The sequence below is a fragment of the Hordeum vulgare genome, chromosome 3H (assembly GCF_904849725.1).
Source record: "Hordeum vulgare subsp. vulgare chromosome 3H, MorexV3_pseudomolecules_assembly, whole genome shotgun sequence".
Lineage (NCBI taxonomy): Eukaryota > Viridiplantae > Streptophyta > Magnoliopsida > Poales > Poaceae > Hordeum > Hordeum vulgare.
The window spans coordinates 487051148-487123236 of NC_058520.1; the positions used below are offsets into that span (position 1 = coordinate 487051148).

Genomic DNA, 72089 nt, shown 5'->3' on the forward strand with positions numbered 1-72089 from the left:
GGTAATAGCTCCCTAGACTCATACTCTGAATTCAACTCTGCATCACGTTTCACTTGCACGGCCCTTTCAAAATGTTTGAAAAAACGAAGAATATCAAGATCTGCTTTTAAGTGGTTCTTGAGGTCATTATTTAGGCTCTCACTTAGTTGTGTGCTTCGCATTCCCAAGGTGAAAGCATCCATCATAAAACATTCAGCCCACTTCTCTTTTACCTTATAGATGCTATCAAGCCAAGTTTGTTTTTCTATTTTACCTCGCATGGTGTCAAAAGCTTCCTCAAATGTATCCTTGTCCCGGTACTCATACATGCAAGCACTGAAGTCTGCAAGAATATGTGGTTCATCGTCCTCCTCACCCCCCTCCGCTTGAACCTCCTCCTGCGCCTCATCCTCCTCCTCCTCCTTCTTATGAGAAGATAAATGTTTAATGGCATTCTGCATTATGTGAAAGCTGCATAAACCATGTCGTGCCATAAGAAACACATCCTCAACCGCATTTCCCATCGCAACATCTTGATCTGTATATATAGTTCTAGGATGCTTCTGATTATGTGTAACCAGAAAAGTTTCAAATAGCCATTTGAAAGCCTCGTATGCTTCACTATATAAAAGGCAGGCACCAAATATAACAGTTTGTCTGAATTGATTGAACCCAACGAATACACCAAATGGCCTAAGTTCCTTGTTGGTTCCAAATGTTGTGTCAAAAGTAACCACATCACCAAAATGAGCATAATCAATTAACATTTTTGCATCAGCCCAAAATATATTTGTGATCTGTTCTTCATTGTCCAGCTGTACAGCATATTGGAATGATGGGTTTTGGGCGACTTTATCCTGAAAGTATTTCAACATACTCCCAGCTTCACCATACATTAGTTCCCTTTGACGCTTAGTACGTAGGTAGTTTTTATGATCCCTGCGTATATAGCCAAGAACAGATGGTCCGCCAACTCGACGACTAGCACACTCATATGCAGCTTTTGGCCCAATACCGGAATCGTCGGCAATTTCAATCTCAAAAGCTTGAATTTCAGATATCTTTCGCTGTGATGGCAGAAAGTGGCATGTTTCTTGTAACTGCATAATGTGATTGTGCTCTAGAACTAGATCAGTCACTTCATAATTCCCCTCTTCTCTATTTATTGTGAGACCTATACGAGCTAGACAACCGGTTCTAATCTCAGCTCGAGGTTCCTTAATATGCTTATCTCTTTTGTCTTTTCCTCGATGACCTTCCTTGCGGCAAACAAATCTACACGACGTGATTGTCCGATCAAACTTACTTGGATTGAGGTATCGCTTTCTAGTACCAAATCCAACTTTGCCCCCATAAGCAACCCAGAATGTCCATGCTTCATCAACTGTGCCGAATTTCATGCCCATCTGTGGTACCCAACTTGGGATGGGACTTGATCTGTAAAAATCAAGAATCAACTTTCTATGCTGGGCATACATAAATAACTTAAAAATATAACTGTAGTATTTATACTGCAGCTCACTCACGTGTTCAGACTACCATTGGCCTGGTAATCTCCCTCGTTTGTGTTTTCCATTGGGCTGTACAAGCAAGAATATCAGATCAGTTTTGAAAAATGGATTAGGGGATTCATGATGATTTTCGGTTTTTACCTATGGAGATCAAACTCGTCTTAGATCGCGACGTGTACGTGCAGTTTGAATTCGACGCGGCGGCGGCTGCTCGACGGGCGACGCGGCAACGGCTGCTCGACGGACGATGCAGCGGCCGCAGATTCGTTGAATTCGATGCAGCGGGACGTGGCTCGTCTGCAGTGCCTTCACCCTGGTACGGTGGCTGCGACGGGTGATGGGGTAGCGGCAGCAACAACTTGGCAGGAACTTGGTTCTACACGGCCATGAGCACCTCACCCTGGTACACGACGCAACAAGTTTTGGCGCGAGAAGGCCAGACGAAAGACGTGATTTTGGCGCTAGTTTATTAGCAGCTCTCGCTAATTCAAGGTCGTTTGTTGACGAGTAGCAGAAGTCCGTTGGATGGGATGGAAAGTGAATGAACGGTTGATTTGTACATGTACTGCAGTTCTGCCGTGCCTGAAGGCACTGCAGACGAGCCGCGTCCCAAACAATGTTATAGAGGGTAACATTTCCTCACGAGTGACACACAAACAATGTGATTTATATGTGAGCCTACAGTTTTTTAAATTTGGGAGCAACTCACCCTACTAAAAAGCACGATGCCACTCACTTGACTAAAAACGGCCAAGCCGACCAATGAATGTATATTGTATATGAGCTCATTTTTTATTTTAATATATGTTTATATGATCAGTTTTTTAGATCAGAGATAAAAACTAATGGCTTTGGATGATACTTTGAAATGTCGATTCACAAAGTTATTGGTGCAACTATATGAAAGGGACTGAAATTTCATCACAGTTTTACACCATCATAAGAGATGTATACAAATATTTGTGCTTATTTGTACATATGCTTCACATGATAATGGAAAAGATGCATTTCTATGTACGATTAATTTTGTAGAGTGTGAGAGAGATGAATATGGATCATGTCGACGTTCAAAGAGAACCACCGACAAGGGTCCTGAGACGATGTCATTGGAAGGGACCAAAAATTCAAAAAAAATAAAACAGAGGAAAAAGTTTTGCCTCTTTGATTAATTAAGAAGAATAAAGGACCAAAAATTCAATGACTTTTGCATAGTAATACCGGTATGCAGATGCAACAAGAAGACGAACTAAAAGGCCCGTGGCAACGCACGTCGTGGCATTGTTGCAAAAAGGCCCTTCCACTTTTTGTTAATAAACCCGTAGTCCTTTCTTTAGTGAGAAAAACGTTTCACTTTTATGATTAGGACCCTATACCCCAAAACCTCCTCCTCCCTTCGTTTCTCCAATCCCCCAACCAAGCACCACGGCCTCTACTACCCTCGTGTCGCCGCCGCCGCCGTCTCCGTCTCCGTCTCCGCTGTCTCCACCCCGTCCGCGGTGCCTGGCCGCCGACCCTCGAGGTACGAAGCTCGCTATCCCGTTTTCACCCAGCGATTCATTCAATCCCACGGACCCTCACAACCCATGGATCCATCCTCCTTGCGCATTTGCGGCCGGGGTTAGCATTGTCGCCTAATCCGCTTGTGTACTCTGCAGGACTCCCCGCGCCATGACGAGCCTGATATCCCAGAACGCGCTCCCGAAGCGCCGGCTGGAGAAGGGCGACAGCAACGACGACGACGAAGAGACCATGGGCTCCCCCGTCGCCTCGGACGCAGAGGCTGGGAAGAAGCCCGGGCCGGACGGCCGCAAGAACGACCGGAGGAGGAAGAAGAAGGCGCTGCAGGCCAGGCTGGGCCAGGAGGCCGACGAGATGAAGCTGCTGGAGAGCTCGCTGTTCGGCAACATCTAGGCCCCGCCCGAGTTCGGCACCGAGGCCGCGGCTGCCGTGCCGGGTCGTGGCCAGGATGAAGGTCCTCTGTTCTTTGTTGGTCGGTCTGCCGGCGACGACCTGCCCGTTTATGAGGAGGACCTGGGCGGTGGGGACGAGGTGGTGGACAAGGGGAGGAAGCCCGCCTGGGTGGATGACGAGGAGGATAGCACCGTGGTGGACATCGTGAAGGTTGCGAGGCTCAGGAAGCTGAGGAAGGAGGCTGATGAGCGCGTCATCTCTGGCAGGGAGTATGAGGCTAGGCTGCGCGGTCACCACGCCAACCTGAACCCTTTCACTGGCTGGGCGGATATGGACCGTAAGCCTCCTCTCCGTGATGGCGACTCCGACGAGGAAGAAGGTGGAGTCGACAATGTGCTTCGGAACAATCATGAGCTCGTTGTCAAGGGCACTGCTAAGCTCCTGCCTGGCATGCTGGACTACTCAAGGCTTGTTGATGCGAATGCCCAGGAGCCTTCCAGTGGTCCTGTCAATTCAGTGGAGTTCCATAGCAATGGACAGCTGATGCTTGTTGCTGGCCTGGACAAACATCTGAGGTTTTTCCAGATTGATGGCAAGAGAAACCCCAAGATCCAGAGCATATTTGTCGACGGCTGGGCGCGGGGGCTTCGGCTCGGCGTTTCTGGCCGGGGGAACGGGCGGCGCGGCGAGGGGGAAAGCCGGGGGCGCTGCTGGCGGTCAGGCGGACGACGGCGCCGCGCGTGGCCGCCGTCTCCTCCGGCTAGCTCCGCGCGTGCTCCTGGGGCGCGCCGTTCCCTCTCCGGCCAGAGCTCGCCGCGGCCCCTCCTCGACCCGGCGCCGCCCGCTGCAGGGCGCCTCTGCTCCGGCCTCGCGCATGTATGCAGTCATGGAGAAGATCCTTCAGAGGAAGAGTCTTAGGATGCACAATTTTCAAAGAAGTTGGCAGGTATGATACACTCTAAGAGTATCTGAATGCTGCATAGCTTTATTTCTGTTGTTCTTAGCATATAGCTTAATTTATATTAGAGGAAAGAAACAAAGGATGATGGACAAATATCTTCTGCACCATTTCTTATATGTTCATTTGTATAACTTTACGCGAGCTGCTGATTCATGGATATATTCGATTAAGATTTTTTCTACTTGTAATAAAAGGAATCACCTGAAGGTGTTAACATGGTAGAATTTCGAAAATCGCTCCCAGCATACAAGGAGAAGGAAAGGCTTCTGGCAGCCATTGCACGTAATCAGGTACACTTGTCTGGGAGGAACTTATGAGATAAGTGCACTCAATGAAAACATGTGTCACAATTCCTATATGTCGTTCTATTTATCTGAATATTCATGTGCAATTCCAGATCATAGTTATTTCTGGGGAGACAGGGTGTGGAAAAACAACACAGTTGCCTCAATTTGTGTTGGAGTCAGAGATACAATCTGGTCGTGGGGCCTTTTGTAATATAATCTATACACAGCCACGAAGAATATCTGCAATGGCTGTTGCAGAAAAAGTATCCACCGAAAGAGGTGAAAACCTTGGTGAATCGGTAAGATGGAACTTCTGATTTGCTACCTTTTGTTATTGGCGCCCATCTCCATTGTAATTTTTGGCATACAACGCTAGCTTTTTCAATAGGTTGGCTACAAAGTTCGATTGGAGGGAATTAGAGGAAAAGATACACATTTACTTTTCTGCACCAGTGGTATTTTACTGAGACGATTGCTGAGTGACCGAAACTTGAATGGAGTGTCTCATGTATTTGTTGATCAAATACATGAAAGAGGGATGAATGAAGGTTGTGTCTCAAGACCTTATTATTTGCCCTTATGATCGTTTTGTTCCCCATTTAACTCATCACAATAATTAAATTATTATTGCTTTGGTCCGTCAGATTTCTTATTGATCGTTCTAAAGGACCTATTGTCACGGCGGCCTGATCTAAGGTTGATATTGATGAGTGCTACTTCAAACGCGGAACTGTTCTCAAGTTATTTCGGAGGAGCGCCAACTATCCACATTCCTGTGAGTTGTTATTTTTTCGAATGTGAATTATATCACTGTATATACATAATGCTCATCTGCTAGCTTGTGTACAGTTGGTATAATTGTGTAAGTGATCTTGCATCCATTGCATTCTTCCCCTGTATTTAGGGATTCACACATCCAGTGAGGACGCATTTTCTAGAAGACATATTAGAAAGGACAGGCTATAAGATGACAGCAAATAATCAACTTGACGATTACGGCCAAGATAAAGTGTGGAAGACTCGGAGACAGCTATTACCCAGAAAAAGGAAAAATCAAATTACTACACTTGTCGAGGTACTTGTTCTATATAAAGATTAGTGACTGCAATTATTGCTCAACATTCTTCAGATATTGTTATTGTACTATGCAGGATGCCCTTCAAAATTCGAACTTTGAAACCTATGGCTCAAGGACACGTGATTCTCTGGCAAACTGGAATCCTGACTGCATAGGGTTTAATCTCATAGAGGCTGTATTGTGCCACATATGTCGTAAAGAGCGAGTTGGTGCAGTTTTAGTTTTTATGACCGGATGGGATGACATTAGCTCTTTGAAGGATCAATTAAAAGCACATCCATTGCTAGGTGACCCAAACAGAGTGTTACTGCTTTCATGCCATGGCTCTATGGCTACTTCTGAGCAGGTAATTGATCAAACTGGCGTGGTGCGGTAGCTACAATAATACCTTCCAGTCATTAGTATATCTATGTTTGCACAAGTATAGCTATTTTATATACAAAATACAAAATTCATGATGCAAAAATAGACAATCTAAGCCGATGCAACGCACGGGCATTTTTACTAGTTATAAAAGAAAAGGGGAAGAGCCCTCTGCAGTTTGGTGCCCTCCACCTCAAGTGTGTTGCTATGTGTCCACTCCAAGGTTGCCCCCTCTAGGTTCCCTCGGATCATGCCCGCATGCATCCACACCCCGTTCTCTCTCGCGATCTGGCACAAAACCTGCTGCGGGCATGTCGTCACTCCGTCGAATACAATGGCATTCCTATGTTTTCATATTTCCCACATGGCAAGGAGACATATAGTCCAAACCATCTTCGTGTTGCACCCCTGCGTATCCTGCCTAGTGCACCAACCCTGCAGTGCCTCTCCTGGTTGTGGCTCGTCGTGCGGGATTCCTAGGACAGAAAATACTTTGCCCATACCTCCCTCGGGAGAGGGCACTCGATAAGTAAATGGGTAATCGTCTCATCATGCTGGTGGCAAAAGTGCACGAGTCTTGGTGCGGCAGCCCTTTTCGCGCCAATCTATCCGAAGTCCAGCACTGGTTCATGATGGCAAGCCATGCGAAGAATTTACACCTAAGCGGGGTCCACAAGTGTTACGTGAATTCCGCTGTGGGCGAGACCTCTCGCCTTGCGAACTTGGCCGCATAGGCACACTTAGTCGAAAACGTCTCGTTACTCTCCCAGGACCAGATGAAACGATCAATTTGCTCGTCCAGTTGCACCGCCGCAACCCTCGGCCATATGTCCAAGTACTCCGCAAGGGTGGCCTCACCTAGCGCCGACCCAATATCTCTGGCCCATCTCTCCTCAGTGACTGTCTCATATACCGTTTCTCGACCTCCTCATTCTGACTAGAATCTGCTGTAAATTCGTGGCGCAACCTCCTACTCTGATTGCCACTGAGCCATCGATCCTCCCAAAACAGTGTATTCCTCCCATCACCAACGACTGCTCGTGTCGTCGCCAGGAATAGCTGCCTGGACTCCTTTGGTACTGAGAGCGTGAACTCCAACCAAGGCTTATCCTGGTCCACCGTACTCAAGCACAACCACTTGGCCTGGACGACCACATTCATCCTGTTGGGGAACGTCGCATGGGAAACAAAAAATTTCCTACGCGCACGAAGACCTATCATGGTGATGTCCATCTACGAGAGGGGATTTCCGATCTACGTACCCTTGTAGATCGCACAGCAGAAGCGTTAGTGAACGCGGTTGATGTAGTGGAACGTCCTTACGTCCCTCGATCCGCCCCGCGAACCGTCCCACGAACCGTCCCGCGATCCGTCCCACGATCTAGTGCCGAACGGACGGCACCTCCGCGTTCAGCACACGTACAGCTCGACGATGATCTCGGCCTTCTTGATTCAGCAAGAGAGACGGAGAGGTAGATGAGTTTGTATTCAAATATGCGTTTTGTATTCAAATGCAAATTCTATATAATGCACGTCCCTTGGGGGAGCTATCCTATTTTCTTTAGAACACTCTCTTTATTCACTCATCATAAAATCTTTTGATCCCCATCAAGTATGTGTTGATGGGAGGCAAGTCTTGCTCTTTATGATGCTTTGTGCCATCATGAAAATTTGTCGAGGGCTTGGTTTGTTGGAACCTAGCTCTCTTTTGGAAACTAGATACCTCGTGTTTGTTTTCCTTCAATTGGTTTCTTGTTGCCTTCTATTTGGCATGTGTCAATGGATATCTCATTCCTTGAGGTATCTTTTAATTGATATCCTTCAAGTGATAGTTCTTTTTCTTTTAGGATCTTATTATCACTTGATACCTTGTCTTTTGGTGACTTGTCAACTTTGTGTTGAGTTGATTCTTGAGAGTCTTGAGCATGCGTATCTAGCTACTATATACAACTTCTTTTGCTTGCTCTCCTTCTTTGACCAAATATATAGGGGAAACTCCACCTTGTCATAAATTGGCTAAAGTGTGCATGAAATTCAAATTCATATCTATATGCACATATGTATGTGGAGTTTGTCCTATGTATTGCTGGTTTTCTAACTCTTTGGTCCCAATGAGTTTGAGCACCATTTTGTTTGTTTTGTTGTTCCAGGAACAACTGGAAATGGATTGGATGCTCGGCTCACCTATAAGGAAGATGTTAAGACCATGTGATTATTGGAGCCAAGTTAGGATGATCAAAGAACAACTATCTACTACATCAATCCAATGTTGTCTCGGTAACAAGTATCCACTTCATGCATTATTTTCTTGCAAATGACCCAACCTGTCTTTCCTTTTCAGGTTGCATCATGGCATGAATCTCTTGATTTGTTCTCATAGTACTTGTTTGCTTTCTCAAAGCATCCGAACGATGATGTCTTACTACTAGTTGGGATGTCTGTGATGTTCGTATGTTGGAAGTTCATATTGTACAACAAGAAAATATTAGGCCATGTGCTATGCTTCCAAGCAAAAGATCTCATTGATATATTTATGACTTCCTTTTTGGATATCTAGTTTGTTCCTTTCTGTAACCATTTCGTGTGTACATCCTTCTTTGTGGATATATATCATCATGATTGTCTTCTACTTAGAATTTTTTACACATGAGAAAAGTTACATCTCTAATTGATATCCTCTTTTCTTTCACGCCCATTGTTGCATTTCCTCTTTCAAGTTTTTGGTGGCTTCGTGAAAGGATTTGTTTTGAGTGCACATCTTATTTTCCTACATTTTGATGCACTCTTTGGCCATGAAGATTATTTTTCCTCATGCTTGTCTTGATGAGGGTTTTGCCATTTCAACTAGTATCCCTCCTATTGACAAGGTTCTTACTTCCTATCTTCACAATGGGTTGTCACAAGCGTTGGTTCTTATTTTGTTTATTAGTAAGCTTTTGAACCCATTTTCTAGTATATGTGTGTGTGGGAATGATATGTCTTGCACTTTGTATCTCATATTCATCAAGACTATGTTGATGAGTAATGCTCATCCTTATCTTAAGTCTTCTCAAGTGCTTTGCCATGACTCACACACATTACTTTGGTTGAGCTTATTCTTAAGTTGCTTCCTTTACATGTTGCTCAACCATTAGTTTTGTGCAATTGATATGCTTATTGTCTCATCTACCTTCTTGCACTCGTTGTGGTTTTATTAATTTTGGAGGAGCAACGATCCTATTTTGTGCACCTGTGTCAAATACAAAAATCTCATATTAGTGCACAAATCATGGGGAGCTTCTCTAGTTTTTGATAAAGCACTATGTTGCCTCTATCATAATATCTTTTATTCATGTGGTTCGAAGGACCATATGATTGTTTGTTCCATCTGGAATTCTTTGATTGCTTGCCTCTATCTTTGTATGCCTTTGTGGCATACGATCCTTTTATTTGCAATCTTTGGGTCCTCAATATAGTGTGTTTTCCTTCAACTACTTATCATTGTATTTGTGTATTTTTCTGCACTCATTGCTGAGAAGTACACACTTTTTGGAGGACCACCTACTATTTTGGCTTTCTAAACTTGTCGTCCATTTTGGCAATCGATGCCAATGGGGGAGAAGTTTAGAGAGTTTACTTTGGATATGTTTAGAGGGTTTGCTTTTATTGCGTAAGCATTTACATCTTGCACACATGCATTATTACCTTGTATGTGTGCGCTTGGTTATGCTTATTTTCTTATATAAACTCTCTTGAAGTGGTTGTCTTTAATTACCAAAATGGGGGAGATTGTTAGAACATATATCTCCATATGTGGTTTTGGTAATTGATGACAATTCCTATGGACTAATGGTTGCCTTAAGTTATATTTATAGGATTTGTCCATAGGCATGTGACATCCTCGACTTTTGCTACAGTAGTAATCGTAATTAAGCTACAGTGATCAACCGTTAATGATGCCACGTCATCGGATTTCCATCTCAGACCCGCGTTGATTCGAGTTTGTCCGGATTTCAGATTTGAAAACAAAAGTAGAGTACGTTATGAGTTCATTGCAAATATTACAAGAATCTATATGTAAAAACGAGGAAAGTATTAAAGAAACAATAAAGATAAAAGAAAGAAAGAAAACTGAAAGAAAGAAATAATAAAAAAAAAGGGAAAAGAGAAAATAAAACAAAACAAATCAAAAAAAAAAGGAACAACCCCCCCCCCAACCGGCCCAGCTGGGCCAAAAAGGGCCCAGCCGGCCACCTCCCGCGCCCCCACCCCGCAAACCCTAACCCCCCCTGGCGACCGACCCCTTCCCTCGCTACTTTCCCCCCCCCTTTCCCACGCCGCCGCCAGCCCCCCCTCGTGGGGGGCCCCACCCCCACGCCGCCACCTCTCCCTCCCCTCTCGTGACCCTCCCCACCCCACCGACACCCCCCCATCTCGCCCCAACTCGCTCCCGTGACTCCCTCCTCTCCCAACACCCCGTCGCCTCCCTCCTCTCCACCTCGCCCCTCCCTGGCCGGCTCCTCCCTCTCCCGCCGGCAGCCCCCCCCGGCGGCCCCTCTCCTTCCGCCGGCGGCCACCCCCCTCACCTCCCCCCCACGGCCACCTCCTCCCCCCCGCGGCAAGCTTCCCCCACGACCTCCTCCCTCCCCCGGCGGCCCCCCCCATCTCACGGCGAGCCACCCCCTCCACCCCGCCGGCAGGGGGGCCCCGGTTGCCTCGGCCTCCACCTCGCCGGCCACCTCGGCCCCCCCCATCTCGGCGGCCGGCCCCTTCCGGGAGGTCCCTCTCCGGCGGCCCTCTCTACGGTGACCGTCCCTCCCCGTCGGCGGCTCCACCTCCGGGGGCCTCTCCTCACCGGGGCCCTCCTCACCGGCTCCCCCTCGTCGGCACCGTCACCGCCTCCACGTCCGTCTCCACCGACATCTTCGTGCGAACTCCGGCTTCACCGGGCCGTCACGTCACCGTCGGTGAGCCCCTCCTCGGGCTCCTCCCACCGTGTCGTTCTCCTCGACGTCCCGGTTCCGTTCCGGCAAACGGGGCCTCGATCCGTCGACGGTGGACTCCGGTAGAAGGATTCGAAGTTTGTGTTCTTCTAGGTGGAGTAGCAAAAGAACTTCTCTGTCTCTGTTAACAGAGAGATGAGAGATGAGTGTTGAGAGAAAAGATAAATGAAAAAGAATAAATGGTGTATTAGATGCGTATGTATGTATGTGTGTATGAGATGTGATGTATGTATTTGTGTATTTGGGTATTTAGAGGAATACGGTATTTGCACGGATAGGTATCTAATAAAAATAAATGAGGAAATAACCTTAGGCCACTTACCGGTGGGGCCAATGCACCGCTGTCAATGACAGGGAGGCCCCACGCGATGATTAAAAATAATGTTTTCTTAAAATAGATAAATAAATAGATATTTAGTTAAAATAATTAATTAACATAATTAGAGTATGACACGTGGGTCCCTCGTTGAATTAATCTGATTAATAAATAATTAATCTTAAATAAAACTTGTGTCTATGACGTTCGGGACCCGCTGGTCAGTTGACCGGTCAAATGTGATGTCAGCCTGACATCGCGATGATGTCATAATAGGATTTTACTAAATCTTTTAAATCTGTTTTTAATTCTTAAATAATTAATAAACCTTTGAAAATTAATATTAAATAATCCGTAAGTCAGATCAAAATATTTTCAACATGAAAGTTGATCAGCAAAGCGAGACGAACCCGGATACACGGCCCGTTCGTCTGTCACGCGTCCCTAGCATAGCAAACATGGAACTTTTCCATCGTTTCCAGTATAACCGGTAGTAACCCGAGACCCGGGAAAATATCGTCAGATATTCTTCCGACCCGTCTATGACGGATGTTGCTGCGTTAGCTCATGTCTAGCCTGCATATTTCCATGTCATGTTTTGTGTTGCATCGGTGCTATTATTTATTGTTTCTTCCCCCTCTTCTTACCGGTAGACCCCGAGACTGACGCTGCTGCCGGGTACATCTACGACCCTGCCGATCAGTCCTTTGCCGCAGAGCAGCAAGGCAAGCAAACTCCCCTTGATCATTCCTATATCGCCTATGTCTTTCTTCCTACTGCTTGCATTAGTATTTTGCTACTGTTGTAGTTAGCTCCTATATCTGATGCATAGCCTGTTTTTGATGAACTGCTACTTTCAGTCCTGTACCTTTAACCTGTTTAGTATAGGTGGAGCAGTCATCCCCTCTGACCCCGTAGATCAGTTGCCCCGCTTGTTTCCAAATCTCGATTTCTGATCGACGAGCCAGACCCGACACAGCACGTTCACCCCCCTTCGTTGTACGACGCTACAGGGATACTATCGGGTACCGAGGGTGACACCTCGCTAAGTACTCCTGATGATATCTCTGTAGTATAGCTAGTCGGTCATGGTTATCGAGGGTGATTCCTCTTTCACCATTCCCGATGACGTCTCTGTCGTGCCACCCCGCGAGTGTGGGACCCCCGAGGGTGATTCCTCTAAGCCCACCTTGACGGGTACATCGTTCGGAATCCAACGAGGGTGATTCCTCGGATTCACCTGATGTTACAACCACACAGTTACTCGACCATGTTACTGGGATCTTCGGTGATTAGTTGTAAGACGGGTGGATTCCCGCGAGACTGTGTTGCTGGCCTAATTAAAATGCTAATGGATTTGGGTATTTGATCTGGGTTGGTCGGAGACCTTTTCGCACTAACCGGCTACGCGGGAAGAATTATGGGTACTCGGCGTCGCGGTATCAGCCGAAGCTTTTCAGATGCCAGCAGTGTAGCGGCGCGCGCCCGAGTGGTCCCGAGATGCATCGCGCTTGTGATTAAGGGATGCTAGGACTGACGTCGGCCGCCCACGCCACGTGCAGGAGCGTGAAGGGGAACTGGGCCCATGAACCCTTTGTGCTTAGGATTTAGACCGGCGGGCTGGCCTCTCTGATTAGTCTTAGGTGGGGCTGCGACGTGTCGATATTCCGAGGCCGGGCAGGACCCAGAAAAGTATGTCCGGCCAGAGTGTTATCGAGCGTGACGGGACATGTGGTGCACCCCTGCAGGGATGAAAATTAACTATTCGGATAGCCGTGTCCACGGTTACAGGACGACTTGGAGTTGTGCCCCGATCTTATACAACTACAATTGTTACTTAACTGGAATTAGTTTGCCTCGGGATTGCTTCCTCGCAGGGAGTCGAGGGAGGATCTTTAGGCGTGACCTCACTTTAATATTGCTTCAACAATATGACTATTAATGTGTTACCCCCCCTGTTCTACTCTCGTCTATTGCTGCAAGACCCTGAAGATGCTAGTCTTCGATAGGACTAGGCCTTCTCTCTCTATTCTCGCATTGCTGCAGTCAGTCCACATATAACCCCCCCTTCTTTGATACTGATGCATAATTAGAATAGTTCTGATGTAAGACTTGCGAGTACTTTGGATGAGTACTCACCGCTGCTTTGCCTCCCCCTTGTCCCCTTGATCCGTTTGCTGCGACCAGATGATGAAGCCCAGGAGATGGAGGTCCCCGCCACCGACGACTGCTACCCCGACGGTGCCTACTACTACGTGGAGGCCGCTGATGATCAGGAGTAGATAGGAGGTTCCCAGGCAGGAGGCCTCGCCTCGTTCGATCGTTGTATCTTTTGTGCTAGCCTTCTCTAAGGCACCCCCATGTTTTATGTCTGTACTCAGATATTTGTTGCTTCCGCTGACTCGTGTGTTTATCGAGCTTTCGTATTCTAGCCCTCGAGGCCCCTGGCTTGTAATATGAAGCTGATGTTATTTTATTTGTGTCTAGAGTTGTGTTGTGATATCTCCCCGTGAGTCCTTGGGTTTGATCGTACGCATTTGCGTGTATGATTAGCGTACGATTAAGCCGAGGGTGTCACAAGTTGGTATCAGAGCCAACTGCCTGTAGGTAGCCCCCCTTTCCAACTCCTTGGCCGAAGTTGAGTCTAGTGTTTGAAAAACTTACTAACACTGATGTTGTGGCTTACGGGCCCACATCTCAATTGGGTGGTATTAGTATCTTTTACTCCTTTCCTATACTCTGGGCTCTACTTTCTCTTCTCTTTCGGGTCAAAGATTTTACTAACTCTAACATTAGGTTCTCGAATCACACCAATCCGGAGCGCTGGACTATCTACTCTTTTTCTCCTGAATATGTATTACACACACTGTCATTGACATCCGTCAATCTTATTTTCAGATGCGTCCCGCAAGACAGCACGTGCGCCTGACACAGGCCACCGAGACGACTGGGTTCCCGGCCATTTTGGTCGATCTCCTGACCAGGCTGGGATATCGCTGGTACCCCGAGTACACTGTGTTCGAGGATTTCCGCGAGTACAACCAGTACCAGTACCAGGCTGAGGTTCGCATCTTCTACCAGAGGGGCGGTGAGACCCTCGAGCGCCACGTGTTCTGTGGTATTGGAGTGTCGGTCGAGATGGCCGTCCACGATGCGGCCTACATCGCCATCACCCGACTCCGTGGAGCGTACCCTCACCTGGAGGAGAGCCCTTTCAGATACATCCCGCATGCTCCTGCTGGGGATGAGACTGGGTCTGATCTCACTGCCTACGCTTCTGACGTTCGGGAGCGCAACGACCGTTCCTACGTCGCTGTCTGCGCCCCCTACGTGACGCGTCGGTACGACGCGCGGATTTTGGTGCAATACACTGAGGCAATGGATCGTGCTTTCCGAGCTCTGACTGTGGAGTTGTATGCTACACGCGCTCGTCTTTACGACGCGTTGACAGAGCTGCAGCCATCACACTGTCCGAGGGATCCCCCTTTGCGCATCCGCGAGCCGAGCAGGACAGAGCTACCATCAGCTCTCGAGTGGACTGATGTTGGGGGTAGAACCCCTGCACTTGGACCTCAGCTCCTCGACTGGATGCGGTACCGTCACCAGAGTCACAACGGGACACAGGGTCCTGTCCCTACCTTCTATCACCGCCAGCTACCAGGATTCGTTCGTCCTCTCCGACGTTGATGTAGCCTTATCGCTACATCTCGTTGTGGTACTCTTCCACCGCGTGCCTGCGCGCCGCCTAGTGAGTCCAGGGTATCGTCAAATGCGTCCGGGCTATCGCCAAATTTCGAGTTTTTAATCGTTAGTCTGTAATCGAACTTATGTATGGGTCTGTATGTCGAACTCAACTACTATGGAGTATCTATCGCATTTCCCTTTCGTTATGCTTGGTTACGTCATGAATGCGTGCGATGCCTTTCAATTACTTTAAGCTAAACTACCCCTGCTAAATATTTAACAGGATGGTTAGACCAGCTGGCCGCCCGCGTGGCCGTGCCAACGATGCACCACCCCCGCCTCCTGAGTATATGGCGGGGATGATCCAACAGTTTGAGCTGAACCGCCAGTTTATGCAAGGGCTCATGGATCAGTTCCAAAGGCCGAACATGAATCAACCACAAGGCGTGACACTGCAAGACTTCTGCCGTCTCAACCCTGCGATCTACCGCAGCTCAACTCAGCCTCTTGATGCTGATGACTGGCTCCGTGACATTTCTTATGAGCTAGAGTCTGCCAATGTGCCCCTGGCGAGCTATGTCAACTTTGCCGCCTACTTTCTGAAGGGTCCCGCTGCTCAATGGTGGGACAGCCACAGGCGCTCTCAGCCCGATGGAACTATCATCACTTGGGCAGAGTTCAAGGCTGCTTTCCGTGCTCGATACATTCCCCAGGGAATCATGGACCGGAAGAAGCGTGAGTTCCGCAACTTGGTCCAGGGCAACAAGACTGTGGATGCTTATCAGCGGGAATTTCTGGAATTATCTCGCTATGCTGAAGAAGACATTGCGACTGATGCACGCAGGCAGGAGAAGTTCCGTGAAGGCCTCCACCCTGATATCAAGCTGACACTCCTCGTTCAGGACTATGCTGATTTCGCCACCCTCGTGAACAAGGCTATTCAGGTTGAGACTGGTCTGCAGGAATACAAAGATAGCAGCAAGCGCAACCGTGACATGGGCTCATCTTCGGGCTCATCTGCACAGAAGCGGAAGATCTGGATTCCCAACAACATGTACCATGCACCTGCTCCTACTCCGAGGCCGTCCTATGCTGCACCTCGCCTGCCTCCTCCACCGCCTAGGCAGCCGAGGCTCCCAGCTCCACCGCCTCGAGTTCCTCCTTCCCGTCCTGAGGACGGGTTGTGCTTCAAGTGTGGCCGTCCAGGTCACCGTGCTAGAGACTGCAGGCAGAATCAGAATCAGCTGGCACTTCCCGCAACTGGCCGTGGCAACAACCAGAACCGCAACTTCAACACTAAGCCTGCTTATGTTCGTGGTCAGGCCAACAACATTGATATGGGTCAAGCTCAAGACCAGCCTGCTACCGTGATGGGTACACTTCTCGTTAACTCAGTACCTGCTTCTGTATTGTTTGATACAGGAGCATCGCATTCCTTTATGTCGGAAAATTTTGCATACATGCATGACATTAGGAGCGAAGAGATGAACCTCCCGATAGTGGTAAACACCCCTGGGGGCGAATGCCGAACCTCTGTGGTTTGCCCCCATGTTCCAGTTGAAATTGAAGGATTAGAATTCCTTGCCAACCCCATCCTACTAAAGTCATCCAACATCGATCTCATATTGGGGATGGACTGGTTGAAAGCTCATACGGCATCGATCGTTTGTGCCAACAAAACCGTCCACCTCCTACACCCTTCAGATGAACTAGTAAGCTACCATGCTCATCTCGTCCGTAATGCTGAGGCACGGTTGTATGCCTTGAATGCATTAAATGCGTCGCCTCTTGAAGGGATTGAAAACATTCCAGTGGTCCGAGAGTTTCAAGATGTCTTTCCAGAAGAACTTCCGGGGATTCCCCCTGCTCGAGCTGTCGAGTTTGTCATTGACTTGGTACCCGGTACCACTCCTATTGCCAAGCGTCCTTATAAAATGCCACCACATGAACTCCTTGAACTTAAGCAAGAAATTGACAACTCGCTCCGTCTGGGTTTCATCCGTCCGAGTTCCTCTGCTTGGGGAGCACCTTCTCTCTTTGTTAAGAAGAAGGATGGGACAAATCGATTGGTTCAAGACTATCGTCCTATCAACCAGGCCACTATTCAAAACAAATATCCTCTCCCTCGGATAAATGATTTGTATGATCAACTTGCTGGTTCCACCGTTTTCTCTAAGCTCGACTTGAGATTGGGATACCACCAGATCCGTGTTCGCAAGGAGGATATTCCAAAGACCGCCTTTGTTACTCGATATGGATCATACGAGTACACCATCATGTCCTTCGGCTTAACCAATGCACCGGCAACCTTCTCTCGACTGATGAATTATATATTCATGGACTACCTCGACAAATTTGTCGTGGTATATCTGGATGATATTCTGGTGTTTTCGAAGAACAAAGAAGAGCATGCTGAACATCTTCGTCTTGTACTGGATAAGCTTCGGGAGCATAAACTCTATGCGAAGTATTCCAAATGTGAGTTCTGGCTAGACGAAGTGACTTACCTTGGTCATGTGATTTCCAAGGATGGTATTGCGGTCAACCCCGAACGAATTCAAGCTATTCTCGACTGGACTCCCCCGAAGAATGTCAAGCAAGTCAGAAGTTTTCTCGGACTCGCCAGCTATTGCCGTCGATTCGTCGAGAACTTCTCCAAGATTGCGAAGCCCTTAACCAACCTGCTTCACAAAGGTGTTAAGTATGAATGGACTGATAAATGTCAGGAAAGTTTCCAGGCACTCAAGGACAAACTGACGTCCGCTCCAGTACTTGCTCCTCCAGATACGAAAAGGGATTTCGTCATATACTGTGATGCTTCTCGTCAAGGAATAGGTTGTGTCCTAATGCAGGATCGCAAGGTGATCGCTTATGCTTCGCGTCAACTGCGTGCTCATGAAGAGAACTACCCAGTTCATGATCTCGAGCTTGCCGCAGTCATTCATGCATTGAAGGAATGGCGACAATACCTTGTCGGTAATCGCTGTGAAATCTACACCGACCATCAAAGTCTGAAGTACTTGTTCACTCAACCGGAGCTGAACCTGCGTCAACAAAGATGGATGGAGCGTATAGCAGATTTTGACTGTAGTATATCATATACCCCTGGCAAGGCTAACGTAATGGCTGATGCCTTAAGTCGCAAGTCATACTGCAACCACCTCCAGGTTCATCAGGTTCACGATCGTCTGCAAGAGGAATTCCGTAAGCTGAACCTCCACATTGTTCCTCAGGGTTACCTTGTTCCTCCCCCTGAAGAGTATCAAAAGATGAACCTTCGTGTTGTTAATCAGGGTTCCCTCAGTAACCTAGTGGTTGAACCAGATCTTGTGAGCTCCATAAAGAATATACAAAACTTTGACGATGATGTCGACAGGATTAAGAGCTATATTGCTAAGGGTAAACCCTCCTTTTTCACTGTTGATGAAGGTGGCGCCTTGTATTTCAAGGGTCGCCTATTCGTCCCAAATAAGAAGGAAAATCTCAGGATGACTGGGAAGGTGATGGAAGAAGCTCATGACACACCATTGTCTATTCACCCGGGTAGTACCAAGATGTACCAAGACATCCGGCAAAGATTCTGGTGGCCCAATATGAAACAAGACATTGCACGCTATGTGGCAGAATGTGATATATGCCGGCGTATCAAAGCAGAACACCAAAAGCCTGCTGGAACTCTGCAACCTATCTCTATTCCCGAGTGGAAATGGGATCACGTTGAAATGGACTTCGTCACTGGTTTTCCCAGGTCTCAGAAAGGTAATGATGCTATTCTTGTCGTCATTGATCGACTGTCCAAGGTTGCACATTTCCTGGCCGTCAAAGAAACGATTAATGCTAGTCAGCTGGCAGATCTTTATATGTCAAGAGTTGTTTCACTTCACGGTATTCCGTTGGTAATCAGTTCGGACCGTGGCAGCTTGTTTACTTCAAAATTCTGGGAAAGTTTTCAAAAGGCTATGGGGACTCATCTGCCCTTCAGCACTGCATTTCATCCTCAATCCCAGGGACAAGTTGAACGAGTCAACCAAATTCTCGAGGACATGCTTCGAGCTTGTGTCATTTCTTTCGGTAAGAAATGGGAGGAATCTCTCCCGTATGCCGAGTTCTCGTACAACAATAGCTATCAAGCTAGTCTGAAGATGGCCCCTTTCGAAGTATTGTATGGGCGAAGGTGTCGAACTCCTCTGAATTGGTCAGAAACTGGGGAACGATCACTCTTCGGTCCGGATATTATTCAACATGCCGAAGATCAAGTCCGCATTATTCATGAGAATCTGAAGGCTGCTCAGTCTCGTCAGAAGAGTCAGTATGACCGTCATCATCAAGATATGGTCTATCAACCTGGCGAAAAGGCTTATCTTCGTGTCACACCAATGAGAGGTGCACACCGTTTCGGAATCAAGGGCAAGTTAGCTCCTCGTTATATTGGTCCTTTCACTGTTCTCGAAAGGCGTGGAAGAGTGGCTTATCAATTGGAACAGCCGGCGAACCTTTCTCAGGTTCACGATGTCTTCCATGTTTCTCAGCTCCGTCGCTGCTTCAAGGACCCTATTCGAGCAGTGGATCACGATATGCTTGAGCTACAACAAGACCTCTCTTATAAAGAGCATCCGGTCCGCATTCTCGACCAAGCTGAACGTAAGACTCGTCGCAAGGTCACTAAGTTCCTTAAGGTGCAGTGGTCAAATCACTCTGAAGATGAAGCCACTTGGGAACGCGAGGATCATCTTCGTGATGAATACCCCGGGCTCTTTCTCTCTACCTCTTAATTCTCGGGACGAGAATTCTTGTTAGTAGGGGAGAATTGTGACATCCTCGACTTTTGCTACAGTAGTAATCGTAATTAAGCTACAGTGATCAACCGTTAATGATGCCACGTCATCGGATTTCCATCTCAGACCCGCGTTGATTCGAGTTTGTCCGGATTTCAGATTTGAAAACAAAAGTAGAGTACGTTATGAGTTCATTGCAAATATTACAAGAATCTATATGTAAAAACGAGGAAAGTATTAAAGAAACAATAAAGATAAAAGAAAGAAAGAAAACTGAAAGAAAGAAATAATAAAAAAAAAGGGAAAAGAGAAAATAAAACAAAACAAATCAAAAAAAAAAAAGGAACAACCCCCCCCCCCAACCGGCCCAGCTGGGCCAAAAAGGGCCCAGCCGGCCACCTCCCGCGCCCCCACCCCGCAAACCCTAACCCCCCCCTGGCGACCGACCCCTTCCCTCGCTACTTCCCCCCCCCCTTTCCCACGCCGCCGCCAGCCCCCCCTCGTGGGGGGCCCCACCCCCACGCCGCCACCTCTCCCTCCCCTCTCGTGACCCTCCCCACCCCACCGACACCCCCCCCATCTCGCCCCAACTCGCTCCCGTGACTCCCTCCTCTCCCAACACCCCGTCGCCTCCCTCCTCTCCACCTCGCCCCTCCCTGGCCGGCTCCTCCCTCTCCCGCCGGCAGCCCCCCCCGGCGGCCCCTCTCCTTCCGCCGGCGGCCACCCCCCTCACCTCCCCCCCACGACCACCTCCTCCCCCCCGCGGCAAGCTTCCCCCACGACCTCCTCCCTCCCCCGGCGGCCCCCCCATCTCACGGCGAGCCACCCCCTCCACCCCGCCGGCAGGGGGGCCCCGGTTGCCTCGGCCTCCACCTCGCCGGCCACCTCGGCCCCCCCCATCTCGGCGGCCGGCCCCTTCCGGGAGGTCCCTCTCCGGCGGCCCTCTCTACGGTGACCGTCCCTCCCCGTCGGCGGCTCCACCTCCGGGGGCCTCTCCTCACCGGGGCCCTCCTCACCGGCTCCCCCTCGTCGGCACCGTCACCGCCTCCACGTCCGTCTCCACCGACATCTTCGTGCGAACTCCGGCTTCACCGGGCCGTCACGTCACCGTCGGTGAGCCCCTCCTCGGGCTCCTCCCACCGTGTCGTTCTCCTCGACGTCCCGGTTCCGTTCCGGCAAACGGGGCCTCGATCCGTCGACGGTGGACTCCGGTAGAAGGATTCGAAGTTTGTGTTCTTCTAGGTGGAGTAGCAAAAGAACTTCTCTGTCTCTGTTAACAGAGAGATGAGAGATGAGTGTTGAGAGAAAAGATAAATGAAAAAGAATAAATGGTGTATTAGATGCGTATGTATGTATGTGTGTATGAGATGTGATGTATGTATTTGTGTATTTGGGTATTTAGAGGAATACGGTATTTGCACGGATAGGTATCTAATAAAAATAAATGAGGAAATAACCTTAGGCCACTTACCGGTGGGGCCAATGCACCGCTGTCAATGACAGGGAGGCCCCACGCGATGATTAAAAATAATGTTTTCTTAAAATAGATAAATAAATAGATATTTAGTTAAAATAATTAATTAACATAATTAGAGTATGACACGTGGGTCCCTCGTTGAATTAATCTGATTAATAAATAATTAATCTTAAATAAAACTTGTGTCTATGACGTTCGGGACCCGCTGGTCAGTTGACCGGTCAAATGTGATGTCAGCCTGACATCGCGATGATGTCATAATAGGATTTTACTAAATCTTTTAAATCTGTTTTTAATTCTTAAATAATTAATAAACCTTTGAAAATTAATATTAAATAATCCGTAAGTCAGATCAAAATATTTTCAACATGAAAGTTGATCAGCAAAGCGAGACGAACCCGGATACACGGCCCGTTCGTCTGTCACGCGTCCCTAGCATAGCAAACATGGAACTTTTCCATCGTTTCCAGTATAACCGGTAGTAACCCGAGACCCGGGAAAATATCGTCAGATATTCTTCCGACCCGTCTATGACGGATGTTGCTGCGTTAGCTCATGTCTAGCCTGCATATTTCCATGTCATGTTTTGTGTTGCATCGGTGCTATTATTTATTGTTTCTTCCCCCTCTTCTTACCGGTAGACCCCGAGACTGACGCTGCTGCCGGGTACATCTACGACCCTGCCGATCAGTCCTTTGCCGCAGAGCAGCAAGGCAAGCAAACTCCCCTTGATCATTCCTATATCGCCTATGTCTTTCTTCCTACTGCTTGCATTAGTATTTTGCTACTGTTGTAGTTAGCTCCTATATCTGATGCATAGCCTGTTTTTGATGAACTGCTACTTTCAGTCCTGTACCTTTAACCTGCTTAGTATAGGTGGAGCAGTCATCCCCTCTGACCCCGTAGATCAGTTGCCCCGCTTGTTTCCAAATCTCGATTTCTGATCGACGAGCCAGACCCGACACAGCACGTTCACCCCCCTTCGTTGTACGACGCTACAGGGATACTATCGGGTACCGAGGGTGACACCTCGCTAAGTACTCCTGATGATATCTCTGTAGTATAGCTAGTCGGTCATGGTTATCGAGGGTGATTCCTCTTTCACCATTCCCGATGACGTCTCTGTCGTGCCACCCCGCGAGTGTGGGACCCCCGAGGGTGATTCCTCTAAGCCCACCTTGACGGGTACATCGTTCGGAATCCAACGAGGGTGATTCCTCGGATTCACCTGATGTTACAACCACACAGTTACTCGACCATGTTACTGGGATCTTCGGTGATTAGTTGTAAGACGGGTGGATTCCCGCGAGACTGTGTTGCTGGCCTAATTAAAATGCTAATGGATTTGGGTATTTGATCTGGGTTGGTCGGAGACCTTTTCGCACTAACCGGCTACGCGGGAAGAATTATGGGTACTCGGCGTCGCGGTATCAGCCGAAGCTTTTCAGATGCCAGCAGTGTAGCGGCGCGCGCCCGAGTGGTCCCGAGATGCATCGCGCTTGTGATTAAGGGATGCTAGGACTGACGTCGGCCGCCCACGCCACGTGCAGGAGCGTGAAGGGGAACTGGGCCCATGAACCCTTTGTGCTTAGGATTTAGACCGGCGGGCTGGCCTCTCTGATTAGTCTTAGGTGGGGCTGCGACGTGTCGATATTCCGAGGCCGGGCAGGACCCAGAAAAGTATGTCCGGCCAGAGTGTTATCGAGCGTGACGGGACATGTGGTGCACCCCTGCAGGGATGAAAATTAACTATTCGGATAGCCGTGTCCACGGTTACAGGACGACTTGGAGTTGTGCCCCGATCTTATACAACTACAATTGTTACTTAACTGGAATTAGTTTGCCTCGGGATTGCTTCCTCGCAGGGAGTCGAGGGAGGATCTTTAGGCGTGACCTCACTTTAATATTGCTTCAACAATATGACTATTAATGTGTTACCCCCCCTGTTCTACTCTCGTCTATTGCTGCAAGACCCTGAAGATGCTAGTCTTCGATAGGACTAGGCCTTCTCTCTCTATTCTCGCATTGCTGCAGTCAGTCCACATATAACCCCCCCTTCTTTGATACTGATGCATAATTAGAATAGTTCTGATGTAAGACTTGCGAGTACTTTGGATGAGTACTCACCGCTGCTTTGCCTCCCCCTTGTCCCCTTGATCCGTTTGCTGCGACCAGATGATGAAGCCCAGGAGATGGAGGTCCCCGCCACCGACGACTGCTACCCCGACGGTGCCTACTACTACGTGGAGGCCGCTGATGATCAGGAGTAGATAGGAGGTTCCCAGGCAGGAGGCCTCGCCTCGTTCGATCGTTGTATCTTTTGTGCTAGCCTTCTCTAAGGCACCCCCATGTTTTATGTCTGTACTCAGATATTTGTTGCTTCCGCTGACTCGTGTGTTTATCGAGCTTTCGTATTCTAGCCCTCGAGGCCCCTGGCTTGTAATATGAAGCTGATGTTATTTTATTTGTGTCTAGAGTTGTGTTGTGATATCTCCCCGTGAGTCCTTGGGTTTGATCGTACGCATTTGCGTGTATGATTAGCGTACGATTAAGCCGAGGGCGTCACAGGCACTTCTTGAAGTCCATCTGTTGGGTTCAAGGAGTTTATATGATGACCAAGATGTTATTCAAGGTATTATCCAAAGAATGGTCATAGAAACACTAGGTTGATCAAGATCTCAGACAAAGAGTAAATCAAGATGATCAACACACAAAGCGTATAAGATGTATCAAGAGGGATCAAGTGATCCCATGGTATGGTAAGCATTGTCCATTACGTGTTTGTGTACTAACCCATGGTCTTTGTGAGACTCCTATGTGGGGGTTAGGTGTGCTTCCATTGGGCTTGCGTCAAAAGGAAGATCTCATACAACCCATGAAGGATGACGTCAAGTGGTGATCGTCATCAAGATTGTGGTGTGCAAGTTCAAGTGGATCAGCATTAATATATCATTGAAACTATTGTCAATGATCATGTGTTGATAAGGACAACCTCATGTGCTAAGAAGGACAAGATCAAGATAAGCATTCCTGAGCACTACATGCTTGATTCTTGTGGATGTTCACATGGTGGACAAATGAAGATGAATACATAAGCTAGGCTTTCCGCATTGTGTATGGAAAAGCTACTTGAAGACTTCATCATGTCTTGCTTTCAACTTGAGCCAAGAAGGAACAACAACATCAAGCTCAGGTGAAAGGGCTAACTCAAAGGTATCAGTTCCTTTGACGTTAGTGGTGCGGAGTGATGATCAGCGAATAAAAGTATACACTCAAGTATGGATCATCAGTACTCTTTTATGATTCTTGAGTCCTTAGGGATCCCGCACTATTAAGAGGGGATCACAGGTTTTGCGATGAACTTGCTCAAACTACATCTTCACTTTCTGCTCAGACCACATCTCCACTGCTTTGTTGTTATCTGAAAACAGAACCAGTGCCTCGGACATCCGGCTTTCTCCGGACGTCTGAGGGCCAGACGACCGACTGCTTCGGAAATCCAGAATCCTATACCAGAGAAATCAGAGCCATATAACTCGGACTTCCGGCTCACTCCGGACGTCCGAGGCCCGGATATCCGACCAGCTTCGGAATTCCGGAACAATGCACCAGAGAAACTTGAGCCATATAACTCGGACTTCCGGCTCTCTCCGGACGTCCGAGGGCCGGTCAAGGGTCGGACGACCGACCAGCTTCGGAAATCCGGAGCCTGCACCAGAAGAACATGAGCTCTATAACTCGGATTTCCGGCTCCCTCCGGACGTCCGACCCCCGTCGGAAATCCGGAACCTACCACCAGTATAAGTTGAGTTGTATAACTCGGATTTCCGGTCCTCTCCGGACGTCCGGTCGCTGTTTAATTCAAAATAGTTTCAGTCGTTCCTACAGGCCTCGGACGATCGACCCTTGTCGGACGTCCGACCCCTCGCAGACGCCCGGACTTCCGACAACTATCGGACGTCCGGACCCTGTGTGACTTAAAGTATCCCCAACGACTGTTTTTCTCTTCCCACTATAAATACCCCCCTCCCACTTCGTGAGAGGGTTGTCCAACACAGCCTTATCCCCATAAGAACACACTTCTACCTCACACACATTTGCTCGCACCAAATCTTAGATCCCAAGAGCATTTGTGAGCCCCTTTGAGAGTTGTTCCAATCAAAAGATAGATTGTCTCCCTCTCCTCCTCTCAACCCAAGCTATTTGAGATTTGAACAAGTTTTGAGCATTCCCCGTGATCTTGTTACTCTTGGAGGTTGGAGACTCCTAGGCGGTAGGAGTTCTTCGGAGAGGAATCAATCCGTGTGCTTACCCCCCGGAAAAGTTTGTGAGGGTTTGGAAGCCACCTCAAAGGCTTACCACTAGTGGTTAAGAAACGCCTTCGTGGTGTTATCTCAAAGGGAGAATAGGGTGAGCCTTCGTGGCGTTGGTGTGCCTTCGTGGTAACATCCACCTCTCTAACGGTGACTAGCTTCCCTCCAAGGAAGTGAACATCGGGATACATCTTCGTCTCAGTGACCTTGGTTATCCTTAACCCTAACTCCTTACTTGTGGTTTACTTGTGTTACTTGAGCATACATACATTGCATATTGTTTGTGCTCATTATATTGTGTTGGCTATTTCTTGTACAAGATTAATCATTCAAGCATACCCTCTATATCCACACGTACATACTTGCAGCCCTTGATATATCGTGTGATATAGTGTGATCTAGTATCTTGTGTTGTTCACCTACTTGTCGTGTGATATAGCTCAAGTAAGTTTGTGTAACTTACTTGTGCTTGTTAGTAACTGCATTGTGTCCATCTTGGTAGATCGTGTTGTTGATACACGTTGCAGTGCCTAGTATATTTAGGATTTGTGCTTGACAAGTACCTTCTTAGTTTATTTCCGCATTAGGTTCAAGCCAAATCTGAAGAAGTTTTTAAATAGCCTATTCACCCCCCCTCTAGGCGTCATTGAGGTCTTTTCACCGGGGTCCTCCAGCACCAAGGAGAGGAGGAGTCCTCCTCCAATCCTAGTCCAACTAGGATTGGAAAGTGGAGTCCTTCTCTCCCTTCCCACCTCTTTTTTTTTCTTTTCTCTTTGATTTTCTATCATTGGCGCATAGGGCCCTCTTGGGCTGTCCCACCAGCCCACCCAGGGCTGGTGCGCCACCCCCAAGGCCTATGGGCTTCCCCGGGGTGGGTTGCCCCCCCCCCCCCCCGGTGAACACCCGGAACCCATTCGTCATTCCCGGTACATTCTCGGTAACTCCAAAAACCTTCCGGTAATCAAATGAGGTCATCTTATATATCAATCTTCGTTTTCGGACCATTCCGGAAACCCTCGTGACGTCCGTGATCTCATCCGGGACTCCGAACAACATTCGGTAACCAACCATATAACTCAAATACGCATAAAACAACGTCGAACCTTAAGTGTGCAGACCCTGCGGGTTCGAGAACTATGTAGACATGACCCGAGTGACTCCTCGGTCAATATCCAATAGAGGGACCTAGATGCCCATATTGGATCCCACATATTCTACGAAGATCTTATCGTTTGAACCTCAGTGCCAAGGATTCATATAATCCCGTATGTCATTCCCTTTGTCCTTCGGTATGTTACTTGCCCGAGATTCGATCGTCAGTATCCGCATACCTATTTCAATCTCGTTTACCGGCAAGTCTCTTTACTCGTTCCGTAATACAAGATCCCGCAACTTACACTAAGTCAACGAACACCTTCGGAGATACCTGTAGAGCATCCCAGTCTCGATCCATACTAACTCAACGAACACCTTCGGAGATACCTGTAGAGCATCTTTATAGTCACCCAATTACGTTGCGACGTTTGATACACACAAAGCATTCTTCACGTGTCGGTGAGTTATATGATCTCATGGTCATAGGAACAAATACTTGACACGCAGAAAACAGTAGCAACAAAATGACACGATCAACATGCTACGTCTATTAGTTTGGGTCTAGTTCATCACGTGATTCTCCTAATGACGTGATCCAGTCATCAAACAACAACACCTTGTATATAATCAGAAGACCCTGACTATCTTTGATCAACTGGCTAGCCAACTAGAGGCTTGCTAGGGACAGTGTTTTTTCTATGCATCCACACATGTATTTAAGTCTTCATTCAATACAATTATAGCATGGATAATAAACGATTATCTTGATACAGGAATTATAATAATAACTATATTTATTATTGCCTCTAGGGCATAATTCCAACAGTCCCTCACTTGCACCAGAGTCAATAATCTAGCCCTCACATCATCATGTGAATTACATTGTAATAAATCTAACACCCATACAGTTCTGGTGTTGATCATGCTTTGGCCGTGGAAGAGGTTTAGTCAGCGGGTCTGCTACATTCAGATCCGTGTGCACTTTGCATATATTTACGTCCTCTCCCTCGACGTAGTCGCGGATGAGGTTGAAGCGTCGTTTGATGTGTCTGGTCTTCTTGTGAAACCGTGGTTCCTTTGCTAAGGCAATGGCACTCGTGTTGTCACAGAACAAGGTTATTGGATTCAGTGCGCTTGGCACCACTCCAAGATCCGTCATGAACTGCTTCATCCACACACCCTCCTTAGCCGCCTCCGAGGCAGCCATGTACTCCGCTTCACATGTAGAATCTTCTACGATGCTTTGCTTGGAACTGCACCAGCTTACCGCACCCCCATTAAGAATAAATACGTATCTAGTCTGCGACTTAGAGTCGTCCGGATCTGTGTCAAAGCTTGCATCGACGTAACCCTTTACGGCGAGCTCTTCGTCACCTCCATACACGAGAAACATCTCCTTAGTCCTTTTCAGGTACTTCAGGATATTCTTAACCGCCGTCCAGTGATCCACTCCTGGATTACTCTGGAACCTGCCTGCCATACTTATGGCCAGGCTAACGTCCGGTCTAGTGCACAGCATTGCATACATGATAGAACCTATGGCTGAAGCATAGGGGACGGTGCTCATATGCTCTCTACCCTTATCAGTTGTTGGGCACTGAGTCTTACTCAATCTCGTACCTTGTAAAACTGGCAAGAACCCTTTCTTGGACTGTTCCATTTTGAACCTCTTCAAAACTTTATCAAGGTATGTGCTTTGTGAAAGTCCTATCAGACGTTTTGATCTAACCCTGTAGATCTTAATGCCTAGAATGTAAGCAGCTTCTCCTAGGTCCTTCATAGAGAAACTTTTATTCAAGTAACCCTTTATGCTCTCCAAAAACTCCACGTTGTTTCCAATCAGCAATATGTCATCCACATATAATATTAGAAACGCCACAGAGCTCCCACTCACTTTCTTGTAAATGCAAGATTCTCCAACCACTTGTATAAACCCAAATGCTTTGATCACCTCATCAAAGCGTTTGTTCTAACTCCGAGATGCTTGCACCAGTCCATAAATGGATCGCTGGAGCTTGCACACCTTGTTAGCATTCTTAGGATCGACAAAACCTTCGGGTTGCATCATATACAACTCTTCCTTAAGGAAACCGTTAAGGAACGCCGTTTTGACATCCATCTGCTAGATTTCATAATCAAAAAAAGCAGCTATTGCTAACATGATTCTGACGGACTTAAGCATCGCTACAGGTGAGAATGTCTCATCATAGTCAACTCCTTGAACTTGTGAAAAACCCTTTGCCACAAGTCGAGCTTTATAAATGGTCACATTGCCGTCAGCGTCCGTCTTCTTCTTAAAGATCCATTTGTTCTGAATAGCCTTGCGGCCCTTAGGTAGTACTTCCAAAGTCCACACTTTGATTTCATACATGGACCCTATCTCGGACTTCATGGCCTCCAGCCATTTGTTGGAATCTGGGCCCACCATTGCTTCTTCATAATTTGCAGGTTCATTGTTGTCTAACAACATGATTGACAAAATGGGATTACTGTACCACTCTGGAGCAGCACGTGGTCTCGTCGACCTGCGTGGTTCGATAGGAACTTGAACCGGAGTTTCATGATCATCATCATTAACTTCCTCCTCAACCGGCATCGCAACGACAGGGGTTTCCCCTTGCCCTTCGCCACCATCCAGAGGGATGATAGGTTCGACAACCTCATCAAGTTCTATCTTCCTCCCACTCAATTCTCTCGAGAGAAACTCCTTCTCGAGAAAAGCTCCGTTTTTAGCAACAAACACTTTGCCCTCGGATTTGAGATAGAAGGTGTACCCAACTGTCTCTTTTGGGTAACCTATGAAGATGCACCTTTCCACTTTGGGTTCCAGCTTTTCAGGCTGAAGCTTTTTGACATAAGCATCACATCCCCAAACTTTAAGAAACGACAACTTTGGCCTTTTGCCATACCACAGTTCGTATGGTGTCGTCTCAACGGATTTTGATGGTGCCCTATTTAAAGTGAATGCAGCTGTGTCTAATGCATAACCCCAAAACGATAACGGCAAATCGGTAAGAGACATCATAGATCGCACCATCTCTAATAAAGTACGATTACGACGTTCGGACACACCATTACGCTGTGGTGTTCCAGGCGGTATCAACTGTGAAACAATTCCACATTGTCTTAAGTGAGCACCAAACTCGAAACTCAGATATTCACCCCCACGATCAGACCGTAGGAACTTGATCTTCTTGTTACGATGATTTTCAACTTCATTCTGAAATTTCTAGAACTTTTCAAATGTTTCACACTTGTGCTTCATTAAGTAGACATAACCATATCTACTCAAATCGTCAGTGAAGGTGAGAAAATAACGATATCCGCCGCGTGCCTCCACGCTCATCGGACCGCACACATCGGTATGTATGATTTCCAACAAGTCACTGGCACACTCCATTGTTCTGGAGAACGGAGTTTTAGTCATCTTGCCCATGAGGCATGGTTCGCACGTGTCAAGTGAATCAAAGTCAAGTGACTCCAAAAGTCCATCGGTATGGAGTTTCTTCATGCGCTTTACACCAATATGACCTAAGCGGCAGTGCCACAAAAACATGGCGCTATCATTGTTAACTCTAACTCTTTTGGTCTCAATGTTATGGATATGTGTATCACTATCAAGATTCAATATGAACAATCCTCTCACATTGGGTGCATGACCATAAAAGATGTTACTCATAGAAATAGAACAACCATTATTCTCTGACTTAAAAGAGTAACCGTCTCGCAATAAACAAGATCCAGATATAATGTTAATGCTCAACGCAGGCACTAAATAACAATTATTCAAGTTCATAACTAATCCCGATGGTAACTGAAGTGAAACTGTGCCGACGGCGATTGCATCAACCTTGGAACCATTTCCTACGTGCACCGTCACTTCATCTTTGGCCAGCCTTCGCCTATTCCGTAGTTCCTGTTTCAAGTTGCAAATATGAGCAACAGAACCGGTATCGAATACCGGGGCACTACTACGAGAGCCGGTTAAGTACACATCAATAACATGTATATCAAATATACCTGATTTTTCTTTGGCCGCCTTCTTATCAGCAAGATACTTGGGGCAGTTGCGCTTCCAGTGACCCATACCCTTGCAATAGTAGCACTCTGTTTCAGGCTTAGGTCCAGCTTTGGGTTTCTTCGTCGGATTAGCAACAGGCTTGCCGCTCTTCTTTGAATTACCCTTCTTGCCTTTGCCGTTTCTCTTGAAACTAGTGGTCTTATTCACCATCAACACTTGATGCTCTTTACGGAGTTCAGACTCTGCGACTTTCAGCATCGCAAACAACTCGCCGGGAGACTTGTTCATCCCTTGCATGTTGTAGTTCAACACAAAGCCTTTACAGCTTGGCGGCAGTGATTGAAGGATTCTGTCAGTGATAGCCTCTTGCGGGAGTTCAATCCCCAGCTCAGCTAGACGATTTGAGTACCCAGACATTTTGAGCACATGTTCACTGACAGACGAATTCTCCTCCATCTTGCAAGCATAGAATTTATCGGAGGTCTCATACCTCTCGATCCGGGCGTTCTTCTGAAAGATAAACTTCAACTCCTGGAACATCTCAAATGCTCCATGACGCTCAAAGCGACGTTGAAGTCCCGGTTCTAAGCCATACAAGACTCCACATTGAACTATTGAGTAGTCCTCCTTACGTGCTAACCAAGCGTTCTTAACATCCTGATCAGCCGTAGCGGGTGGTTCATCTCCTAGCGCAGCATTAAGGACATAATCCTTCTTCCCAGCTTGTAAGATTAGCTTAAGATTACGAGCCCAGTCTACAAAGTTGCTTCCATCGTCTTTCAACTTAGCTTTCTCTAGGAACGTATTAAAATTCAGGGTGACTGTCGCGTGAGCCATGATCTACAACACAAATATATTCAAAGTGGACTTAGACTATGTTCAAGATAATTAGAGTTTAACTTAATCAAATTATTTGCTAAACTCCCACTCAAAAAGTACATCTCTCTAGTCATTTGAGTGGTTCATGATCCACTTACACTAGCTCAAGTCCGATCATCACGTGAGTTGAGTATAGTTTCAGTGGTAAGCATCCCTATGCTAATCGTATCATCTATATGATTCATGATTGACCTTTCGGTCTCATGTGTTCCGAGGCCATGTCTGCACATGCTAGGCCCGTCAAGCTTAACCCGAGTGTTCCGCGTGTGCAACTGTTTTGCACCCGTTGTATGTGAACGTTGAGTCTATCACACCCGATCATCACGTGGTGTCTCGAAACGACGAACTGTAGCAACGGTGCACAGTCGGGGAGAACACAATTTCGTCTTGAAATTTTAGTGAGAGATCACCTCATAATGCTACCGTCGTTCTAAGCAAAATAAGGTGCATAAAAGGATTAACATCACATGCAATTCATAAGTGACATGATATGGCCATCATCACGTGCTTCTCGATCTCCATCACCAAAGCACCGGCACGATCTTCTTGTCACCGGTGCCACACCATGATCTCCATCAACGTGTTGCCATTGGGGTTGTCGTGCTACTCATGTTATTACTACTAAAGCTACATCCTAGCAAAATAGTAAACGCATCTGCAAGCACAAACGTTAGTATAAAGACAACCCTATGGCTCCTGCCGGTTGCCGTACCATCGACGTGCAAGTCGATATTATCTATTACAACATGATCATCTCATACATCCAATATATCACATCACATCGTTGGCCATATAACATCACAAGCATACCCTGCAAAAACAAGTTAGACGTCCTCTAATTTTGTTGTTGCATGTTTTACGTGGTGACCATGGGTATCTAGTAGGATCGCATCTTACTTACGCAAACACCACAAAGGAGATATATGAGTTGCTATTTAACCTCATCCAAGGACCTCCTCGGTCAAATCCGATTCAACTAAAGTTGGAGAAACCGACACTTGCCGGTCATCTTTGAGCAACGGAGTTACTCGTAACGATGAAACCAGTCTCTCGTAAGCGTACGAGTAATGTCGGTCCAAGCCGCTTCAATCCAACAATACCGCGGAATCAAGAAAAGACTAAGGAGGGCAGCAAAACGCACATCACCGCCCACAAAAACTTTTGTGTTCTACTCGAGAAGACATCTACGCATGAACCTAGATCATGATGCCACTGTTGGGAACGTCGCATGGGAAACAAAATTTTCCTACGCGCACGAAGACCTATCATGGTGATGTCCATCTACGAGAGGGGATGAGTGATCTACGTACCCTTGTAGACCGTACAGCAGAAGCGTTAGTGAACGCGGTTGATGTAGTGGAACGTCCTCACGTCCCTCGATCCGCCCCGCGAACAATCCCGCGATCAGTCCCACGATCTAGTACCGAACGGACGGCACCTCCGCGTTCAGCACACGTACAGCTCGACGATGATCTCGGCCTTCTTGATCCAGCAAGAGAGACGGAGAGGTAGAAGAGTTCTCCGGCAGCGTGACGGCGCTCCGGAGGTTGGTGATGACCTTGTCTCAGCAGGGCTCCGCCCGAGTTCCGCAGAAACGCGATCTAGAGGAAAAACCGTGGAGGTGTGTGGTCGGGCTGCCGTGGAAAAGTCGTCTCAAATCAGCCCTAAAACCTCCGTATATATAGGTGGGAGGGAGGGGACCTTGCCTTGGGGCTCAAGGAGCCCCAAGGGGGTCGGCCGAGTCCAAGGGGAAGGTTCCCCCCCCCCCCAAACCGAGTTGGACTTGGTTTGGTGGGAGGGAGTCCTTCCTTCCCTTCCCACCTCCTCTTTTTTTTCTTTTCTCTTTGATTTTCTTCTCTAGGCTCATAGGGCCCTCTTGGGCTGTCCCACCAGCCCACTAAGGGCTGGTGTGCCACCCTCAAGGCCTATGGGCTTCCCCAGGGTGGGTTGCCCCCCCCAGTGAACTCCCGGAACCCATTCGTCATTCCCGGTACATTCCCGGTTACTCCGAAAACCTTCCGGTAATCAAATGAGGTCATCCTATATATCAATCTTCGTTTCCGGACCATTCCGGAAACCCTCGTGACGTCCGTGATCTCATCCGGGACTCCGAACAACATTCGGTAACCAACCATATAACTCAAATACGCATAAAACAACGTCGAACCTTAAGTGTGCAGACCCTGCGGGTTCGAGAACTATGTAGACATGACCCGAGAGACTCCTCGGTCAATATCCAATAGCGGGACCTGGATGCCCATATTGGATCCTACATATTCTACGAAGATCTTATCGTTTGAACCTCAGTGCCAAGGATTCATATAATCCTGTATGTCATTCCCTTTGTCCTTCGGTATGTTACTTGCCCTAGATTCGATCGTCAGTATCCGTATACCTATTTCAATCTCGTTTACCGGCAAGTCTCTTTACTCGTTCCGTAATACAAGATCCCGCAAGTTACACTAAGTTACATTGCTTGCAAGGCTTGTGTGTGATGTTGTATTACCGAGTGGGCCCCGAGATACCTCTCCGTCACACGGAGTGACAAATCCCAGTCTTGATCCATACTAACTCAACTAACACCTTCGGAGATACCTGTAGAGCATCTTTATAGTCACCCAGTTACGTTGCGACGTTTGATACACACAAAGCATTCCTCCGGTGTCAGTGAGTTATATGATCTCATGGTCATAGGAATAAATACTTGACACGCAGAAAAACAGTAGCAACAAAATGACACGATCAACATGCTACGTCTATTAGTTTGGGTCTAGTCCATCACGTGATTCTCCTAATGACGTGATCCAGTTATCAAGCAACAACACTTTGTTCATAATCAGAAGACACTGACTATCTTTGATCAACTGGCTAGCCAACTAGAGGCTTGCTAGGGACGGTGTTTTGTCTATGTATCCACACATGTAAATGAGTCTTCATTCAATACAATTATAGCATGGATAATAAACGATTATCTTGATACAGGAATTATAATAATAACTATATTTATTATTGCCTCTAGGGAATAATTCCAAAAGGTTGCCCCCCCCCCCGGTGAACACCCGGAACCCATTCGTCATTCCCGGTAACTCCAAAAACCTTCCGGTAATCAAATGAGGTCATCTTATATATCAATCTTCGTTTTCGGACCATTCCGGAAACCCTCGTGACGTCCGTGATCTCATCCGGGACTCCGAACAACATTCGGTAACCAACCATATAACTCAAATACGCATAAAACAACGTCGAACCTTAAGTGTGCAGACCCTGCGGGTTCGAGAACTATGTAGACATGACCCGAGTGACTCCTCGGTCAATATCCAATAGCGGGACCTAGATGCCCATATTGGATCCCACATATTCTACGAAGATCTTATCGTTTGAACCTCAGTGCCAAGGATTCATATAATCCCGTATGTCATTCCCTTTGTCCTTCGGTATGTTACTTGCCCGAGATTCGATCGTTAGTATCCGCATACCTATTTCAATCTCGTTTACCGGCAAGTCTCTTTACTCGTTCCGTAATACAAGATCCCGCACTTACACTAAGTCACATTGCTTGCGAGGCTTGTGTGTGATGTTGTATTACCGAGTTGGCCCCAAGATACCTCTCCGTCACACGGAGTGACAAATCCCAGTCTCGATCCATACTAACTCAACGAACACCTTCGAAGATACCTGTAGGGCATCTTTATAGTCACTAGTTACGTTGCGACGTTTGATACACATAAAGCATTCCTCCGGTGTCAGTGAGTTATATGATCTCATGGTCATAGGAACAAATACTTGACTCGCAGAAAACAGTAGCAACAAAATGACACGATCAACATGCTACGTCTATTAGTTTGGATCTAGTCCATCACGTGATTCTCCTAATGACGTGATCCAGTTATCAAACAACAACACCTTGTATATAATCAGAAGACCCTGACTATCTTTGATTAACTGGCTAGCCAACTAGAGGCTTGCTAGAGACAGTGTTTTGTCTATGCATCCACACATGTATTTAAGTCTTCATTCAATACAATTATAGCATGGATAATAAACGATTATCTTGATACAAGAATTATAATAGTAACTATATTTATTATTGCCTCTAGGGCATAATTCCAACACATCCACCGCAAGTCGAGGATACCAAGGCCTCCGGCCCACCTAGGTGTGCACACTCTCTCCCAGGCCATCGCACCTGCACCTCCTCCCGCGTCCGCCTTGCCGGTCCAAAAGAAATTGCGGCATATCTTGATTAGGGCAGCCAAGTTCATCGGACGTAGATCAAGTGCCAACATTGAGTGGATCGGGGTTGTCGAGAGGACAAATTGTACCAGTAATAGGCAACCGCTCTTGGGTAGGTTCACAGCTTTCCAATGCGATAGACGCATTGCAAGCTAATCCACGAGGCTCTCACACTGTGCCGTTGTGAGCTTCCTTATGGATAAAGGGAGGCCAAGATACTTGCATGGGAATGTGGTGTTCGGACACCCAAGGGTGACACACACGCTTGGACTAAATCCTCCTGGGAGCACCGGATGAAGAGCGTCGTGCTCTTTGTCATATTGACTCGAAGGTCGGAAACCTTGCCGAAGACGCGAAGAATGGCATCGCATGCGGCTAAATCACTCGCAATAGAAGAATTGCCATCCCATGTTTGAATTAAAACCACGACAAGGATTATGAAAGGGAGGGAGTACCAAACAAGTTGTACCCCACGACCTTTTGTAATTGAGAATTTCTAAGTGTGCCACCCATTGCTAGTTGGAAAGAGAAAATTCCTTATATAACACTCTTTTAAATATTGGTTCCTTATTTAACACTGAAGTTTTTTTCTTCCTTATCTAGCATCATGTATAATTTTTTCCCTTTCTAAGGACATGTACAATGATGCTATCTTAAGAGTATCACATAGGATAAATGATGAGATGGATGAAAGAAAACTTAAAAAAAAACTTTGTTTTCTCTTATTTAAGAGAGGACAAGAGATGATCTCTTAGCAGAATATGTCTCACCATATTTTTTAGGAATAATTAATTATAGAAGATAAGGCTAAGAGATGACTCATTGTATACCTTTTTTTTTACCATATCTAAATTACATGCATGATGTAAGATAAGACCATTTTATCAACCATTGTACATGTCCTTAACACTAACGTAAATTATGTTAGCCTACACCGTTAAAACAGGCATGGACCGATGCCACGTATTTTTATTTGGACAAAAGTTCCCCTGCCCGTATGCAATCAACAGAAAGCGAACGAACCATGCTGGTCTCAACGGTCCACATCCTCTCCCCCTGTCTCGAACCCTAGCGGCGGCGGCTGCAGACCTGCTAGCGGTGGCGGTGCTACGGACGGGGAAGGCGCCACGGACGACGGCCAGTGCGCGACGACGGAGGACGGCTAGTGCGTCGCTGCGGAGGGGTCTGACCTTGGCGCTCAGGCGGATTCGGCGATGGCAAGCCTTGGCGACGGCGAGGCTGCGGAGGGGTCGGGCCTGCGCGCGCTATTGGTGCGGAAGGGCCGGGTCAGCGCACGGCTTCGACCGCCGGCTGGGCTGGAGGCTCAGGCCAGGGCGAGGCATGGGCTGAGGGCTCGACCACCAACGTGGCTGGAGGCTCGGGCCAAGGCACAGCTGGGTCGGCCTCGGCAGCAGCTCTAGGCTCAGGCCAGTCACTTTTGTGTAGTCCATATCATGAATGTATGGTGTTGGACTATGTACGTGAACCTGTATATGATGACAATCCTTTTGTATTGCTCATATGATGTGGGTTTGGATGTTGGACCCATATATATGTAAACCTGGATATGTTGTACGTGATATATGCTTATTTGAATGTGAGTCTGGATATTTATGTGCAAATCTGAATACTATTTGTTGAAATATACGTATATGTGAATTGTGTGATCTTGATATGCATCAAATAATAGGGAAGGTTCTACTCAATTTTTAAACTAATTTGTACGTGAAGAATTTTGGTCAGAACTTCATCAGGGGTAAAATCGTCTTTTCAGGTATCACTTCACACTGTTAGTGGTCAAAATGAATGAAAGTGTTGGAAAGGGAACAAATTTTAGTGTTGATGTTACATAAGGAAGAAAAACTTTTGCAATGTTAAATAAGACAAAAATAAATAAATAAGCTATTGTTAATAAGGAATTCTCTCTTTGAGAAAATGCTAGTGCATGCTTCAAACTCTCAATGCAAACACATTGTGTTCCTACAAGCTATAGCCAGTTCCGTTTTTCCGATGTCAACTTCGCCGTCGCATGATTCTAGTTTTGCCACAGAACTACTCTAGCCAAGTGTATCATCATCGTCATCTAGCACGACCTTTCCGGCATCAGCTTTTCGACTACCGTTTTCCCCACCACAAACATCAGATCGGAGTGCTAATTTCCGCGTTCTCATTGAAAAAGCAGCAGTGATGAGACATCAATCGCAGCCACCTAATTTTCACGAGGGCATGAATTAGAATTACGCACGCGAAGAACACAGCTCATCAGTCGATTATACTACTGTATTTGTCAAGAACGACGTGGCTAAATGATGCCCGGTGTGCTGCGCTACTGATGCAGCCTAGCCATATCAATCGAGTGCTAGCGCTAATTCTACTTATGGGCTGCGTTTTAGCTTGCTACATCGTGGCCAGCGTGGTGAATTGGTGGGTCTTGATTGCATGAACAACGTAGGGGCATGAGTGGGGAATCAAAGCCTTGGTATGATGTACTATTCAATCATGAGCGTTCATTAGGACGGCGATCGATCCATCATTGTCCCCGTAAATCGTCATGGGAAAGCGGGCGATGTGAATCAACAAACTACTGTAAACTTCCTTCACCAGCCGGGAACTGATTCACCGATCGAGTAAGAGCATCATTGCATGTCCGCTGCATCCGTGCAGTCTGTACGCACGCAGCAAATTTGGCTGCTGGAGATCAAGATCAGGTATAATGGTCAAGCAGGAGTAGGAGCGTAGAACCGCTCGTACAAGATCGCATTGTATGATTACCGTCAACGAGTTACAGTACTTTGCAAAGGGAGATCACTGCGGTGCAACTCAAAAGCGACCAATGCCGCAGCTAGCTGTGCATCGTGTTGCGAGTACGGAGAGGGGCCGGTCATATGGTGGGCTAGCCAAGCTGCGTTCTGCATGCATGGATGGATGATGGCCGTGCGAGAAAGCGCGATTGGCGGCAGAGTAAGCTTCAAGCCTCAACTAAAATTAGGCCGGCCAGACCACGGAAAAAGTCTAAATAAAGGAGACTGAAGCACCATTCTTGTCCAGCTCTCATCACTCTCTCCACTCGACTTCTCCTTCTTCCCCTCACTCGACGTACACCCAACCCAACACAATGACTGACGATCAACCATATTTGCACGAGTCACGTAGGAGACCTCACTGGTTTCTTTCTTTCTTTCTTGATTTATGGAATAGTGGGAGGACATCAGTTTGTGACATGCAATGCGGTCAAGCTGACAGAATCCGGTGTCTACATCTAATTTAGAACCAGCAGCCCAGCAGGGCCATGCTTTGTACAGTAACCCCTTTAGAATACGAGATTTTTTCTTTCTCTTCCTGAAACTAAACTGATGTCCATAAGATTCTGGCCCGTTTTGAGCACAGGCGTGAATGCCCGCATCGGTCCATGATGCATAACTGTTTTATTCTTCTGAAAATTTGTGAGTGAATATACAAATGCAACACTGAACAATAAAAATGACAACGGTCAGCAAACAAAAACAGAGAGGAATACTCTGCTTTGCAAATGCGGCCTCTTCGTTGTATTTTTCGTCATTTCGACAGATCAGTTGATCTATGCTGGTTTAGGGAAGAGTGCAACATGCACTGCTACACTACACAGCGTAACAGCAAATTTCGTATCCGACTATTCGACATGCAGTGGTAAACCAACCTCGTCAACACGAGAGAAGCAACAAAAAATTCACGCCATCTCATCTGCACACCTTGCAGAGGCAGACGACCAAGATGACCACGAACGCCAAGCAAGACAGGCCAATGGCGAGCCCGAGAACCACCGCGCTGGGGCCGCCACCAGCGTCGGCGCCGCCGTCCGCGTCGCCGTCACTGCCGCCGTCGTCGTAGTCCGCCGTGCTCTTCTCCGACTGCGCCGTCGCCGGGGGAGCCGTGACCGGGAACCCGTACTTGTCGCACGGCGCCACCCCCACGGCCACCTCGGCGGAGAGAACCGACCTATTGTAGCACAGCTTGCCGTTGCCGGCGGCCCTGAACACCCTCAGCCGCGACAAGAACCTGGCGCTGAACGGCACCACGCCGTCGAAGTCGTTGTTCTCCAGGTTGAGCTCCTTGAGGCCGCTCATCTCGGACAAGAAGGGCGGTATGCTCCCGTTGAGCCGGTTGGAGCCCAGGTTGAGCACCTCCAGCTCGGGCAGCGTGGAGAAGGTCTCCGGGATGCCGCCGGAGAGGGAGTTGTTGGACAGGTCCACGGCGGTGAGCCAGATGAGGTCACCGATGTGCGTGGGGATCTGCCCGTTGAGAACGTTGGAGCTGAGGTTCAGGTGGGTGATGCCGCCAAGGTGGGTGATGGTGTCGGGAATGGCGCCGGCGATGCGGTTGCCGGAGAGGTCGAGGTGCGTCAGGTTGGGGCAGTGCCAGTGGTGCGGGAGGAAGCCGGATAGGTTGCCATTGGAAATGGTGAGGCGAGTGAGGTGGTCCATGTGGGAGATGACGACGGCCAGCTCGGACGGCGAGCCGGTGGCGAGAGGGGTGTTGGCGACGGTGAGCTCGGTGAGGTTGGCGAGGCGGGAGAGCCAGACCGCGGAGAGGCGGCGGAGAGACGCGGTGCAGGAGAAGGACAGGAGGCCCGCGGCGAGCTGCTCCGGCGGGAGGAGCCGCGGCGGCGCGGCGGGGCAGTCCGAGAAGGCGAGCGCGCGGAGCGACGGCGCGAGCGCCTCGAGCGCCGCGGCGGAGACGGAGGTGGTGTCGGAGCAGTTGGTGAGGACGAGTGACGTGACGCGCCGGAACGGCGCCCCCGCGTCGCAGGACGCGGCCACGGCGCCGTCCGCGTCGCAGGGGTCGCCGGCGCGGCGCGCGCCGAGGCCGAGCGCGCGCAGCGCCAGCAGCTGCTGCGGGTCCAGCTGCGCGCGGCCGGCGAGCCCGAGCGCGAAGGATACGGTGGCCGCGACGCGGACGAGGAGCAGGAGGAGGAGGCGAGAGGCGGCGGCCATGCCCACGGACTCGCAGAGGCAGAGGCAGAGCACGCGCCCGCACTGTACGAGCGCGCGTTGGAGCACGGGAAAGGGTGCAAGGAGGAGCGAGTGGTGCGCGCGCTCGGTTTACGAGGCTTTGTCCTGCCTGCGTCGCTGGCGGGCCCCCCGGTCCCGGGCCCCGGCTCGACGCGACCCGTTGGATGCTTGGACGGACGGTCGGATGGGGGCGCGCGCGTTGTTTGGGCAGCGGGGGTCGGTCGCTTTCGGCATCAGTGTGCAATGCTCGTCCTCGTCCTCGTCGGGGTGCGCAGAGAGCGCAGCAGCAGGGGCAGCTCGTGGCTCGTTTTCTCGGCTGCGCAAAGAGGGCCTGCTGAACATCTTGTCAAATGCTTCCATGAGAGAGCGGCTGCTGCTTCCTGCCAGTCTTCATGTGACGGCCTGCTGAAACGTCGCGCGCTACGACGGCCACCGCGTGTCTGAGCAGTTCTGCAACGAAACGGCGTGGTCGTCGTACGAAGCTCGCTCGTGACACAACAGCGATGGCATCGCACTGGTAACTCGGTCAGCGAGTTTGATGTTTTGTGGCGCGGTGAATTGTGTTTTTCGTTAAGAGCATCTCCAACAGGCGCGCTTCGCGCCGCGCCTAAAAAACTAGTTTGCCGCGCGCTGGTCGCTTGGTTTGGCGCGTCGCGCAGCGCTGGCTCCAGCAAGAGCTTTAAAATGCAGCGCGCGCTCCGCTCCAGCAGCGCGCAAAAATGCAACGCGCGCACCGTTGTAGCAGCGCCCAAATATATGGCATTTGGACAAAAAATAGTTTGAAACATTCATCAAAATGTAATGAACAGGTGAATTTTAACACAAACAAGTAGATGAATAAAAGTCATGCCCACAAATTTATCCAACCAAGTTCAAAATGCAAACCAAGTTCAAAATACAAGTTCATCCAACAAAGTTGAAAACATATAACACATCAATCATCTTCCTCGTCGTCTTCCTCTTCTTCCGAAGACGATTCTTCCGCCTTCGAAGATGAATCTTCCTCCCTAACCTCATCACGCACCGCATCACGTGTAGCTCCGACGGTCTTGGCAAGATCTTCAACGGTCATCCGCGGCGGCAAGAAGAGGCTGCGCGCGAGGCCGACGGTCGACGGAGCTCCGGCGGCGGCGGCGGCGCCAGTGCCAACGCCCGCCGCGCTAGGATTTTCGGCGGAGGCGGCGGCGGGGGGTCGCGGCTGTACAGCGGGGTCAGCGGGGCGCCGGTGTGCGCGTCCATGGTGACAGGGGCGCTGGCGCCGGGGCGCGCGGGAGCAAAGGAGGAAGAAAAGGGAGAGTTCGCGCGCGCGCTCGAGTCTGCCGCGCGCGAAAGTGGACGCTCGAAATACACAGCGCGGGATGGGGCTATGACCAGCGCGCCCAAATCGTTTTAGCACGCGCGCGGTTTTAGCGCGCCCGCTGAAGCTGTCCGCCGCGTTGCGCGCGCGCTATATTTGTCTTTTTTGCGGCGGGGCGCTAGTATAGCGGGGCTGTTGGAGATGCTCTAAGACGCAGTGAAAAGAATTTGACGGAAAAGACGCGGTGAACTTTGAGCAAGTCAGCGTTTAATCTTAACTGCCCACGTGCTCCCTTGTCTGATGAAGAGCGTATATTTGATTTAAAATTTTATCTATGTATAAGTTTCTTTTTCCAATACACTTTTAAAATGGGGAAAAATACTTCTCTTTCATCATGCGGTAATTAAGACCATGGTCCTATTTAGTTTGCGTCTAAGTATTTTCAAAAAGAATCCATAATAGTCTGCGCGTTGAGATCTTTCGTCCATTCTTTCCAACTCTATCCCTCCACTACCGCTTCACCAAGTAACTCTCACATAAACTACACCATTTTGCATGCCTTTCTTTAAACCACAACAAGGAGAAAAGGAAGCGACAACCAATTAGTAGACACATCCCATGAGATGGCATGGGAATCAGCTCCATGCATCATTTATAGTGATTGTAATCTTCGCGTGCAATCCATCCAAGTACAGTGATAAAATAGTCTAAAACATCACAAACATGAGCTCTTCTTGGTATCCGTGTTTGCTCTTAGGCGCAGACTAAATAGGGTCGAAGGGAGTACATATGATCTTCTAAATTTCTATATTTACTTAGCTCATTTGGGTGTTGAGTAATAAAAAAGGAGAGATGATGGATTGCACCTTTTCAATGATTTTTTACTTCACTTCATGATTTATCCTAAATTTTCTGTGTGCACATTTTTTACCGGACGAAGGGAGAACTGCTATAAATTTGATCCCTATTTCTTTTAGTTTGCACCCTAGCTTGATTGTAAATATAGCCATGTCATCAACTAACGAGACATCATATAAGAATTCCAATAGTTCTTTAATTCAAAGTTCATAGTTGCTCATGCTCGTTGGCGGCAAGCCCACACGGTTAGCAAGGTCAGCGGTGGCAAGGAAACTTCTCTCACTTGGATCCTCACTCAAGCGTAAGCCGGATCTTGTAGAGCGTCAACCATGTGGTCTTTCCGTTAGGTGGGCAGCAACGGTGGGACGATCATATAGCCATGCTCCAAGTTGTTCTTGGTCATGTTGCTCTGCTTCCTCCTCGATTCCCATGGTTGGCATGCTGCATGTTTGTGGTTAGTCAAAGTTTTGTATCGGTGACCATCCTCCACCTCTCCATTGGTTTTTGGTCGTATCTGTCATTCTATCTCCCTCTGTCGTCTTCGGTGGTTCTAGGCATCCCATCGCTGGATTTAGTGCCTCAACCCCCGCCTTAGTCCTTGTTGTCTAGATCCTGGCCTTAGAACACATGATTTGGCATTTCGCTCTCTCTGTTGCCTCACCCACTTTAATATGAGTGAAGATGGTCTTTATTTTAACCGTTTGTATTCGGTTATCGATGCCCCCCTCTTATTGCTAGGTTGATGTATCTTTTGTGGATCTTTTCAGATCTGGTTTGTCATTGTGTATGTCCGTCTGACCATGACACATCTATGTGGTCGTGTTCTCCTTGCTTCAGCGCTATGCCAATTATGATTTCGTGGTTTTTTGTCGTGAGACCCTTTCTTGAGCAAGTGTGACTTTGGGCCATTGGCAGATACCATCCGAGTGGACTTGTGTTTATGCTATCGTGGCCATCTCTCCCATTGCTACATGGATTCTTTGTTATATGGTTGAGATTTCTAAGTTCTAACATGTCTATTGTCCCTACTCATTATTGTCTCGGTTGCTAGTCTTCTACCTAGGTCGCTTGGTTGGTGCTTGTGTCCGTAATCCTTAGGTCATTCGTTTATTAGGTTGTGTTTGTCCTTTCATGTGGTGCTATCTTTGGAATTGTGTTAGTGTGATTATATTTAGTGTTTCTATTTCCTTTCTGTATCAATGAATACATGCAACTCTGACAGATGGTTTTAAAAAAGATAATATCAAGTGGAACTTGTTCAAGGGTTGGTTGATTACAACATCTCTTGCACCCCCCCCCCCCCCTAAAAACTAACTCCATATACTACCTCCTCAACTTAACTTCACAATGTTTAAGTGGTTTGGGAGGGCGGGAACTAATCCTTGCCCTAGTCGTAACTCCCAATACAATATTCATTCATCTCTCCTTTTTGCATACATAATCCTCATTTCAACTATATTTGCACACCAATCTTGACCTTGATATCTCTAGTGCACGAATTTCAAAGATATTTATTATTTAAAAATTCAAATTCAAATTCAACAGGGGGTTTAAATGAAATAAGTAATACACATGATAAAGGCATGATTATGCATGTTGAAGTATTGCATGTGAAGTTCACATAAGTGCTCCACAAAGATAACCTTGGAGTTTGATGAGGACATCCCAACTAGTTACACCCACATCCACATATGCTCGAGCTCCACAAATACAAGGGCAAATCACTATAGCTTGTGCATGAGGCCGATTGGTTTGCTACCAACATTTGGCAAAATCAAAACTTGGCAATAGTTGGCAACTTTTTGTGAGATTGGCAGCGGAAATTAGCATGCAACCAATCTCTAGCCAACATTTGGCAATTGCCAAAATTTGGCATTACAACTTTTGGCATCAAACCAATTAGGCTCTTAAAGGTATTCCTTTTGTTTCTAGAACAATCATAACAAGGTGCTCCTACTCTTATAGGTGCACTCACTTGCATGGTATACCATCTAGGGAGTGACCATACATGTTGAAAAAACACTCCATGGTGGATGTAAGCTGTCTAAACCAAGTATGTTTGTATTTTTAAGAAAGGAAGGACCAAACATAATTTATATATATTATATACATTGATTTTTTGGAAGATCATCGTGGTTAGCTTCATTAATATTATCACATATTTACCTCTTTCACAACGCAAAACATTTTTCTAGCTCTCAAACTTCTTTTAGGTTCATGTTTTTTTTTCAAATGCATGAACATTTCCCAAACTCGAGAATGTTTTTTCAAATGCATGAACTCTTTCCAAATTCGCAAACACTTTTTAGTTACTGATATTTTTAGCAAAATCGATAGTCAGATTTTTCTTCAACAACACACCAACACTAGAAAACATAATGATAAGAGTATAGAACAAATCAAGGCGGCGAACGCATGCGCGGGGGGTCTAGAGATTTTATTGGGCTGACCCATGCGCACGTGAACCTTTACGACATCTACCGGCACTATAAGCTTTGTGCAGGAGGTTTGAGGGTGACCTCCTATGTGGCGCTTCAGGCGCCACTAGGGGAACGGGCGCCTGCAGCGACCCTCTTTGTGGGCCGACCCATATTAAATTCGTTGGTTATTAAAAAATTAGAAAAGTTCATAGAATTTTAAAAAAGTTAAGATTTGTGAAACAAATTCAGTGATTATGAAAAAAAAGTTCAGCGATTTTTGGAAATATGTTCATGAATTTTCAAAAAGTTCACACAATTCGGGAAAAAATATCACCGAGTTTGAAAAAAAGTTCATCAATTTTTCAAAATAGTTCACTGATTTGATAAAAAGTTCATAAATTTTAAATTACGTTCATCAATTTTCAAAAAAGTTCATCGATTTCAAAAAAGTTCACGAGCTAAAAAAGTAATGAAGAATTTGTAGATGGGCCGGCCCATTGCGGAGCGCTGCAGGCGCCGGTTAGCACATTTTGCCTTTAACCGGCGCCTATAGCGCTAAATAGGGTTTGACGGTCTGAGGAGCGGCTTGTCCCACTTTATGAAAGACGGAAGCTTGTTTCATTTAGCGTCACTACTATTGGGCTAGTCCAAGTAGCTGCATGCAGGCTGACTCAGTTTTTCTCAGTTTGTTTTCATTTGTCCCTTTTTGTTTTTTTGATTTGTTCATATTTTCTGAAATAAATTATGAAAAAGATATTCCAAAGTTTATATTTAATTCATAATTCAGAAACCATGAATTAGAAAAACGTTAACAAATGTAAGTTATGTTTTGGAATATTTTTTAAATCTTGATAGCATTCACAAGAAAATGTTTGAGATATTTTAAAAAGATACACACGTTACCAAAAATGAACGTGACATATATATATATATATAATGAAAAAAAATTGTGAAATTAAAAAAGAATGTTCTGTACCATTCAACTAAGTTATGCTACGTTTTTAAAAATGTTCACTCATTTAAAATATTTTAATTATACTAAAACCATATTCACGTAGTTTAAATAAATTGAATCTTTTTCAAAGAAAAATATAACGTATATTTGTAAAACGGATATTCAAAAAAGTGTAGTTTTAAAAAAAATGTAAAACTGCATACAGTAGTATTTAAAATATAAGCAAAAAAATGTACAATCTATATGAAAAAATATATATCAAAACATATATTTGAAAGAAAAGTTACCATATATTTAAAACATGCAATGTATATGAAAAATAGGCAGGTGTTGAGATATAAAAAATAAAAATTAATAGAACAAAAAATGATATGGAAACAAATAAAGAAGCATATAAAACCAAAATTCCAAAATAGAACTGTTCAAAATGATACCAAATACAGATTAAAACCAAAAAAATAAGTAAATAAAGAAGAAATTGAAAATCATAAGGACATGTAAATAATATTGTTCAACGTATTGTTCAAAATGATCCTTACGTTGTGGCCACGTATTGTTCAAAAGGATATTGTGGCCATGTAGAAAATCATAAGGATTTATTACGTTGAACAATACGTGGCCACAACGTAGGATGCATCATGTTCAGAGAAGGAACAACGTCAAAATGACCTTCTTGTGAACAAACCACATGAAGATTTTGATACGTAAGGGAACTCTGACTTTCTATATGTAATTGGACTTGGGAATAGTAGTTGTATCTATGAGGCTTAAATACATAGACTTTAAAGAAAAGATGCCATTGGACGTTAGCTTCCAACGAAGCGTATCAGTATCCTTTGACAACTCGACATCCATGAGTCTTGTAACTAAATGCAACCATGCCTCCCATCTATGACCTATCAAAGCTCTTCGGAACTGAATATTTAGAGGATTAGACTGTAATATTGTGGCCACGTATGCATCCTTACGTTGAACAATATTATAGAGATACAGATATTGCATGGCTAGAGGCGAATACCCCAGCCATGTATCCTCCCAGAATCTCGTAGACTTACCATCACCTACTATAAATCTTGCTTTTTGAAAGAAGGCTGCTTTCACTGTCATCAAGCCTTTCCAAAAAGGGGAATCATTTGGCTTGACTGTAACCTGAGCTAGAGTTTTCGTTTGTAAGTACTTATTACGCAAAATTTGTACCCACATACCCTCCGACTCCACAGAGAGTTTGAACAGCCATTTGCTTATCAGACATATATTCTTTACCTCTAAATTTCAATCCCCAAACCTCCCCGGTCTTTAGGTCTGCAAATAATATCCCACCTAGTAAGCCGGTACTTTTGCTTAACTTCATCGCTCTTCCAGAAAAAGCGGGATCTATAGAAGTCCAATCTTTTCCGTACCCCGATCGGTACGAGAAAGAAGGACAGAAGGAACATCGGCATGCTCATGAGAACCAAGTTAATGAGAATCAGCCTTCCTCCGTATGACAATAGCTTACCCTTCCAGCAGCTAAGTTTTTTGTCAAAACGATCCTCCATACTTTTCCATTCTCCGTTCGATAACTTACGGTGGTGAATTGGAATTCCTAAATATCTGAACGGTAGGCTTGCCGATTCACAACCAAACAGTTGTTTATATGAATCTTGTTCGTCTTTGGCTCTCCCAAAGCAAAACACTTCACTCTCGTGAAAATTAATTTTCAAACACGACAACTATTCGAATAAGCATAATATGAGTTTCATGTTTCTGGCTTTTGCGATATCATGTTTCATGAACAGAATAGTGTCGTCAACATATTGTAAGATGGACACACCACCTTCAACTAGATGAGGTACTAATCCACCTATCTGGCCCTCTCTTTAGCCCTCCCTATAAGAATTGCCAACATATCTGCAACTACATTGAATAGGATAGGTGACCTTGGGTCTCCTTGCCGAAGACCTTCATGCGTTTGGAAGAAATGCCCTATATCATCATTGACTTTAATTCCAATGCTTCCTTTTTGTACGAAAGATTCGACGTGTTTCCTCCACACCTCATCAAATCCTTTCATACGTAAGGCTTGTTGTAGGAATGGCCATTTAACCTTGTCATATGCTTTCTCGAAATCCACTTTGAAGATCACCCCATCGAGCTTCTTCGAGTGAATCTCATGCAGTGTTTCATGTAAGACAACCACGCCCTCTAATATGTTTCTGTCCGCCATGAACGCAGTCCGACTAAGCTGCACCACCACGTGCGCAATCCGCGAGAATCTGTTCGTCCCAACTTTAGTAAAGATCTTAAAACTCACACTGAGAAGGCAAATGGGTCGAAATTGTTCAATCCGCACGACCCCCTCTTTCTTTGGCAACAAAGTAATTGTCCCAAAGTTAAGATGAAAAAGTTGTAGTTGGCCATTGAATAAGTCTTGAAACATTGGAAGTAAGTCCCCTTTGAATATATGCCAACATCTCTTGTAAAACTCACCGGGAATCCATCCGGTCCTGGAGCCTTATTATTCTTCATCTGCGAAATTGCCTCAAACACCTCTTTCTCCGTAAATGGTGCAGTTAATATCTCATTTTCGTCCACCCCAAGCTGAGGAATATCACCCACCATTTGCTCATCCATAGACACAAAGTTGTCATCCGGCTCCCCAATAGACGCTTGTAATACTCACAGATGTATAACTTCAGATTTTTGTGGCCCACAATCGTACCCTCGTCTTGCTCTAGCTGAAAAATTCTTTTCTTTCTATGTTTCCCATTGGCGATGAGATGGAAATATTGCGTATTATCATCACCATATACGACGTTACACACTTTTGCTCTAAGTGCCCATTTCATCTCTTCTTCTCTAAGGAGTTGTTTAAGACTCAATTCAACTTGTGTTCTTGATGACCTCTCATTATCATCTAACAGTGCTGACTCAGCTTTTAAGTCTAACTCATTAATAAGATTGATAAGTCTCTCTTTGTCAACCTTATACCTACCGTTCTCATGTTTGGCCCATCCCCTTAAGAATTGTCTTAGGTGCCTAATTTTGTTCTTCCATCGATCAACATTCGATGAGCCCCCAGTAGCCTTAGCCCACTCTCCTGCTACAAGGTCCACAAATCCTTCTCTCTCAAACCATGCTAGCTCGAAAGAGAAAGTATTCTAGTTACCCACATGTGTAGCGTGATACGTCTCCAACGTATCTATAATTTTTGATGGTTTCATGCTACTATCTTGTCAAACTTTGGATGTTTTGTATGCCTTTTATATCTTTTTTGGGACTAACTTATTAACTCAGTGCCAAGTGCCAGTTCCTGTTTTTTTCTGTGTTTTTGACCCTTTTCAGAGGAGGATTTTAAACGGAGTCCAAACGGAACGAAACTTTGAAAAAGATTTTTTTCCAAAACAGAAGACGATCGAGGAACTTGAGAACCAAGTTAGGGGGCCACCAGGGACCCCACAAGCCCCCTAGCCGCGGCCAGGGGAGGCGCGCCTCCGAGGCTTGTGGGCTCCCTGGGCCTCCTCTGCCCTAGTTATTTCGCCTATATATTCCCAAAAATTCCAAAAAAAATCAGGAGATCATCGAAAGTACTTTTCCGCCGCCGCAAGCTTCTGTCTCCGCAAGATGCCATCTCGGGCACGTTTTGGTGCCCTGCTGGAGGGGGGATTCGAATACGGAGGGCTTCTTCATCAACACCATGACCTCTCCGATGATGCGTGAGTAGTTCGCGATAGACCTACGGGTCCATAGCTAGTAGCTAGATGGCTTCCTCTCTCTCTTGGATCTTCAATACAAAGTTCTCCATGATCTTCATGGAGATCTATCCGATGTAATCTTCTTTTGCGGTGTGTTTGTCGAGATCCGATGAATTGTGGATTTATGATCAGATTATCTATGAATCTTATTTGGGTTTCTTCTGATCTCTTATATGCATGATTTCATATCCTTGTAATTCTCTTCGAGTTATGGGTTTTGTCTGGCCAACTAGATCTATGATTCTTGCAATGGGAGAAGTGCTTGGTTTTGGGTTCATACCGTGCGGTGACCTCACCCAGTGACAGAAGGGGTAGCGAGGCACGTATCGTGTTGTTGCCATCAAAGGTAAAAAGATGGGGTTTTCATCATTGGTTTGATATTATCCCTCTACATCATGTCATCTTGCTTAAAGCGTTACTCTGTTCGTCATGAACTCAATACACTAGATGCATGCTGGATAGCGGTCGATGTGTGGAGTAATAGTAGTAGATGCAGAAAGTATCTGTCTAGTTGTCTCGGACGTGATGCCTATATGTATGATCAATGTCTTAGATATCGTCATGACTTTGCGCGGTTCTATCAATTGCTCGACAGTAATTTTTTCACCCACCGTAGTATTTGCTATTTTGAGAGAAGCCTCTAGTGAACACTATGGCCCCCGGGTCTACTTCACACCATATTTTCAGTCTTAATCTTTTTCTTCGTTGCATTTTCCGCCTTCGGATCTCACTTTGCAATCAATATTGAAGGGATTGACAACCCCTTTAGGCTTCGTTTGGTTGTCTCATGGTAGAATCCACCTGTGGTTTCTAACCTCCCAGGGAATTGGTGATCCCGATCTGTCACCCAATCCCCACCATTCCCACATCCATATAAAATCGCTTCCGTTCGGTTTCTTCCCTGCTGACTAATACACAAGGACCACACAGCCGCTTCCACGGCGGAGGAGGCAGCGGCAGGGAGCGCGACCATGCGAGGAGAGGCCTCTGCGCCGTACCGGGGGACGGGCGGAAGCGGGGCGGCGGCGGCGAGGAGAGGCCTCTGCGCCGGACCGGGGGATGGGCGGAAGCGGGGCGGCGGCGGGTGGAGGGCGCGGCGGAGGGGAAGGAGACGGGAGGTAGCGCAGGAGGAGCAGTCGGAGAGGATCGAGGACGCCATCGCCCCGGAGCCGCGCGGGGAGCGGGGTTGGCAGTGGCGGCGGGGAGAGGAGAGGCGCCTTCTTTTTTTGCGAGAGGCGGGGGTTGATTCCACGGGAGGAGAGGTGGGGGTTGATTCCCCGCGTAAACCCGGTGGTTTTGGAAGGGATCGGACGGGATTTAACCCCGGTCGGGTTTAACCGAAGACAGTTAACTGGTTCACGGGGATTTAATCCCGGTCGGGGCCAAACCCCGGGGTTTGGCCGGGTTTCGGCTTCGATCCCGACGGGGGTGGGCGTAACTGAACGAAGCCTTATAGCGTTGGGTGCAAGCTCTTTTGTGTTTGCGCTGGTACTCTGGACTTGACGAGATTCTCCTACTGGATTGATACCTTGGTTCTCAAACTGAGGGAAATACTTACTGCTCCTGTGCTGCATCACCCTTTCCTCTTCAAGGAAAAAAACCAACGCAAGCAAGTCTTTGTCAACGTGTCAATTTCTGGCGCTGTTGTTTGAGAAGTAGCATAGCGTCACCAGAGTCCACAAGCAAAGGTGTGTGATCCGATATCGCTCTTGGTAAAGCTCTAGCACTTGCAAGAGGGAATTTTTGCTCCCAGTCCACACTAGTAAGAATCCGATCTAATTTCTCAAAAGTTGGATTGGGTAAAGCATTTGCCCACGTAAACTTTCTACCCGAAAGCTCAATTTCTCGCAGGTCAAGGCTTTCGATAATAGTGTTAAACATAAATGCCCATCTGCCATCTAAGTTGTCATTATTCTTTTCCTCCCTCCGCCTAATTATGTTGTAGTCGCCCCCAACCAAAATCGGTAACCGCTCATCCCCACAGATTCGGACGAGGTCGGCTAAGAAATCCATTTTTAACTCTGGCTGGGCGGCCTCGTAGACAGCCACGAGCGCCCACTGGAACCCATCCACTTTTGACTTCACTCTAAATTTTACCGCGAAGTCCCCGAACACTACATTCCGGACCTCGAGAGTCTCGCACCGTACCCCAAGTAAGATCCCTCCTGACGGTCTCCCATCGCCAATCAAATTCAATACCGCTAGAGAGAGTGCTAGGAAATTGTGATGTAAAATTATCCCTACCGGTTTCCATTAAAGCAATGAAATCTAACTTGTGTTCTACCGTTGCTTCTGCAATAAATCTTCTTTTAGCCAAGTCCGCTAGACCTGTGCTATTCCAAAAGATACCTCTCATTTATCATCAATTTTTTTGCAGTCTTAAGTCTCGCACTTCTACGCACTGCAGATTCAGGATAGATCTTGCGCTTCCATGTGCGCTTCTGCCTATCTGGTTCAGCCAACCGGTCCATATAACCGGTCTCTGACTGTGCGGATGTAGTAAGTTGCGTAGGGTCCACATAACCCTCCGCACCATCATCGTTCCCCTCATCAGTCAATAGAGATGGTGGCCTAAGATCCTCACAAAGGCTGTCTAAAGCCTCCATCCCTAGTGCATTAATATCAGAATCATTCATGGGTTTAACTGCTGTGAGATTTCGAAGCATGTCCATAGCTCGCTCAGCCTCTAAGTCTAAGAGATCATTAACAAATGTAGAAATTTCTGTTGCATTGTTACCCAAACATACCTCGATTTGGTTTCCCCATAATATTATATCATCATCGGAAAGATGCAAGATAGAACATTCTGTATTAACGGACATACGTGTAGTGATCTCACACTCACGTAGTTGTGCTGTCCGCATGGCTCGGCCCATCTGAAGATCGTCGACATCCGGCTGTGCCTGGAGATGACTACTCATCCTCCTGTCGGCAGTCGCAGGATCTGGAATCCCTCCGAAGGTGATAACCTCCTCGGTGGTATGCCCCTGCGGACGGAGGGCCCTGCCTTCTGTGTATCGTGGTCGGACTGCCCGGCCTCAGCAGACAGACGATTACCCATCGAGTGTCTGGAAGAGCAGTCGGGACCACCTGAAGAATGCCCCACACGCAGACCGAATAGCGGGTTTGTCTCAGCCGTGCCTCCGTTGGCACAGAAACATGACGTCGACGCCGTAGGGGTGTGACCAACTGCCAACCCCTCAATCGTCTCCAAAGCAAGTAGGTCCCTTTTAGGGATGGGAGTGATTACTCCGGTGGTGGCTGTGTGGCTGGTGTCACCTCCTCAGTCCTCATCCTAATCGGTGACTTCTTGAAGGAGGTCCGAGCTGGCGAAACTTGGATCTCCAAGTCACCTGAAGAAGCAAGTGGTGATAGTGGTGGCAGCTCCTGCTCCACTGGATCATCCATCTCCACCCTTGCACCCCAAAGTCTACACGGCGCCGACGAGGACTCGAAGGACCCAAATCTCAACTGATTCATCGGAGTTGAAGTGTGTGGTTGTTCCGTCGAAGAACTAGGCCCTGCCGGTTTGGCCAGGGGCGGAATGCTAGGGTCAGCATCGTCCCTAGCCTTAGATTCTCCATCTCGATTTCCGTCTCCGTTATTGTCGTCCTTAGTGTCCATATCAATATTATTGGCTAACTCCTGGAATTGATCACTCTCCTCTAGCTCAATGTCCAGGTCACAAACCTTCCCATCATAAGTCCATTCGACAGTATTCGGAATATGCGCAATGCTGATCACACTAATCAGTAGTCGGGCTTCCCCGTGAGCGCGAGTAAACAACATATCCACCCTTTCTGTTTTGCCTATAAAAGAACCAAGGCTCCAGGTCATCAGGAAATCATCAATCGTCGTGCGTGGCGCTCCCAGATATCTGACCCACAACTGTGATAAGGGCGTTCCTTCACGCTCTTTCTGTGACCAAGCCTCAAACTTCGGAACACAATTGCTGTTTGAAACCTTGCTCATTCCAAATTTCAGCGATCTCACAAGATCCTCCTTAGAAGGAAAATCGATCCTGAAAAGACAATCATGGTTACATATATTGGCTAAGAGATCATCTCTTAAATAAGAAAAAAACAAGCCTTTTTTATAGGTCCTCTTCACCTTAACAGTTATTCTATGTGGCACACCAAAGATAGCAATATTGTACATGCCCTACGAAAAATCATTGTAAACCACCACTGAAAAGGTATTGTACATGCCCTACGAAAAATCATTGTAAACCACCACTGAAAAGGCATAGAATAAACTTGCGCCTAAAATCCCTTGCCGTAGAAACCTTGATTGGGCAAGCCCATCGCGCCTAAAATTCCTGTTTACTTCGATACGGGCCTCGCCTAAAAAGAACTTCGATATGGGCCTTGTCGAATGACACTTTCGTGCGGGCCTTCCATTTTCTTCCACATTTCCTCTCCAGACCACTATTTCCCCTCGGTTTACTCTGCTGCCGCACTGCAAGTGCAAACTCAACAAGTTGGTCGAACGATGATTGCGGCTGACATCGATTGGATGCACAAGTTTAGCATACCGGATCTGGATCAGTTTTGTTTAGGCTGGTCATAGTGGAGAGTATCATATAGTAGTATCATGTATATGATATTATTGTATGATACTATCTTCATAGTGCATAGTATCATAAAGTAGTATCATAAATGACTTTATTTATTGACATGCATGACACATAGTAGCATAGTATTTAACATGTTACGGTATCTACCTATGTTACTCTAACCATCTTTTTTTTTTCTTTAATTGTCGGGCACATCAGCATGTTTGATAGTCCCAAATACATAATACTACCTTAGTTACTCCCACTATGGCCAGCCTTAGGCGTCGTAATGCCGATGCCACCCTTCGCCATCGGAATTTTTGGAACGTACTCCTTTATACCAAAATATTTGTAGTTAGAAAAAACTGAACTCATTTCTGCGCTAGCTTCTTTCTCATTTCTGTCCAAACCAAGGACGTTATATATGTACACCCGCACCGTCAGGAAGATCGAGGATCGATCGATCCTACGTTTCCTCGTTGAGACCACGCTCGCACACGCATGCAATTGCAAGATGCGCGCATCGGCATATATACACATGGACATGGACGACACACTACACACGCATGAGTCTAGCTGCTAGACGAACTCGTCCTCCATTTCCTGTATGGACTTGCCGGCGGAGGCGATCTGGCGGTTGGAGGTCATCTTCTCGGCGACCATGAGGCCCTTGTAGCTCCGTATCTCGGCCTGCCGCTCCTTCACCACCCTCTCCATCTCCTCCCTACGCTTCTGCATGCGCACGCCACAAGAGAAAAAGTGTTAGCCGGTTGTCACCATGCATGACAGGCTTTGGTTTAGAGATGTCGAGCTAGCATGCATGCATGCATGCATGCGTTGCGTGCCTTGTCTTTCAGCTGCATCTTCCTCTCGGCCTTCTCCGCTGCATTTGATGCGTCTTTCTCGGCTACACACACGCACACAAATTAGCAAATTAACAGATGAAATCTCAGTTGCACGTGCGTGCATGTATGCATGCGTGGTGTAATACACGTGCACACGAAATGCAGATCACTTGTGTTTGTGTGTGTGTGGTGTGTACCTTTGAGGTCTGGTCGGCGCTCGACCCTGGTCTTATTCAACCTGCTGAGGATCTCATTGACACGCTTCTCGACTGTCAAGACATGTACCTGTTGGCAATCAGCGGACAGCATATGAATATTTATTTGTTGCAAAAACGGAATCAACTTATAATTAGCTAACGTAAAAAAAAAAAAGCTTGCTAGTATCAGTTGGCATGGGCGACGGTTGGGATTGTCGGCAGCTAAGCTACAGGTAACGCGCGAGACAGGATAGGTTTAGCTAGACTGGTCATGAATTGGCAGCTTTCATTATAATGGTTATTTTCTCATCGAATGCTCGCAATAATTTCACAAGATGATCTAGCTAAGTTTTAAAAGGCTTCTTATCCAATTATTGTTCGTACTACTAGTACATGCCTTTAACAGCTGGGCCTAACTGAAACGCTGCAAGCAATTCAATGTAGCGCATTTTGTTGATATAAATATGTTTTCTTAAATTTGTTAAATAACTGCAAGGTGGAACAGGGAGCACTGCTGTACTGTACTACTATAGTTAATCAGTAGAAGTGGTTAAGTGATTACCATCCGATGGTTGTGGAAGCCAACTTGGCCGACATCCATGGACGTCGCCTTCTTGAGATTAGACCATGGCGTGTAGACCACCTCCACATTGTTCATCTTGTTCCCTGCACGATAAACACATGCATACATGCATGCACGAATGATTTGGTAGCATCCATTATCGGCCCAACTTGTCACGTTCTGACGATCACAATCACTCGCACACACAGTGTGTGTAGAGGCCAGTTATCGACCCAAGGCAGATAATGCAAAGGGGCCCATGCATGGCATATGCATGGAGAGGCCGGCAATAATACACCAGAAAAAGTTGCTGTAATGGACACAGAAAGAGATAGCTAGCAATGTGCATGCTGCAGCTTTGCACTAGACACGGCCGGTCACAGTCACAGCACGAGCTAAATTCTTCGGCCCGTGCTCAGATCAGATGCCAAACACAGTTGAGCATGTACCAATGTTTTGTGGGGCAGCATGTTTACGAGGGAACTTAACATTTTGGCAGTAAGAAAACCTTGCTAACACATTACTCAGTAATCAGTAGCTATAAACAATGAGTTTCTTCCATGTATACGTACCTTGAATGGAATGCGCTTTTACGAGCTGCGCACAATCCTCCAGGAGGCCTTCGCTGATGGCGTCTATGGACTCGCCTTTCTTGAGCCTCAGGTAGACGTGCGCCGACGACACCTTGTCCACATGGAACCTGCAGTGCAGGTGGTGCTCCACATGATCAATTATTTCATACAATCATACTTGCTTTGTGCTTAATAAACGGGTTACTAGGTTGTACTACAGCACGATATCCACTGAGCTCTCGAGGGTGTTGCTTATTTTTCAGCAATATAAGCAAACCAGTAAAATAAGCACTCGATCGCGAGCAGAGGGCGAGGTCCTCTAGACGATAGATATATACAGGGTGTGTTTTGGCCCTAGCTGCGCTCGCGTTGCGTGGTGCAGATGGCAGACTGGGGGACGACAGTCACGCAGTTTACGTTCATCTACAGTGACGCAGATGCTTGGAGCTGCTCGTACGTTTGTGTTCCGTAGCTCGGGTCGTATCTACGTTTACTACGCAGTTTGGTAGTTGGGGTGTCCTCCTCACCAGCCTCGTCATGGCCTCGTCACGAGTCAATCCGCGCGCTCCCTCTGCTACTCTGATCTCTCTCTCGTTCTGGCCGGCTGGCCGGCCGTCCTCTCTCTCTCTCTCTCTGGAATTTCACTGGCTCACCGCGCATGAGTTTAAATGTAGTAGTACTACTAAACTATTGATGGTGTAGTACTACTAAACTATTGATGGTTAGCTAGGGATTAACCATTATGCTGCACGTGCATGTTTATACACAGAGGAACTCCCATGACTGAGTATATCCATCGATCGAGACCCCAAACTTAACGAGAGCTTATGTTCTAGTAGTAGAGTAGAAGAGAGAGGGATGGTGGCCGGTGGGAGGGAGAGAGAGTCCAAGGTAGAGACGTAGAGTTGGGGCAAATGCTCGTACCAGACGTCCTCGGGGAGGCCGTACTTGATGAGCTCCTCGTTCTCGTTCTTGTCTGCGCCCATGTAGATGGTGTAATCGCCGGCGTCCGGCCGCGCCTTGAAGTAGAACACCATTGCCAGCACTGTTTCTCTTCTCTCCTCTCTCTCAGCGCCTTCCTCGTGGCAGCTCGGCTCACCAACTGTATATCCAGTTGACCGCGTGCAGGCTAATTTTACCGCAAATCAAGAAGAGGCAGAGGCCGAGAGAGAAGAAGAGGCAGAGGCCGAGAGAGAACAGAGAAGAGGCAGAATAGATAGACGCAGGAGGGGGTGAAGGGAGGGAGACGACAGAGCGACGAACCAGGCAATGAAGCGGCATGGGCGGGTATAAAAAGGGGACGGCCGGGGCTAAAATCTCAAAGGTCGTCTCTACCCCAAGGCGGTTGGGTGGGGCTGCCACGTGGAAACACGGTGGATTCGATTAAACAAATGCGACCGGGGAGGGCGTGGGGCCCGGGCGGGGCCTTATCCTCGCAGCTTTTGCTCCTCCCTCCCACTCTGCCCCTCTTTATAATTAACACAACATAATAGTACAGTACGTAATTGGTTAACCTTTTTTTTTCCTTAACCAATTACGAGTCAGCGGGAGCCTTGTAAAACTGGTAATCTATCTGATCCCTCGCCGGTTTCCTTCGTTTTCTTTCCGATGAATCCTGCCTCTGATCTGTGCCTGACCTGGCAGCAGTCGCAGTGGATATACTCCTCCTACCGGAGCTCCCCGCTTAAAAGATTGTTCTTAACCGCAACTGCCTATTGCTATTGGTGGCGTCGTAAAAGCGCCGTATCTTTTGCGAGAACGACGTCTGTTTCGATGGCTCGATTCCGGCCGAACCAAGAGAGACGGGCCGCTTTTCTTCCCAACGCTCCGTCTTTGTTGGTTCGTTCCGTGCGTCGGGGTGCCGGGGACCGGGCGCGGCATGGCCGTGGGGATTGAGTGGAGGATGGAAAGCAAGGACCGGACTTCCAACCGAGGCAGATCCAGGGGAGTGTGTGCCTGCCTTCGCCCACGTTATTCTTGTTCTTTCTCGATAAAGGATGGGAGGAGAAGTATTATTCCCTCCGTCATGATTAGTAAACGCGGTTTCGTTTATATGTATTTTTAAGATAAAAAAGGATTAAAACGCGTAACAATCATTTAATAATTGTGTGAGTTATTATGCATTATCCTTTTAAATAATTAGACGATGTATGATTATTATATGAACGCTTCTAATTTTTTTTAGAGTCAATTCACCTTGATCCGAGAGATCGCTCCTCTCCGTAAGAAACCTACTCTTTAGATGCGCAGATGCAATTATAGAGCATTTACACCCACAAATCTCACCCCTTACACCCGGACATGCCCGGAAAGGGAGTCGGACAGTCCCTTGTATGTTGTGCTACCAGCCACGTATTTTCAATGTGAATCTTCAAATCCATACAATGCGTGTACGTCGATCATAAAACATAAATTCATTCTAATTCAACAGTTTACCAAAAGCGATAAAGCAAAATAAATTATTCTTCAATTGTCCATACATGGTAAAATAAAATTAAAGTTTGAGTGTGATGGATCACTCAGTAGGATCCGAAGTATGTACAGAGGAGGGTGATTAGACTATTTAACAAGATAAAAACTTAGTCTTTTCTCAGTTTTAGTTATGTGCCAGTTTTAGCAATTATGGCTAGTCAAGTTCACCCTACACATGCATATCTAAAAGTGTAGCAGCGGAAAGTAAAGACATGCAAATGTAATGTATAGGGTAAGATAGGAAGATCAAACGCAAAGGTTAACACGACGATTTTTGACGTGGTTCCGATAGGTGGTACTACCGTACGTCCACGTTAGTGAAGACTTCAACCCACGGAGGGTAACGCCAGCGAGAGTTCACGGAGAGCTCCATCCACAAGGGGTCCACGAAGAAAAGGTCTTGTCTATTCCACCATGGCTTACGTCCACACAAGACTAGCCTCACTCACGGTAGATCTTCACAAAGTAGGCGATCTCCTTGCCCTTACAAACTTCTTGGTTCAAATCCACAACACGGAGTAGGAGTCTCCCAAGCGACACCTAGCCAATCTAGGAGGCACCACCTTCCAAAAGGTAATAGATGCGATAGAACTATGAACTCCTTGCTCTTGTGCTTCAAAACATAGTCTCCTCAACACTCAATCATTCTCTCATAGATTTGTGAGGGGTAGGAGAGATTGATCTTGTGGAAAGCAACTTGGGAGGCTAGAAATCAAGTTTCAAATGGTGGGATTGGAATCTCTTGATCTCAACACATGAGTAGGTGGCTCTCTCTTAGAAAAATGGATCTGGCAAGTGTAAGTGTATTCTGAGTGCTTCCTCTTCGAATGAGAGGAGGTGGATGGGGTATATATATGCATCCCCCAAAATCCAACCGTTATAACATTATTGCCCAACTCGATGACACCGAAATGAATCTCGATGGTATCGAGTTGCAATAAATGTGGCAACTTTTGAATTCTCGGTGAGACCGACATCTAAATCTTGGTGGTACGGATACGATGACCTAGACCGGTTTTCAAATCTCGGTGAGACTGATTCCATTCTCAGATTTTCCGATTCCTGGAATTTGCTCAACAGAAAGTTGGTCACTGAATCTTGGTGGTACCGATATGGAAGTTGGTGGTACCGAGAGATTAGGGTTTGGCAAAGGATTTGTGTAGTGGAAAATTGGTAGGGTCGAGTGGAAAAACTTGGTGGCACCGGTTTTGCTGGTTTAGCTTTGGACACAAATATTTTGTGGGAGAATGGCTAAGTATTTTTTCTGGCTACCTCTAAGCACTTGAGCAACAAATTCATCATAATACCTCACCCCTTTTAATAGTATTGGCTTTCCTATGGACTCAAGGTGATTTCTCACAAATGTAAAATGTAGAGTCTTCTTGCTTGAAGCTTGAGCCAATCCTATTCCTTCCTTCATCAAGGGGTTTCTCCTCACAATCCTTTAGCCAAGGCACCTTTGAACTTTTCTGAAATATATTTGGATAAGATCATTAGTCCAATGATGCATATGTTGTGATCAATTATCAAAACAACCTTAGGGAGCAATTGTGCTTTCAATCTCTCCCTTTTTGGTAATTGATGACAACATATAGATCAAAGCTTTGACAAAAGATATAATCAATGATTAGCATCGATGCTTTGAGAAGTACGTGAAAAGCAAGAGCTCCCCCTAAATTTGTGCATCATTTTAAATTTGCATTTGAATGCAAATGCACAATCGGTTAGGATCATGGGTCACTCTTCCATGTCACATACAACTTGGCGGTGCGCATAAATGGTATGAATGAATAGTGATGCACATAACACCAAACAAGTAAGTGAATGATCATCATGTAGATAGCTCAAAGGTAATAACATGGTAGCATCAAACTATAAAAGTATATGATCAAGCACTTCTACGAAAAGATAAAGTCATCCAAAAGACCAAAAGTTGAAAAACCAAACGAGAGCAAATAAAAAGCAAACCTCTCTCCCTCGAAGCCCTATTTGATCTATACACTTATCTCCCTTTGGCAGCAAGTTATGAAAAGTTCAAAGGTCTAGAACTAATCGTCTCTCTGGGCTCGATCTCCTCCAGTAGCTCATGATGGAGTGGACAGGAGAGCGTCGAAGAAGGCTTCTGCAGATGTCCGTGGAGCTGGAGGTGCATGAGCTGGAGCTGATGCTGAAGGTGCTAAAGCTTGGGATGATGAAGTTGGCCTTGCTTCTAGAACTGGCACAACTGGTGACCTAGTGTGGGTCGTCAACTGAGTAGTAGTAGGAAGGGGCGACTCTTTATCATCACTGTTGGAGCGGGATATATGCATTGAATCATCTTCATGCTGGAGCTGCTCAACAGTGGTAGTCAACTCCGTCACCTTGACATCAAGGTCATGGAATTTTGTCTCCACAATCCTCTCAAGGCTCTTCTGGTTCAGCAAGATCTCAGAAATTTCTTCTCCATCCCTTGGATGGTGCTAACTAAGAATGACATATGCTCATCTCTGGTCCTCAGCTATGGGGCTGGAGTTGGAGCTTTCCTAGCGTCCTCTACATGTGCTACCTCTGCCGCCTCTCGAGCTGTAGCTGAGCTGGGATGGCTAGAGTCCATCACAACTTCATTATCTTCAAACTCTGGCTGAAGTGGTAGGTGGGGACGATCAAGTAGATATGTGTGCTTATCAATCTTGGCATTGATGAGCATTTGAATATATGGAGCATATCCACAAGATCTCTTTTGATCTGCAACAGTCTTCCTGACAGTCTCAACTATCAAGTCCATCACTTTGAATTGGGTGTGGGTGTCTAGATGATGCAACATATTGATGGAATAACCTCTAATCATCTTATCATCTCTTGATTTGGGCACCAGGGTGTATCTCATAATGGTGTTTATAGTAGGTATCCCTACATGCAAAAGTAGAGAGAGCCAAACTTGTGCGTCTGCACATACTTATGGACACTGTCTTGTACATATTTGCCATGGAGTTATGATTCATCTTGGATTCTGAGTACACATCCAGGTCTCCTTCTTGTGCCTTTGGTGCACCAATGATAGTGGCCCACTCAGCCACGGTAGACTCATACCGGTGACCTTCAGTCATCCGTACAATACTTCCGTCAGAATAAAAATGAGCGGTGTAATAGAATTGTATGATCATCTCATCGTTCCATGGAGTCATCTCTTTGCCACCAAAATCTTCAATGTCGACTAGCCTGAAGTTTTCTCTCACAGGAGGAAAATAATGTTCATTGCCTTGATATATTCCCAATCGACATATCTCATGACACTGACTATAGGACTCTTGTCGAGCAACATAGTCTCATAGAAATATTGTTGCTCTTTGGTGTGACAACGGGGAACAACAACAGGTCTCGTTATGACAGCATATGAATCAACTGACCTCCACTTCCAGAGTCCTTGATTTGTTCTCTTTTTCATGTCCTCGGCAGCTGGATGATCAACATTGTGCAATGGTAGATGAGCTTTGAGCTACATTAGCACATGTGCATCCTCTTCCTCCTGTGCGGCAAACTCTTTGGATGCAGAGCCTTTGTTCTTGTCTGTTGCAGGAATGTCCTTGGTAGTCCTCTTGGGAGCTACATGCTTCTTAGGAGCTGAAGACTTCTTGGGTGCAGAAGGCTTCTTTAGCAAAACACCAACCATTAGCTTCTTCTTCTTAGGAGGAGGGACCTCAGCTGGAATTTCTTCCTCCCCATCAACAACTTCTACTGGGCCTTCATACATTGAGGTTGTCCTACCAACAACATCGACAACTCTCTTTTTGGATCTCTTTTGACCTGACTTCTTAGCAAGTTCTGGAGTTTTTATGTCAGCAGGTCTCGCATACTCCTTCCTCATAGTCTTCCTGAGTGTAGTCTTGTCTTTCTGCTTTTGGGGAACAGTTTCCTTTGGGATAAAGTCAACATCTTCTTCATATGAATTAAACTTACTTCTGGACCTAGTAGCTGACTAGGGCAAGCCATGTGATCTAGGTGTTCCTGGGTCAGAAGGTGTCCTTCTAGGACTAGTGCCTCAGTCCATCTCAGCACTGGGCTCACTGAAGTTGTTCTGACTATCCTCTGATCCTCACATTCCGTCAAACAACCAATGAGACAAGTAGACAAGGAGACCTTGTGAAAAGATATAGAAGATCTGAAAAGGATGAGCATCACAAAGTTCAAAAGTTTTGAAAAAATTGAACTCCGCACAGTTAGGTTTAACATTCAGCAAAAAGAGATTTTGGTTCCACCGAGTCAAAAATATCGGAGCCACCGATACTGACGTTCTCATTAATAGAAACTTGGCACCCTTTTCGGTTTCACCAAACAGGAGAACTCGGTTTCACCGAGACCGTTCTCAGTAGCCCTAAAACAAAATCAGTAAGACCGACTTTTCTAAATCGGTGACACCGAGATTCAATCTTGCGGACGTCTAACCCTAAGATTCCATTGTTCTCTAATCTACGAGGTTTTTCTTCTCGATAGAATGAGTGAAGAAGTGGACAGACTTCATCACAGCCTAATTGCGCAAGAGTCACAATTTGGAGCGCAAAAAGGGGTCGGATCCATACCCTAGCTTGGTGACGGATCTGTTAGGGCGGAGACAACGGTGAAGATTCTCGTCGACAACAAAGACTCCGGTGGCGAGGACGCATGGGAGATTCAAGACGATGTCCAAGGGACTAGGGCACAACAACAAGGAGGTGTTGGGGAACGTTGCATGGGAAACAAAAAATTTCCTACGCACACACAAAACCTATCATGGTGATGATCATCTACGATAGGGGAGATCAGATCCACATACCCTTGTAGGTCTCTAAGCGGGAAGCGTTAAGAAACACGGTTGATGTAGTCGAACGTCTTCGCGATCCGAATCGCAAGCGTCCCACGAACTCCGTCCCGATCTAGTACCAAACGGACGACACCTTCGCGTTCAGCACATGTACAACTTGATGACGATCTCCGCCTTCTTGATCCAACAAGAGAGACGAAGAGGTAGCTGAATTCTCTGGCAGCATGACGGCATGGCGATGACGGTGGTGGAGTTACTCCGGGAGGGCTTCGTCGTGCCATACCGAACTAGCTATGGGGTATCACGAAGTGGTGGAGGGAGAGAGGGATGCACTATGGCTTGGGGTGCCAAAAGCCTCTCTCACCTCCACTATATATAGGTGGGAGGGAGGGGTGGCGCTCTAGGGAAAAACCCCTAGGGTTGTCCGGCGCACCAACCAAGGAGGAGGAGTCCTCCTCCAATCTGATTGGAAGGAGGAGTCCCTTCCTATTTTGGTTTGCCCCACCTCTTCCTTCCTTTCTCCTCCTTCAGCCGAACCAGGCCCACTTGGGCTGGCCATCAGTCCACCAGGGGCTGGTGCGCCACCCTTGGGCCTCTTTAGTTCTCTCGTGGGTGAGTGGCCCCTCCCGGTGGAACTCCGAACCCATTCGTCACTTCGGGTACTTTTCATGTAATGCCCGAAAACCTTCCGGAAGCCAAATGGACACTTCCTATATATCAATCTTTGTCTTCGGACCATTCTAGAAACCCTCGCGACGTCCGGGATCTCACCCGGGACTCCGAACAACATTCAGTTACCAACATCAGTAATTCAACTATATCGAAATGTCACCGAACCTTAAGCGTGCACACCCTGCGGGTTCGAGAACTATGTAGACATGACCGAGACACTCTCCGGTCAATATACAATAGCGGGACCTGGGTGTCCATATTATTTTGAACCTCTATGTCAAGGATTCAGTTAATCCCGTATATCATTCCCTTTTTTCCTTCGGTATGTTACTTGCCCGAGATTCGATCGTGGGTATCTCCATACCTATTTCAATCTCATTACCGGCAAGTCTATTTACTCGTTCCGTAATACAAGATCCCGTGGCTAACTCTTTGGTCACATTGCTTGCAAGGCTTGTTTGTGATGTTGTAGTACCGAGTGGGCCCCAAGATACCTCTCTGTCATACAGAGTGACAAATCCCAGTCTTGATCCATGCTAACTCAACGGACACCTTCGGAGATACCTGTAGAGCACCTTTATAGTCACCCAGTTACGTTGCGACTTTTGATACACACAAGGCATCCTCCGGTGTCAGTGAGTTACATGATCTCATGCTCATGGAAACCTATACTTGACATGCAGAAAACAATAGCAACAAAATGACGCGATGACATGCTACGTTTATAGTTTAGGTCTTGTCCATCACATCATTCTCCTAATGATGTGATCCTGTTATCAAGTGACAACACTTGTCTATGGTTAGTAAATCTTACCCATCTTTGATCAACGTGCTAGCAAACTAGAGGCTCACTAGGGACATTGTTTTGTCTATATATCCACACATGTATTCGTGTTTCCATTCAATACAATTATAGCATGGATAATAAACGATTATCTTGAAACAGGAAATATAACACTTGTCTCCAACTTGCATTAGAGTCAATAATCTAGCTTCACATTTCTATGTGATTTACAATGTAATGAATCTAACACCCATACAGTTCTGGTGTTGATCATGTTTTGCTCGTGGAAGAAGCTTAGTCAGCGGATATGCAACATTAAGATCCGTGTGCACTTTGCAAATATTTATGTCCTCCTCGTTGTTGTAATCGCAGATGGCATTGAAGCGTCGCTTTATGTGTCTGGTCCTCTTGTGAAACCTTGGTTCCTTGGCTAGAGCAATGGCACCAGTGTTATCATAAAACAATTTTATTGGGTCCAGTGCACTTGGCACAACTCCAAGATCTGACATGAATTGCTTCATCCATACACCCTCTTTAGCTGCCTCCAAGGCAGCTTTGTACTCCGCTTCGCATGTAGAATCAGCTACAACGCTCTCCTTGGAACTGCACCAGCTTTCCACACACTCATTGAGAATAAATACGTATCCGATTTGAGACTTAGAGTCATCCGGATCTGTTTCAAAGCTGGCATCAACGTAACCCTTTACGACGAGCTCTTTGTCACCTCCATAAATGGGAAACATTTCCTTAGTCCTTTTCAGGTACTTTAGAATATTCTTGACCGCTGTCCAGTGCTCCACTCCTGGATTACTTTGAAACCTGCCTGCCATACTTATGGCAAGGCTGACATCCGGTCTTGTGCACAACATTTCATACATGATAGACCCTATGACCGAAGCATAGTGGACGACACTCATAGTTTCTCTATCTTCTGTAGTTAGTGGGCATTGAGTCTTACTCAACTATATACATTGTAACATAGGAAAGAACCCTTCTTGGATTGTTCCATTTTGAACTTCTTCAAAATCTTATCAAGGTATTGATTTGTGAAAGTCCTATCAGGCGTCTTTATCTATCTTTATAAATCTTAATGCCTAATATGTAAGCAGCTTCTCCGAGGTCCTTCATAGAAAAACTTGTATTCAAGTAATCCTTTACGCTTCCCAAAAGTTCTACATTGTTTCGAATCAGCAATATGTCATCCACATATAATATTAGAAACGCTATAGAGCTCCCACTCACTTTCTTATAAATACAAGCTTCTCCAGAAACTTGTATAAACCCGAACGCCTTGATCACCTCATCAAAGCGTTGATCCCAACTCCGAGATGCTTGCACCAGTCCATAAATGGATCACTGGAGCTTGCACACTTTGTCAGCATTCTCTGGATCGGCAAAAACTTCTGGTTGCATCATATACAACTCTTCCTTAAGAAACCCATTAAGGAATGCTGTTTTGACATCCATCTGCCAAATTTCATAATCGAAAAATGCAGCTACTGCTAACATGATTATGACAGACTTAAGCATCACTAGTGGTGAGAAAGTCCCATCATAGTCAACTCCTTGAACTTCCGAAAAACCCTTTGCCACAAGTCGAGCTTTACAGACGGTCACATTACCGTCCGCGTTCGTCTTTTCCTTAAAGATCCATTTGTTCTGAATGGCCTTTCGGCCTTCAAGTAATACTTCCAAAGTCCATACTTTGTTTTCATACATAGATCCTATCTCGGACTTCATGGCCTCTAACCATTTGTTGGAATCCGGGTCCACCATTGCTTCTCCATAGCTCGTAGGCTCATTGTTGTCTAACAACAAGATTGATAAGACAGGATCCCCGTACCACTCTGGAGCAGTACGTGCCCTTCTCGACCTACGAGGTCCGATAGCAACTTGATATGAAGTTTCATGATCATCATCATTAGCTTCCTCTTCAACTGGTGTAGCTTTGACAAAATATTCTTTCTGTCTTGCGCCACCATCTAGTTGAAGCAAAGGTTCTACAACCTCATCAAGTGCTATCTTCCTCCCACTCAATTCTTTCGAGAGAAACTCTTTCTCAAGAAAGCTCCGTTGTTAGAGACAAACACTTTTCCCTCGGATTTGAGATAGAAGGTATACCCAACTGTCTCTTTTGGGTAACCTATGAAGACGCACTTTTCTGCTTTGGGTTCCAGCTTTTCAGGCTGAAGCTTTTTGACATAAGCATCACATCCCCAAACTTTAAGAAACAACAACTTTGGCTTCTTGCCATACCATTCATATGGTGTCGTCTCAACGGATTTTGATGGTGCCCTATTTAAAGTGAATGCAGCTGTCTCCAATGCATAGCCCCAAAATGATAACGACAAATCAGTAAGAGACATCATAGAATGCACCATATCTAATAAAGTACGATTACGACGTTCGGACACACCATTACGCTGTGGTGTTCGAGGCGGTGTCAACTGTGAAACAATTCCACATTGTCTTAAGTGAGCATCAAACTCGTAACTCAGATACTCACCTCCTCGATCAGATCGTAGGAATTTGATCTTCTTGTTACGATGATTTTCAACTTCACTCTGAAATTGGTTGAACTTTTCAAACATTTCAGACTTGTGCTTCATTAAGTAAATATGACCATATCTACTCAAATCATTAGTAAAGGTGAGACAATAACAATATCCACCGCATGCCTCTATGCTCATCGGTCCGCACACATCAGTATGTATGATCTCCAACAAGTCATTTGCACGCTCCATTGTTCGAGAGAATGGAGTCTTAGTCATCTTTCCCATGAGACATGGTTCACATGTGTCAAGTGATTCAAAATCAAGTGACTCCAAAAGTCCATCAACATGGTGTTTCTTCATGCGTTTTACACCAATATGACTTAAGCGTCAGTGCCACAAGAAAGTGGCGCTGTTGTTATCAACTCTACATATTTTGGTCTCAATGTTATGTATATGTGTATCATCACTATCGAGATTCAACATGAATAAACCCCTCACATTGGGTGCATTACCAAAAAAGATATTACTCATATAAATATAAAAACCATTATTCTCCGACTTAAATGAGTAACTGTCTTGCAATAACCAAGATCCAGATATAATGCTCATGCTTAACGCAGGCACTAAATAACATTTATTTAGATTCATCATTAATCCCGATGGTAAGTGAAGTGAGATCGTGCCGACGGCGATCGCGTCAACCTTAGAACCATTTCCCACGCGCATCGTTACTTCATACTTCGCTAGCCTTTGTTTATTCCGCAGTTCCTGTTTCGAGTTGGAAATGTGAGCAACAGAACTGGTATCAAATACCCAGGCACTACTATGAGAGCTGGTGAGGTACACATCAATAACTTATATATCAAATATACCTTGTTTGGCGTTGGCCGCCTTCTTATCGACCAGATACTTGGGGCAGTTTTGCTTCGAGTGACCAGTCCCCTTGCAATAATAACACTTAGTTTCCGGCTTGAGTCCAGCCTTGGTTTCTTCGTCGGAGGGGCAACAGCTTTGCCACTCTCCTTGGAGTTACCCTTCTTTCCCTTGCCGTTTTTCTTGAAACTAGTGGTCTTATTGACCACCAACACTTGATCCACTTTCTGGATTTCTGAATCTGCGACTTTCAGCATCGCAAACAGCTCGGCGAGTGACTTATTCATCCCTTGCATGTTAACACGAAGCTCTTATAGCTTGGTGGTAGTGACTGATGAACTCTATCATTGATAGCTTCTTGCGGAAGAGCAATGCCCAGCTTAGCTAGACGGTTAGAGTACCCAGACATTCTAAGTATGTGTTCACTCATAGACCCGTTCTCCTCCATTTTGCAAGCATAGAACTTATCATAGGTTTCATACCTCTCGATCCAAGCATTCTTCTCAAAGATAAACTTCAATTCCTGGAACATATCATATGCTCCATGATGTTCAAAACGTCTTTGAAGTCCCGATTCTAAGCCATACAAAGGTGCACATTGAACTAATGACTAGTCATCCTTACGCGACTTCCAAGCATTCATAACATCTTGGGTCGCTGTTTCGGGTGGTGCATCACCTAATGTCGCATCAAGGACATATTGCTTTTCGGCAGCCGTGAGGATAGTCCTCAGATTACGGGCCCAGTCAACAAAGTTGCTTCCATCATCTTTCAGCTTAGCTTTCTCTACAAACGCATTAAAATTCAGGGTTGCTACTGCGCGAGCCATTGAGCTACACCATAAAAATTTGTAAAGATTACTTAGACTATGTTCAAGATAATTGAGTTTAGCTAATCATATTACTAATAAACTCCCACTCAAATTGACATCCCTCTAGTCATTCGAGTGTCGCATGATCCGAATTCACAAACTCAAGTCCGATCATCACGTGAGTTGAGTTTAGTTTCAATGGTGAACATCTCCATGTTGATCATATCAACTATATGATTCATGCTCGACCTTTCGGTCTCTTGTGTTCTGCTACTGCAACAAAAGACCTTCCAACGGCGTGAGAAACACGTGCTGACGGGAGACTGTTCTTGTGTTGATACTCCTCAGCAACGGCACCAGGAATCATTCTGCTACGGATACGCCTTTAGGTACTTCCTAGGCAAATATGCAAAGGATTTCCCCCGTGGCCTTGGAGCCTTGCGTTGGCGTTCCCTCGAAGCGGAAAAGGTGATTTAGCACAGCGGCGGTAAGTATTTCCCTCAGTTTTGAGAACCAGGGTATCGATCCAGTGAAGGAGTATCACAAGTACCTGCACAAACACAAAAAGCTTGCTCCCAACGCTATGAAGGGGTTGTCAATCCCTTATAGATTGTTTGCCAAGTGAGAACTGAAAGCAACAAAGTAACAAAGCAAAGTAAAAGAGAAAGTGGAAACGATAGGTGTGAATAAACCTGGGGGCCGTAGTGTTCACTAGTGGCTTCTCTCATGAAAGCAAGTAGACGGTCGGTGAACAAATTACTGTCGAGCAATTGATAGAATCGCGCAAAGTCGTGACATTATCTAAGGCAATGATTATATCTATAGGCATCACGTCCAAAACAAGTAGACCAATACTTTCTGCATCTACTACTATTACTCCACACGTCGACCACTATCCAGCATGCATCTAGTGTATTAAGTTCAAAAGAACAGAGTAACGCCTTAAGCAAGATGACATGATGTAGATGGACAATCTCATATCTATGACAAAGCCCATCTTGTTACCCTTGATGGAAACAACACGATGCGTGCCTTGCTGACCTTTCTGTCACTGGGAAAGGTCACCACACGGTATGAACCCAAAACCAAGCACTTCTCCCATTGCAAGAATCATAGATCTAGTTGGCCAAAAAAAACCCAAGACTCGGAGAGACTTACAAGGATATCAAATCATGCATATAAGAAATCAGCAAAGACTCAAATATATATCATAGAGAGTCTGATCACAAATCCACAATTCATCGGATCTCGACAAACACACCGCCAAAGAGGATTACATCGGATAGATCTCCATGAAGATCATGGAGAACTTTGTATTGAAGATCCAAGAGAGAGAAGAAGCCATCTAGCTACTAACTACGGACCCGTAGGTCTGAAGTGAACTACTCACGAGTCATTGGAGGGGCGATGATGTTGATGTAGAAGCCCTCCAACTCCAAAGTCCCCTGCGGCAGGGCACCGGGAAGGGTCTCCAGATGAGATCTCGCGGAAACGGAAGCTTGCGGCGGCGGAAAAGTGTTTTCGTGGATTCCCCTATTTTTTTTCTTCTGTATTTTAGGGAATATATAGGCGAAGGAGCTAGGTCAGGGGGGCGCCAGGGAGGCCACAAGCCTGCTAGCCGCCGCCCCTGGTGGCGGCTACAGGGCTTGTGGCCCCCCTGTAGCTCTCCTGCCTTGGCCCTCAAGCCCCGTGATCTTCTTCTGTTCGGGAAAAAGTTATTTCGGGGATTTTATTCTGTTTGGACTCTGTTCCAAAATCAGATCTGAAAAGAGCCAAAAACACAGAAAAACAGGAACTGGCACTTGGCACTGAATTAATAAGTTAGTCCCTAAAAAGATATAAAAGGTACATAAAACATCCAAAGATGACAAGATAACAACATGAAACCATCAAAAATTATAGATACGTTTGAGACGTATCAAGCATCCCTAAGCTTAACTCCTGCTCGTCCTCGAGTAGGGAAGTGATAAAGAGTGAATTTTTGATGCTTTCATGCTACCTAGCATAGATGTCCTTTGTAACTCCTCTTATGTGACGTGAATGTTCAGATCCATTAGATTCAAAACAAAGTTTGCTATTGACGTGGAAACAATAATACTTCAAGAAAACTAGCAAGGTAATCATGAACTTTCAAAATAACAAGGCCAAAATAAAGTTATCCCTACAAAAGCATATAGTCTGGCTATGCTCTATCATGAGTGCACAACGAATTTAAATCATGCACAACCCCGGTATTGGCCAACTAATTGTTTTCACACCTTTATTTTCTCAAACCTTTTCAACTCTCACAAAATACATGAGCGTGAGCCATGGTTTTAGCACTATAAGTGGTGTGGAGTGTGGTGGAGGTTGCAAGA

At 46.4% G+C, this 72089-nt stretch overlaps 3 protein-coding genes and 1 pseudogene across 3 annotated transcripts; 2 read left to right on the forward strand and 2 right to left on the reverse strand.

The window, feature by feature from the left end:
• The first annotated feature begins 3158 nt into the window (after positions 1 to 3158).
• Positions 3159 to 4151, forward strand: LOC123441902 (annotated as a pseudogene).
• An 85-nt stretch (positions 4152 to 4236) lies between these two features.
• LOC123441903 (DExH-box ATP-dependent RNA helicase DExH3-like) lies at positions 4237 to 37031 on the forward strand. Its single transcript, XM_045118079.1, has 9 exons — positions 4237 to 4347; positions 4557 to 4652; positions 4760 to 4948; positions 5038 to 5197; positions 5294 to 5424; positions 5554 to 5724; positions 5801 to 6073; positions 8241 to 8275; positions 36938 to 37031. Exons 1-9 carry the CDS (start codon positions 4276 to 4278, stop codon positions 37029 to 37031), a joined length of 1221 nt encoding a protein of 406 aa, XP_044974014.1. The 5' UTR covers positions 4237 to 4275.
• A 2329-nt stretch (positions 37032 to 39360) lies between these two features.
• LOC123441904 (receptor-like protein 51) lies at positions 39361 to 40835 on the reverse strand. Its single transcript, XM_045118080.1, has one exon. It carries the CDS (start codon positions 40833 to 40835, stop codon positions 39582 to 39584), a length of 1254 nt encoding a protein of 417 aa, XP_044974015.1. The 3' UTR covers positions 39361 to 39581.
• Positions 40836 to 55046: 14211 nt separating this feature from the next.
• LOC123444414 (coiled-coil domain-containing protein 25-like) lies at positions 55047 to 58120 on the reverse strand. Its single transcript, XM_045121114.1, has 6 exons — positions 57773 to 58120; positions 56849 to 56976; positions 56277 to 56380; positions 55715 to 55802; positions 55518 to 55579; positions 55047 to 55404 (listed from the first exon to the last, which is right to left on the reverse strand). The coding sequence occupies exons 1-6, from the start codon at positions 57883 to 57885 to the stop codon at positions 55252 to 55254; spliced, it is 648 nt and encodes a 215-aa protein (XP_044977049.1). The 5' UTR covers positions 57886 to 58120; the 3' UTR covers positions 55047 to 55251.
• Between the last annotated feature and the right edge of the window lie 13969 nt (positions 58121 to 72089).

Excerpts from the sequence above, each read along its gene's own strand:
- LOC123441903 (XM_045118079.1), top strand. The coding sequence starts at position 4,276 with ATGTATGCAGTCATGGAGAAGATCCTTCAGAGGAAGAGTCTTAGGATG. Across the intron at positions 5,425-5,553 it reads CGCCAACTATCCACATTCCT|GGATTCACACATCCAGTGAG; the intron begins GTGAGTTGTTAT and ends CCCTGTATTTAG. Across the intron at positions 5,725-5,800 it reads AAATTACTACACTTGTCGAG|GATGCCCTTCAAAATTCGAA; the intron begins GTACTTGTTCTA and ends TGTACTATGCAG.
- LOC123441904 (XM_045118080.1), bottom strand. The coding sequence starts at position 40,835 with ATGGCCGCCGCCTCTCGCCTCCTCCTCCTGCTCCTCGTCCGCGTCGCG.
- LOC123444414 (XM_045121114.1), bottom strand. The coding sequence starts at position 57,885 with ATGGTGTTCTACTTCAAGGCGCGGCCGGACGCCGGCGATTACACCATC. Across the intron at positions 56,381-56,848 it reads AAAAGCGCATTCCATTCAAG|GGAACAAGATGAACAATGTG; the intron begins GTACGTATACAT and ends TTTATCGTGCAG. Across the intron at positions 55,803-56,276 it reads GCTTCCACAACCATCGGATG|GTACATGTCTTGACAGTCGA; the intron begins GTAATCACTTAA and ends GATTGCCAACAG.